This window comes from Quercus lobata, chromosome 7 (genome assembly GCF_001633185.2).
Source record: "Quercus lobata isolate SW786 chromosome 7, ValleyOak3.0 Primary Assembly, whole genome shotgun sequence".
Lineage (NCBI taxonomy): Eukaryota > Viridiplantae > Streptophyta > Magnoliopsida > Fagales > Fagaceae > Quercus > Quercus lobata.
The window spans coordinates 36,570,012-36,642,100 of NC_044910.1; the positions used below are offsets into that span (position 1 = coordinate 36,570,012).

At 34.2% G+C, this 72,089-nt stretch overlaps 3 protein-coding genes across 7 annotated transcripts; 1 reads left to right on the plus strand and 2 right to left on the minus strand.

Annotated features, from left to right (window-relative positions):
- Nucleotides 1-2,782: 2,782 nt before the first annotated feature.
- On the minus strand, nt 2,783-3,645 carry LOC115951300 (vacuolar protein sorting-associated protein 27-like). Its single transcript, XM_031068493.1, has 2 exons — nt 3,298-3,645; nt 2,783-3,169 (listed from the first exon to the last, which is right to left on the minus strand). The coding sequence occupies exons 1-2, from the start codon at nt 3,586-3,588 to the stop codon at nt 2,945-2,947; spliced, it is 516 nt and encodes a 171-aa protein (XP_030924353.1). The 5' UTR covers nt 3,589-3,645; the 3' UTR covers nt 2,783-2,944.
- Nucleotides 3,646-33,839: 30,194 nt separating this feature from the next.
- On the plus strand, nt 33,840-38,368 carry LOC115953916 (BTB/POZ domain-containing protein At3g05675). Of its 3 annotated transcripts, none has more exons than XM_031071745.1 (3): nt 33,840-33,956; nt 35,530-35,591; nt 36,705-38,368. In XM_031071745.1, the coding sequence occupies exons 2-3, from the start codon at nt 35,580-35,582 to the stop codon at nt 38,013-38,015; spliced, it is 1,323 nt and encodes a 440-aa protein (XP_030927605.1). In that variant the 5' UTR covers nt 33,840-33,956; nt 35,530-35,579; the 3' UTR covers nt 38,016-38,368. The 3 variants fall into 3 exon arrangements, with proteins under 3 accessions (XP_030927605.1, XP_030927604.1, XP_030927603.1); XM_031071744.1 differs by lacking the exon at nt 33,840-33,956 and adding an exon at nt 33,961-33,983 and having other exon boundaries at nt 35,528-35,591; XM_031071743.1 differs by lacking the exon at nt 33,840-33,956 and adding an exon at nt 34,035-34,349 and having other exon boundaries at nt 35,528-35,591.
- A 1,660-nt stretch (nt 38,369-40,028) lies between these two features.
- On the minus strand, nt 40,029-45,093 carry LOC115952703 (BEL1-like homeodomain protein 1). 3 transcript variants are annotated; one of them, XM_031069913.1, is made up of 7 exons: nt 44,841-45,093; nt 44,214-44,263; nt 43,679-43,802; nt 42,588-43,457; nt 41,850-42,223; nt 41,414-41,474; nt 40,029-41,326 (listed from the first exon to the last, which is right to left on the minus strand). In XM_031069913.1, exons 4-7 carry the CDS (start codon nt 43,419-43,421, stop codon nt 40,484-40,486), a joined length of 2,112 nt encoding a protein of 703 aa, XP_030925773.1. In that variant the 5' UTR covers nt 43,422-43,457; nt 43,679-43,802; nt 44,214-44,263; nt 44,841-45,093; the 3' UTR covers nt 40,029-40,483. The 3 variants fall into 3 exon arrangements, with proteins under 3 accessions (XP_030925773.1, XP_030925774.1, XP_030925775.1); XM_031069914.1 differs by lacking the exon at nt 44,841-45,093 and adding an exon at nt 44,485-44,622 and having other exon boundaries at nt 40,172-41,326; XM_031069915.1 differs by lacking the exon at nt 44,841-45,093 and adding an exon at nt 44,427-44,451 and having other exon boundaries at nt 40,172-41,326.
- Between the last annotated feature and the right edge of the window lie 26,996 nt (nt 45,094-72,089).

Here is a 72,089-nt window from a genome sequence, read left to right on the forward strand (position 1 = left end):
GTTCCTGCAATAATATTGTCCATGTATCAGACCGAGCAGGCTCACTGAAACTAAGTTCTTTGACCCATCCTCTACAAAGTATTTGTTGTGGGTTGCGTCTTGGGCCAAGACCTGATAAAAAGGGTTTGGGCCAGAAAAATCGTGCAACCACATATCATATCAATGAATAGCAACGGAAAATAAAAAACACAACGATATGATAACCTAGGAAAACCAAACCGGTAAAAAACCTGTGGAAAATTTAACCTAACTATTCTCAAAGTAAAAAGCAAATCCACTAGAAAGAATCGAAGTTTTACAATAGTGACTTAGACCACTAACATCCTATTACTACTTACTAGTAGAAACTTACTGACACAATCACGTGTAAGCTTCGAGACCACGGACTCCTTCTTTCTTAGATTTTGCAAAACACAAACACCCATGTTTGTGACTTTGAGATCCCACTAAAAGGTTTAACAACACAAACTCTCCTGTTTGTGACTCCAAGACCACCATTGAAGGTTTAGATCATCAGCACCTTTGATGACTAGAGAAGGCAACAACTTCTACAATACCGGATCTTGAGATTCTTCAAGTAATAACATCGGTAGAAGATATGAGAGAGCTTTTTAGGAACAAAACCCTAAATACAAAAGAGGCACACTCTTTTCTCTCTGAAAAGTCTTATAAAAACATGTTTAGGGTTTCCTTTATATACTGGGAGAAGTAGATTAGAAGCTCTAATCCTTAATGGGCTTGAACTGCTGTTTGGGTTTAATTAAAATTCTATAGATACGATTTTCGATCGATCGAGCATGTCTTTCAATCGATCGATCAAACCTATCTTTCGATCGATCGAACCAAACAGATTATGAAATCTTCTTTCTGCAACTTGTATATTCTTGAATCATGACTTGAATCACCTTGAGCATTGTCTAATAATACCTATAGACTCTAAGATCTATATCTAAACAAGTTTATGTTCACGATTTGCCAATTGTTCTAAACTTTTAGAACCTAACAATATTATACAAAGCAAAAGGATAATATATATATATATATATATTAACTTTTTCAATAGTTATTAAATTAAAGGGATAATTACACATAACCCACCTGTGGTTTGGGCGAAAATCACTTTGCCTACCCGTGGTTTGAAAAGTATCACTTAACCCACCTCAGGTGTGTTTTCGTCACTCTCTGTAACCCACCTCGGTCTCTGCCGTTACAAAAACACATTTTAACCCCGAAACAAAACATAACGCGAATCAAAACCCCCAAAACTCAAACACTTTTCGAGAGAGACACCCAAGGTGCAATCGGGCTTGTTCTTCGCGGTTTGGAGTGTGTGGAGAGGGAGAAAGCACTTGTTTTGCATCATCGAACCTGGGCAAGGTATGTGTGATATTTTTTTCATCTGCATTTGGGTCTGTTCCTGATTTAGGGTTTCAGATTTTGTTCAAGTGTGAACTTACTGTGTGAAAGTCTAAATCCAGGAATCGTGTTATGTTGAGATGTCTTCATCAAGTGGTAATTTCTCGGGTTCATGTGGACATATGTGCAATGAGCAGACTTGTGTTTTGAGAACAAGTTTGAGTTTGCACAATTTTGGGAGGAGGTTCTTGGGTTGTAGCCGTTATAAGGTTGGTCCTAAGTGTCCTTTCTTTGTTTGGATTGATAACCCAACCTGTCCTCGTGAGAATGAAGCTGCACCTTTGGCTCTAGAGAAGATGTCTAGGCTTCAGACTGCTCTCCAACTTGCAAATGAGAGGGAAATGACAGCTCTGGAAACGGCAGAAGAAGCTAGGCAAATGGCAGAAAAGGCTCTTGAAGAGGAAGCTAAAGCCAAGGAGAGGGAGAGAAAGGCTCGAGCTGTCTGTGCGAAAAAGTCATTCTTGCTGAAGAGAAGCAAAGAATGTGGAAGTCTACATGCATTTTGTCATGGATCTTTTTTGTTATTGTTATGTTGTTGTGTTTTGGCTCAATTGAGTTCTCTGGAGTGAAGAGACCTAGATTGTTGCCCCTGAAGTAGTTAATTGGTTAGTAGAGATAGTTATGGCAATGGTGTTAATGAATTTGCATTGTAATAGCACTAGCCTACTGATGTAATGTTTTGATGTGTCAATGAATGAAGAATTGGTCAATTCTTAAGTATTTTGTGCATATCATAACAACCATTCAATGGAAGAAGTAATGGTCAATTATCAATTTGGCTGTGCATACCATAACAACCATTCCACAATAAAAACTTTCATACACTGTATTAGAAAAATATACTTGGACATAATTTGTAGTAGCAATAAATAAACTTCCATATAATTTGGCTGTGCATACCATAACAACCATTCCACAATAAAAACTTCCCATACACTCTATTAGAAAAATATACTTGGACACAATTTGTAGTAGCAATAAATAAACTTTCATATAATTTGGTTGTGCATACCATTCCACAATAAAAATAATATACTTGGACACAATTTGTAGTAGTAATAAATAAACTTCCATATAATCTAGTTTGGACAAATATTGTTCCATACAAACTGTAATATCACAACTTCCATATAACAACCTGGAGTGTATTGTACCTTAATTACAAAAAAGCACATTCCAAGGCCAGCAGTGATTGTTTTTTACACTTTTTTACACTAATTATTTTTTACACTAATTGATAATTACAAAAGGCCAACAGTGGTCTTCACAAAAAAAAAAAAACCAAAAAGGCCCACATGTTCCCACTAGCTTTACTCCCAATGCTGGCATGCGTACCCACTAACTTCATTCATTTCTTGCCTTTACTCTTTCCTCTTTCCACCCACTGGATTCATTTTTGGTGGCCTTTGTGCAGCAAGCTGTCCTCTAGTCCTCACACCACCAGTGCTCCCACTTGCATGTGAAGGCTACAAAATAAAAAATAGATCCACTTGTTAAAAAATATCCCAAGCTACACAACCATCCAGGACTAAGTTACCTGTGAAGAACTTGGTAAGGTATCCCAGGTCTCCCTAGGTGTGTGAAACTCTGTTTGTGAGGAAGAGAACCATCCTGCTCTCTTGTGAGATGGCCTAGGTTGATTTCCTTGCTGTGAGGATGAAGGCTGAGTGGCAGACATCATGTTGTAGGTCTGGGTAGGCTGCTGGGATGGTGGCTGAGGTGCAGATCTAGGTGCAGGCACCCCTTCCCTTGCCTGCAACAAAACCCAGTTTCAATACAGTGTGTATTGTAAGTTTAAAAACCCAGTTTTTTTATTTTTTTGTAGGTCTGTAAGTTCAATACAGTGTCTATTCAATACAGTGTTTTTTGCCATTTACTTACAGCTTTTTCTCTTTGAAGTCTCTGTCTCCTCTGCCATGGTGTCTCCCCAGTGATGCCAGCCTTGCACCCTCTTGAGTTATGCCCTTCCTTTTTGCATTTCCCACATCTTACAGGTCTGTTCTGTCTACTTGCTTTGTAAGGGTTCCTAGGCTCATCAGAAGCCCTCTTTCTTTGCTTGGGTGGTCTGCCTGGTGGTTTGTATATGTGAGGTGCCAGGGGAGCAGGCTGTCCAGTCTCAGCCCATTCTGACTGGCCAGGCATGGGAGGAAGTACCTCCTTGTATATCTCCATGTAAGTTTCTTTGAAGTAGCATGGGTGGGTATAGTCTTCTGGTGTCTCAATGTTTGTATAAATGGCTGTTATGACATGTTTGCAGGGAATGCCATTTAAATCCCAAGACCTACAGCTACATGTCTTCTTCACCAAATCAACTACATGCCTCTCATACTGACTGCCTACCTCATAAAGGAAACTACCAGCTGGGGTAGCACTAAATGCCTTACTTTCAACCTTCAATTTCTCCAACCTATCTTGTATGCTTGGACACAACTTTCCAGCATACTTCTGTATCCCTTCCCTTTTTGTGTAAAGTCTAGTCATAAGTCTAACCCTAATCCACTCCAACATTGCCAAGATAGGCTTGTCCCTAGACTTCAATATCATTGCATTAAAAGACTCACTCAAATTATTTACCAAACAATCTGTTAAGGCCCTAGGAGTGAAGTGTGACCTTGTCCACTATGTAGGTGCAATGTTTGCAAGATACTCATATGCCTTTTCATCCAAATCCCTTATGTACTGCATGCATCTCTCAAACTCCCTTACTGTTGTGGCAGCAGCACACCTCCACAATGCATCCTTCAGCTCCAATCCCTTGTGATCAACTTTGAAATTGTTGTAGATGTGTTTCACACAGTATCTATGCTCCACGGTAGGGAATAGTGTCTCTATTGCAGGTATAAGCCCCTGTAAATAAGCAAGCAAACAAACAAACAAAACAAGTTAGTTCAGCAAACAAAGTCAACTATTCAAGTGTAACTGAACAAAACAAAACAAAACTTGCATACCTTTTGCCTATCAGAAATGAAGACCAACTGAAGCTCCTCTGGCCTCCCTATATCATCAGCAAAAATTTCCAAAAACCATATCCAAGACTCCCTGATTTCTTGTTCCACAACAGCCATGGCTACTGGAAAAATGTTGTCATTTGCATCCTTGGCAGTGGCAGATAAGATTTGCCTACCAAATCTGTGCTTTATGTGACAACCATCTAAACCTATAAATGGCCTGCATCCACCTAAAAATCCTACCTTCTGAGCTTTGAACCTAACATACATCCTCTTAAATTTTGGCTGGAAGTCTCCTCAGCCATTTCTGTCTGCAATATAACCCTACTCCCCTTGTCTACAGTGGTTATCATTTGTGCATAGTCCCTAAGGACACCATATTGCAATTGCTCATCTCCATTTATCAAATCCTTTGCCTTTCTCTTTGACCTATACACTTGGTTTACACTTAGGTTAACAGATAAATTTTGCATCACATGGTTGTGTACACCACTCACCTCCCAATTTGGATTTTTGCTAAAATCCTCAATGAACCTCTTAGCAACATAAGCTGATGTTGCTTGGCTGTTTTTGAAAGACTTGGGACAAGTACAGTCATCAGTCAAGGTCTTAATTTGAAATGTTAGCTCTCCACTTATTTGAGATGCATAACATCTCCACCCACACCCATTCTTGCAGTGAACTGATATCTTGGTCTTCTCATTAAGCTTGAATTTGATGTCAATAGGTTTTTTGATTGCATACTCCCTCAAAGCAGCTCTGAACACCTTTGCATTAGGGAACTTCATCTCCTTCTTCAGTACAACATTTCTCATGTCACTCTTAGCATTAAACTCTACTTGCTTTGGTACCTGCTCATCATCAGACCCATCCATGCTTACCAGGTCATCCTCAAGGGCTGGCTCAGCCCACTCAGGGTCTGTGTGGGGTGCATTGCTTGATTCTGGGTTTGTGTTGGGAGCAGAACCTTGTGGAGCTGAGTTTTGAGCAGCAAATACATCATCACCAAAGCCATCCCCCTCTAGGCCTTCATTTAGCCAATCATCATCATCATCATCATCATCTCCTTCAACATTCTGTTCTTCATCTCTTGCATCAATGTCAACATCCTCAACATCTTCTTCATCATCACTCTCATCATCATTCTCATCATCTTTATCATCATCACTATCCAATTCTATTTCAACCCTTGCTGCATCACCACTTACATCACCACCTGCATGACCACCTACACCATCTGCCACTCCCCCTGCATCACCACCTACACCACCTGCCACTCCCTCTGCCACTCCCCCTGCATCACCACCTACGCCACCATCTGCCACTCCCCCTGCATCAGGATACTCAACTGCCAATGGCTCCACATCTATGTCAGTATAGATTATGATTTTTTCAGCATACCATGCCTTATAAAGGTTAGTCATGTTTACGACATCTGTATCTGTTTCTATGTCTCTTAAATCATGCTGTAGATCACCATCAGGAATTAAATACTTATATCTACTGTGTTCCTTAGGAGCACCAACTAGATGGCATAAATCCCGAATTTCAAAGTAACTCAACTTGTCAGGGTCAATCTCTGTCAGTAAACGTACAGACCCACCCACATATTGTATGGTTGGCTCCTCTACAAAACATCCCCCAACATGAATTTCAAGGTCAAATGTGACATCATCCATCTGCAATTAAAATAAGTATTTTGTTTACACACACTGACATGCAGAAAGTGAGAAGAAGCCAAAAAAGACAACAAGCCAACAAATTGACAACAACACACGGACAAAGGACCACATAAAGCACATGCAAAACCAGACTCCCAACAAATTCATAGGGACCACACTACCCACACTTCACAAACAAGTGCAATCATTGATAAATAAACTTGATTCCTTCAGGTATATGCATTATAGAAACAACAATAGCAAAATGCATATCCTAAGCGATTCTACACCTAAATAGCAAAATGCTAATTTAACATACAAAAAAAAATTTTACTGTGCAGATGAACAGCAAAACCTAACTACGTGGGTGGGTCACCATAAAAAAATGACATCAAGAACCCAAATGCAGATGAAAAAACATCACACATACCTTGCCCAGGTTCGATGATGCAAAACAAGTGCTTTCTCCCTCTCCACACGCTCCAAACCGCGAAGAACAAGCCTGATTGCACCTTGGGTGTTTCTCTCGAAAAGTGTTTGAGTTTTGGGGGTTTTGATTCGCGTTATGTTCTGTTTTGGGGTTAAAAGGTGTTTTTGTAACGGCAGAGACCGAGGTGGGTTACGGAGAGTGACGGAAACACACCTCAGGTGGGTTAAGTGATACTTTTCAAACCACGGGTAGGCAAAGTGATTTTCACCCAAACCACAGGTGGGTTATGTGTAATTATCCCTAAATTAAAATTATGTTAATTGACTTTTTAAAAATATACACTATTTTCACTTGAAACAGTGTCGAGGAAAGTTTTATTTTCACCCAAAATAGTTGTTTAATTTACCATTTTAAGAAAGTTTTGACACCACTTAAATAGGAAATTAAAAAAAAAAAGTCAAAATATAAATTTCTTGTTTTTATTTTCTCATAAAAACTTTCCTAAAATGATTCACTAACAAATGCTTTTAAGATATCTGTTAACATTTCTCTACTTTTAATTATATAACCTAAGTAAAGATTCATTTGGTTGGGGTGAAATAGGGAGGATAGAAAATAGGGGAGAGAAAAATGATTTTATAGGTGTTTGGTTGGAGAGAAAGGGAGGATGGAAAATTGATAAGACTTAGGTATTTTCTCCCTTAGTCCACCATAATTTTATCTCCCTAATTTGAGGAGAAAATAGATGGGAGAAAAATACTTCCAATCAATGACTGAATTACCCCTCCTTCTCTCTCATGGACTTGCTATTGCTATTTCACTTTCTTTTTTTCTTTCCTGTGTATGGACCTGGTTGCTTTTCACTTCTTCCTCTTCCTTTTTTTTTTTTTTTGGGGGGGGGGGGGGTGGGGGGTATGATATAGGTTTTGTTCTCTTTATTTTGTTCTTTTTTATGGGTTTTAACTATACATTGAATTTTTTTTTTCCTCGGCATAATTTTTATTTTTTAATAAATTTGGGTGATTGGGTTCTTTTTTTTGGTTGTTCAATACTTTTTTTTTTTATTGGGCATCATTTTTTAACAATGGCGTATAAGTAAATTTACATAAACTCATTCTTTTTAAGTAGGTTTTGTTCTTTTATTTTGTTCTTTTTTATGGGATTTAACTATACATTGAATTTTTTTTCTGGGCATAATTTTTATTTTTTTAATAAATTTGGGTGATTGGGTTTGTAGGGGCAAAAGCCCAAGATTATACAATGGGCCTTGGGCCCCATATGAAAGTTCGACCACGTCTGAGAAGAAGGTGTGGGTGCCAAAAGGGCTCCTGGCTGAGGAGAAATGTCTCCTTGGACGTACCAAATATGGCTCAAACATGCACTCTACCTACTATAAGGATCCACTCCTACGAGTATTAGTAACAAGGATGAGTCCCACAAGCCCGTAAGAGGGAAGAAAGTGTAGGATGCCAAAGGAGAGGCTACAGTTGCCACATTAAATGCATGACAGCTACTTTTCTGGCCGCATTAATGTGAAGAGGACTTGCGAACGGTGTTGCCTTGGCTACCACAACTCACAGAAAGATGGGGGAGATGTCTGATGGGACGGGCACTCAAGTGAAGGTTTAGATGATCAATAAGTGTAAGGTCCTAATGACTTCAAGGGGGCTATATAAGAGAGGGGAGTCCCCATGAAGAAGGGGACGAAAAAACAGGAATTTAGGACAGAAGAACAGGGTGAGAATCATAGCCTTTGAGCAAGGACAAAGATACATCCTCCACGTCTCCTCGGACCGTATATCTAATGGACATGAAGGAGATTTTCTTATTTTCAATTGTTGTATGGTCCGATGTTAACTAGTATGCACTTTGTTAGGGCCTAGTTCTGTGACTCGCTCTCTATAAATTCATTGTTTCGGGCTCCTTGGGCCAGAACCCCATACCTGTTGGACTTGGACCCCGAATTACGACCCTACAGGGTTCTTTTTTTTTTGGTTGTTCAACACTTTTTTGTTTTGATTGGGTACCATTTTTTAAAAATGGCATATAAGTAAATTTATATAAACTCATAGTAAATTTATGTAAACTCATTTTTTAACAATGAGTTCTTTAATAAACTACTTAAAAGCCATCTAATATATTGGAGGAAATTCCTTCAAACCCAGTTTTGGAGAAAATTGTCACTCAAAAAAGAGAGCAACATGAAATTCATTCATTCTTCTTCTTTTTAAGTTGGTAAGATTTAAATGCCTCTTACCATATTAGTAAAAGTCAAGATGGATACATAATGTTTATGTTAATACTGAAATATATTTCAACAAACTTGACAACATCACATTCTTCAAATATATGGTTTTGAACGGTCAAAATTGCTAAGGATAATTAATTGATGCAATCGTGTGAGTAATTAAGTTCTTGAGTCTTATGTTTCTCAAAAAAGAAAAGGTTTTTAAGTCTTTTAGTCCAAAAAAAAAAAAAAGTTATTAAGTCTACACGCGTTATTACAAATTTACAATGTTACAGTCAAGAAGAATAGACTGCATGTTATTTCAATGTTGCAAACTACATCAGTTATTAACAATGTACTTAATGAAAAGTAGCTTGCTGCCACTAATTCCATAAAAATAAAGAATAAATAAGAAAATTAAATTGGAAGTATTGAATATTATTTTGTTAGCTGCAAAATAAAAATGGGAATATCGAGTTCAAAAATTATTTTGGTTGAAGAAGGATAATCATGAAACGAATTTTATAAATTTCAAATCTTTTTGTATTTAAAAAGAATTATATAATTGGTATATTATTAAGAACCAGATAAAAATCCCGAAATCTTGCTTAATTACACAAGTACAATATTTTCTTTCTAGATCCACATCATAAAATTAGGACGTAATATTAAGGTCCTTTTCGCAAATATGGGTGATGATGGCGCAACCCATGCAAAAGAAGTGAGTTTTTCCAAGAGACATGAAGTAATGGGAGATTGAAATTTGGGAGTACGTTGTCAGAGTCAAAAGAAAACAGTCGCTCAGTCAGCATATACTACCCTAAATAGTAAATATAGTACGCGCTTGCACTATTTGATTTTCCCAAATATAGAATTTCCCCAATAGATAGATTGACTTGGAAGTTGGAATCTTAGTCACACCACCACTTGCTGTACTACACCTACAGTCAACTTTATCACAAAAATTACTAGGTTTCATTTCTCCTATTCTTTTCTCAGTAACCAAACATAGCAAGATAACCATTGAGCATCTTTGACAAGATAGTCACTCTACAAATATAAATGCTTGTTGGATATGAGGGTGATGTTCAAATCTCTAATAAGGAGTTTCACACATATACACTTACATTAAATTAAAGTAGAGTTTCTATCTTGTATCAAAAAAAAAAAAAAATAGTAGGACAATGTTTGGAGAGAAACCTTTTTAAACTTTTTATATTGTTTTTATTTATTAAATGTGAATTTTGAAAATTTAATTGTTGAATTGCATATTTTTATGTTCTTAACACGCATGTCAAGTTTTATTCAAATCAGATCTTATTTATTATTCAATCAACAAACTTATTTTTTATTCAAAATTTTAAACCACAAAAACATGTAATCAACCGTTTGATTTTCAAATTTTACATCAAATAAAAAGATGTATGAAAAGTGTTTTTTTTTTTTTTTTTTTTTTGCTTAAAAAGATGTATGAAAAGTTTAAAGCGTCTTTTAAAAGAAACTTTAAAATTGCAAGATAATGCGTATTGGGTGGATACCACAACAACTCACAGTCACAGGGCATGAAGACCGAAGAGAAGAGGTGCTTGATGGGCCATGGGGCTGTGTTTGAATTTGATATTCTGTAATTGCTTCGCACCTTCTGTTTGCTTTGGTAGAAGCTTTTTGAAAAGCGTGTTTTGCATTTTATGGTGCTTAGTATGACTTAAAATTCAAATCAATGAAAATTATTTTTCAAGAAAGTAAAGCAAGATAGACAGCTATAGAGTGGAAATTAATGTTTTCTGCTTTTAAAGAGCCAAAAAAACATTTTTGAAACGTCGTAATTACCGTTAACCACAAGTAAAGTCCACATCACAACAAATTCTTCAGATTGTTAATTCTCTCTTTTTGTCAGTTTGCTGCCTCTTTCTCTATTGATTTAACTTTTTTTATAAATGACAATTTTTTAGTAAAAATAGTTTAGGAGAGGGGAATAAGGAAAATGGAAATATATATATATATATATATATATTCATTTCACTTTGTTTGCAAGTTTACATTCTTTTCTTTAATCCCACCAACACTAAAAAGAATGAGGGAATTGAATATGTTTTAATAAAAAAAATTTATTGAAATTCTCTTAATCCCCCTATCTTTTTCTTAAATATCTATACCCCTATTTTTGTTAAATAAATTATATTAAGTAATTTTTGATGAACAAGAGAATTTATAGAAACAAAAAGAGAATACAATCAAGTCCAAATACACCCCAACCTTGCAGAAATTAAAGCTGCAAACAATCCCAGTATGCAAAATGTAGGGTAACCAGAACACTTCTCAACCTAAATTCCAAGCAGGAACTAAGCCACCCAACTAATCACTCAACACCAATGACAAGATTTGCAATCATATCAAGCACATAAGCCCAAGAACCAAGTTAGTCATGAATTTATAATCAATCCCAAAGCTTCCTTGTCACTAGTAGAGAGTTGTGTTGAAGATAATCACCCACTCTCTCCATCTAATTAACATCATTCAATTTTATTTTATTTTTACCAACTACTCCTTTATCACCAACGAATCAAATTGCCTTTTGTTGTTTCTCTACCTCCACACATAATAGTAATGGTGTTTTAAAAATATTACTTTTAATTCTATGCATTTTCTTTCAACCATCCAAACAAAAAAGAGATAAATATTTATTTCATTTCTATTCTTTTCTATTATGTTTTCCAATTTGGGAGGCCCAAACTACACAAAAAATATAAAATACTTCCTATTTGGAATATGTTTCAGTGAATAGAAGTTGTTGTTTAGTTAATATATGAAATCACAAGAAATATTAATGACTTTTAATGTAAGAAAAAATAATTGAAAATTTTTTCTAATTTATTTTTAGGACAGCAACCAAACACAAAATAATTAGTTTTCAAAAATAATACTTTCCATCAAAATAAACAAAACATAAGTACACACTAATGATAACTAAAATCTGCTTGGAATAGTGAAATATGTAATGCTTATAGGTATGTTAGAGTTTTATTTTTTGAGTGATGTTAGAACTTAGAAATACTAAAAATTTTATTATATAATCTTTACAAACTAATTATCTCATCAATCACATAAAATAATTGAGATGTTTATTTATTAGATTGTTAAATCTATGAATTTGTAAACATAATATATTAACAAATTTATCCATTTATAAAGATTATGTAGTAAAATTATTAATAATATCTTTAAATTTTTTCTTATTTTTTCACTCTTAGTCAAGGTATAATTAGTTTGAGTCAGTTCATACATTACAATATATTATATTTGGTTTGCTATCTACATCACTAGCTTCAACTCCGAACTTCGAAGTCAAGTTGTTTGCATGAAAAGTCAATGTGGTCAATGCATTTACATTGCTTTTGTGCTAAGCTAGCTTGGACTAGGAGGATTGGGATCTCAATCTCATATACAGACAAAACTATGTGATTAGTAAAGTATTTGTTTATACATTGATAATTAAGGATATAAGAGATTTAAATTACGAATGTCTCTGTAAAAAAGACAAAAAGTATCAATTAATTGAGTTAGAAAACTCTTGGCGTATAGATGAAGTAATCTTTATCCAAAGTGGTCCAACCAAACTCCTGCACAAACATAGATTTGTGCTTATCTGATTAAATTTATTAAGATTTTTCATCGTTATTCTTCTACGCACCTTTTATAATACTCCAAATGCCGTGCTTCGTTGATTGGTTGATTTCTCCGGTGATTTTTCATGGCCCAAAATGTCGGCTAGTCATGGAATCCTTTACTTTGAATATCTGTTCAGTAATATTTCTAAGTCCACCTTCTTTGTTTGTTTCTGAATAGTGTCTGGTTTCTATGAATTTCGATCCCCCACTTGTATATATTTGCTGCAAATGCATTCTCCTACATAAAAATTCCATTTGATCACACTGGATCGTAAGCGATCTGTTGCATTGTAGTATATTCTATTATTCTATTGACCTTGTTTCCAGAAGCATCTAGTTAATTACTATTATATATTCTATTGACCTCGTTTCCAGAGGCATCTAGTTAATTACTTAAGCCTACTAAACAGAATTTGTTGAAGAAAAATGCTAGGATTACAACAATTTGAACAATTTTTGCCACAATTTGACACGTGGCAAGCTGTGAATGGTGAAGAAAAAATAATGAGTCCATTTGAGTTCACATCTTCACTACTCACAACTCACCATGTGACAAGTTGTGGCAAAAATCGTTTAAATTGTTTTAGTCCTAGCATTATTGTTAGAAGAAGCCATAAAAATGGAAATTTTTGCATTGAGTAAAATGCTTGTCAACCCACAAATTAATGTAGGATAACTATTCAAGAGAAATGTCTCTCATGGTGGTTTGGGAATTATTGAAAAGACTTAAGGGAATATATATATATATATGTGTGTGTGTGTGTGTGCATAACTTATGCATGCATCACCACTTGGCAAGTTGTGGCAAAAATCATTTAAATTGTTTTGGTCCTAGCATCATTGTTAGTTGAAGCCATAAAAATAAAAATTTTCGCATTGAGTAAAGCTTGTCAACCCACAAATTAATTTAGGATAACTATTCAAGAGAAATGTCTCTCATGGTGGTTGGGAATTATTGAAAAGACTTAAGGGAAAATAATTTGTTAACCAAAAAAAAAAAAGAGCAAAATTTTCAGAGTCATGCATGCTAAATACCATAATATCATTAATAATTTTTTTTACAAATCATTATTATATAACCTTTTTAGCAAATATATATGCAGATAACTTATGCATGCATCACATTTTTTAGGTTGAGTGATTAAGTAATACTAGAGACACACCAAATTTTGAATATATATACAACAAATAACGTGGAAGTTAGTACACCTTTAGATTTTTTTAAATCTAATTTAAATCTTGAAATGAATAAAATGAACTAAATTTGAACTAGAGTTGATTATTTTTCTAGTGGTATAGTCTACTCTCTTTTATTAGGAGAAAACACCATTCAGATCCACCCCTCCATTATTGTAACCAACGAATAAAAAATTTAAAAAATAAAAAAGAGAGGAAAATTTCAATTTATACCTTAGAGTTTAAGAGTAGTCCAACTCTAAAAAAAAAAAAAAAATTGTAAGGATATTATTTCGAAAAGTGTGCAAATTGTTCGTTCTTGATTTTTTTTTTAATTATAGAAAAAATTTATTTTGTTACTTCCTACTTAAAATTTGTTATTGTGACCTATGCAATAAATTTATTGATTTCATGTATTTATTTTACAAATAAGATATGAAAAATCAATATGTTTGAACATTATATATTCTATTGTCCTCATTTCCAAAAGTAGAGTCACAAGCATAGTAAACAGATTTAGTTGAAGAAAAATACTAGGACGATAACAATTTACCCAATTTTTGCCATAACTTGCCACGTAGCGAGTTGTGAATTGTGAAAAAAAAAAAAAAAAAAAAAAATTTGTGAGTTCATGTGAGTCTACATCTTCACATCTCACAACTCACCACATTGCGAGTTATGGCAAAATTGTATAAATTGTGCTAGTCATAGCATTGTTGTTAGTTGAAGCCATCAAAATGGAAACTTTCGCACTGAATAATTCTTGTCAACCCACAAATTAATGCAGGATATCTATTCAAGAGAAATGAAATTCTCATGGTGGTTGGTAATTATTGAAACTAGTATGTAACTCGTGCTTATGCACAGATATGATGAATTGTAAAGGTGCTATTGATGTTAGCTTGGGTTATAAAAACATATAGGATATTAGTTTGACCAAGACATTTAGAGGTACTAAAATAGTTTTTTCTTGCAACTTTCATGATATTGGTTTCGTCAAGTTTCTCATTACACTACTATTATGTATATAATTTTGAAAATCATTATTAGATACTACATATATAATATCAATTTACAATTACTATCCATGAAATTCTACCAAATACAACACAAAATAAAAAAAATAAATTGGTCCAATAGTATCTCCTAAATTGAATGGGGAAAAGTGCATGGGATCGTTCAGCTCAATTACAATTTGTTATGTTCAAGATCCTAACATACAAAATATCTGAATAGAAATAGTAAGGACACTACTTGAGTCCTAAGCCCAAAAAGTAAGTGGGTTTAGGCCCAATGAGCCCAATATAATAAATTTGTAGAGAGTGGATTGAAAAACTAGGTTCTAATGAGTTGGACAGCAATTACAATGGATCCAAATGACACTAAAGTAAAAGTAGACTGATTTAATATAAAGCAACTTGCCCTCAGCACAGTCCAAGGAGGTCAATTATTGTATATATTACTTGAAATTAGTTACAAATACAGTTCTAATTGCTACAGTGTTTCTTTCTCAATTTTTCCGTTCCCTCTCTCTTAGGGCCTCCCTCCTATTTTATACTATCTCCCTCCTCTCGTCTCTACTCTCCACGTGGACATTATATTACTTGTGTTGATCCTTATCCTATCAATACCCTTCTGAAGTCTTTGAGGGTAGCTATAAAATTGAAAAGCACTGTTCAGACATCACCTCCTCATTAATGCGGCCAGAGAGTTAGCTACAGAGCATTCAATATGGTGGTGACAGCTTTCCCTTAGATATTTCCCAGCTCCCATTTGTCCCGTACATTCATAATGCATATCCTTATCAATAAAACTTCCTGGAATATCACCTTAGACGATAGAACACACTTTTTGACCTCCACTTTGTTAGTTGAGGAGGTACTCCTCCTCAGCATACTTCCTCCAGCTTTCACAGTCATAGTTTGCTTATGAAGTTCAAAGTCTTACATCTTCCTTACTGTTGATCTGTCCTCAGACCACTGAGCCTCATCGGCCAAGCCCAAGGCCCAATATATATTTTTGGGCCCCTTATCCCTACAATAGCCCCTCAAAATTCCGGTTTTCTCCTCCTATCCGAGGAAAAAAATAGGGTTTTAACTTTGGAGAATTAAATCCATTTGTTTTTCTGATTTCCACACGTGAGAGTATCGCTTCGCATGTCCCGTAACTATTCCTAACGCTTCAGAGTCCGCGATGTCTCATTAAATGCTCCAAGTGACGCTTTGTTCTTTGCATCCTACGGTGAGATGTAGATCCTACAGTTGGCATTTCTCCTTAAATTTTGAGTGGGATAACTCCTACTCAATTCTGCAATCTTTATAAGGCGCCTAGGGGGAGTTATTTTTCCTTACTTCACAAATTTTCAAGCTCTCCAGAAGTTCCAAACTCTCAAACCTTCAAGGCTTCCCAAGTTTCTAAATCTTCCAAATCCCTTTCTTTCCAAAATTTGTTTTGAATCTTTAAGAAGTTTAGGAATCAACACACGTGCTTATTTTCGTAAGTTCCTTCTTTTTAGGTTCTTTTCTCCTCGGCCTTCTATTCTTTATTTCCTTTCCTTGAAAACTTCTTTCACATCATTTTAGCTTGCCTAGATGGGTAGATTTAAGCACCTTGTAGACTTTCCCGCCGGTATGAAGGGCTTTAGGGCTAAGTACCACATTCCACAAGAAGTAGCCCTGCAGTATTGTGCTCCAGATTGGGTGTTACAAATAAAAAAGAAGGGGAGGCTATTATTCCTATGATCGCTTTCATAAAAGGAGGAATGACGCTTCCCATAGGTAGGGTAACTCGAGACTACCTAATTAACCATAGGCTGTGCCCTCACCAATGCGCGCTTAACCTATTTAGAGTTTTGGGTAGCGTCAATACTCTCAACAAGCAGATGGGTTTGAGACTCACCTAGCACGATGTCGTCCTTATGTATGAGTCGTCCAACAAGAGCATGAAGGACAACTACCTAATCGCCTCTAGGGAATGGCATGATAGTCTTCACTGCCCAACTCAAGAAGAAGAGCCAAATGAGGTACCCTAAGGTTAGGTACCTTGACACGGGATTTAGTTCTTTTAACTTTGTTACTCTTCCCTTTAGTATTTCATTTCCCTTTGATGATGGGTTTTATTGGTCTAGCTGTGATTTGCTCCTCGATTGTTGTTGTAGATAAAAAGCACGTAATGCCTCGCCTCAACTTGGTCAACGTTGTAGACCTCAACAAAGTTCTATGGTCCAAAGTGTTCATGAGCGAGGACAAGCAGTTGAGAGCGGTCCACCTTATCTTGGACTTCAAGCCTCTATCAGACATTTTCTAGGAAATGGGCCACGCAATCAGGGCAGGGCAGGCGACCCTCGATTACACAGAATAGATGTCTTTGTTCTTGGGTTCCTAGCTCGAGGAGACATCGTGCTCATTGAGCTACCTTCCCAACAAGCTCTCCTTGAACCAGCAGCTCCAAGGGAAGAGAATACTTCCTCGCTCCTGTCCCTTAAGGCTGAGATAGACCAGTTTTACCTTGAAAAGGATAGAGAGGAATATGGAGAACCCGTAATCCAACTCCTAAATTCCAAGGGCGAGCTAGACAAATACTTTGCTACTCGTTCTCCCAAGCTCGTCGTTGCATGCGTAGACAACGGCTCCGAGGAAGAAGACGAGATGCAGCTGGACAATAAAAAGAAAGGGTTGCACGATCTCCTTAAGGCTAGGAGGCAAGCCCCAAGGATGCCTTAGGATCCCAACTCCCTCCCGCTTTTCCCCCTCCCCATCCTCCCTCCACAGTCGGCTTGCTCCCTGTCACGACCGAAACCTGTACTTCAGAGTTTAAAGCATGACCGGAATGTTAATATCAAGTTTATCTCAACACTAACACGAACCAACCTAAACTGAAGGTGCTTATCAAGAATATTTTCTTGTATTCTTGCTTATTTCTTGCATAAAAGTCGTAATATACAAAAATGATGAAAAACTTGAAAATTCATTTAATTTGAACTTTGCAAGATTACCACTTAGCTGAAACTTAAGGTATACGTGTAAATATTACATAGCTAAACGTTTAACAAAACTCTTATTACAAACCCAATCCCAAAGACATACAACCGGGGTTCAAAACAAACTAAGATACTGAATTACATCTGTGCTCAAGGATCAAGTACATCTTAATTCCTCCTATACAACAAAAGAGCTAAAATACTATACCCAAAAAAAAAAAAAAAAAAAAAACTTTACATTCTAACAAACAAGAATCATAAAATCCTTGCCACCTCTAATACCCTCGCTGCTTCCAAGAAGAACTTGTGCACTGAAATATAATAGGGTTAGCTGCGAAGCCCAGTAAGGTTTTAAGCTCCATAGGCCTTTAATAAGAATGCATGTAAATTAAATATTTTATGGATATGCCAGCTTTGATAAAATAGCATTCATACTGTTCATATTGTTCTTAAAATAATTTACGAACTTTTAGATGAAAATGCTTCATTTTCCTTTCATATAATAATAAAAGGACATAATAAGAAACTTAAACATAATTCAGTAATCTTATCTTTGAACAAACTATAAAATACTTTATCATAACTTCTCATCAGACTTATAACACATTCAATATACCTTTCTTATCATCATACTTTTCTTATTACTTTCAAATAGTTTAATAGCTCATTTATAATACGTAATAGTTAATCCAATTGTAAGTCTGTCACAACTTTAAAAGGCTTTCAGCACAGAGTATCAAGCATCCAACATTTCCCACAATGCTAGGTAATTCCGGAATCATATCATAATACATATTTTCAACCATAGGGATAGGTTGACATCCTCCACAAGTTGGCCGTTACCAACAAGAGCGGGTATAGTAGAGCCAGTCCCACTTTTAATGGCCAATCAGAATCTCTATAAAAATACCAGTATCATAACCCCTACTGGCTGAGTTCAAATCATAACAATGGAATAACTAAAAACTATATTTTTCTGATAATTTTGTTTTTATATAAATGTTTCACAATAGTAGCATATCCACTTCATTCTTAAATATTATGTTCGTAATATAAATAATAGCATCAATATGCTATAGTTATTATGTATATAAAATTGAACAATTCACGAACACATATTTTACTTAAATCATGCATATATATAATATCTCTAATTAAAATCTTTAATACATAATAATTTTCTAAATAATCTTTATACTTATCAAAAGCACATGTCACAAATCCCTTTACCTGAAAACAGAAGACGCGAGAGATTGTACAAGAGGAGCTCAAGTGTCCATGTTCTCGTCCTCGCCACCTAAATGAAAGACCAAAACTTATTACTGACAAACTCTTCCTAAGTATATAAACTTATACCTCAATCATAACCTAACTCTCAAACTCAAGAAAATCTTAATTTCCATCACACAAAATTTCCCAAAGCATAAGATACAATCATCAAACACATTATGTACACAAACCATAGAAAAACCAAGACATAAAATTTATGTATGATCCAAACATGCCAAAGGATATGTATATTAAATTATAGCTCAAAAAATTCAAACTAACTTAATAATTAAATCCACAAATTTAGGTGTAGCATATGTTATTCACTGCTCATTTCAACAGTGTATGCCCCATTTGTAAAATATAAATGGACTGTCCACACACATTCAAATGTCATGAAATTTACAGAACCACTCCCCTATATGTCTAGTATATACCATCAAAATTTCAAAGTCAGAATAAAACCATGATTTATTAAAAATCATACAAGGTAGCATGCTCAAATCTGTCCTGACAGAATTTCTTGCAATTTAGAAAATAAATTATTATTTCTATATTCATCCAAATGCTATGAGACCACTTCCATCATAACCATGTGTCTTAAAATTCATAAAAACTACTTCTAGAATCCTAATTCACAAAATATGATTTAATACATATTTTTCTTGTTGTAAACACCAAATCTGTTGTAGTGACAGCTTCAGCACATGTTCTTACAAAATCATCAACTAATAGCAATATGCCTTCATTTTGTTTGGGTATTTTTATACATATACTATACATATTAAAATATGTTAATAAACATCCAAATAAACATAATATCAACAATCTTTCAAATTACTAAAACAAAATCACAAGTTCAGCTTCTAAAATCATATTAGAGAACATATAACTGAAACTAAAGCAAATTTACACCATTGAAATACCCATAATAGAAAATAAGCATATATACTTACCTACAATTGAAGCTAAACTTTAATAAGAGTTTGATTCCTTCTTAGAGAGAGATATTTATGATTTTCGGTGCAAGAAAATGAGGGCTGTTGTGAGAAGTAAGAAGTTGCCTGTAACACCCCATAACTTTGATACTTATTTAATTATTATATGTAAATTGTAAAGGAGGCCTACAATTAAATTGATTTAGGCCTAAGATATTAAAAATAAGATAAATACTATGAGATATAAAGCCCAAGTGAGGTGGCATAAGTAAATATATGGGCCTTGAAAACCCTAGCCTTCTTCCTCTTTAGTCACACGTGTATTTGTTGATGGGGTTCCTTTTGCTTCAGCCGACTATTGAACGTTGATTTTCTTGACTGTGGCTGTGAGTGGAGAATACAGGTACGGTTCTTTTCTGCTCTAAACTTAGGAAAGTTGAATACTCAAGGGCAAGCTTTTGCTCCCACCCTTATAGCGTCTGTTATTGGCGTACCTAATAAAAAAAATAGGGGCTGCTGTTATGGATCTAAAGCTAGGATTATTATATTAGAACAAGAGTGCTTTGTGGGTTATATATAATTGTTTATAGTCTCACTGTATTCACCGTTAAACTAACCTGCAACCACGCCCTTTTCATTGTCTAAAAACTTGTCCTACGACATTAAAGGAACAATAGGCAACTAGATTGATAGTAAGGCTTGTACGTGGCTTCTCATGTTAGATTGTGTGTGTATATATATATATATATATATATTATTAAAATTAATAGATATCCAGCAACATCAAGTGGGAATGCTAAGCAACTAGATTGATAAATTGAGGGATATCTCGTGGCTTCCAATACTAGGTTGAATATATATAATATTAGAGTGAATGGATATATATAATATATGGCTTCTTTTGTTAGATGATCATACATCCATCATATAGCCTATATTGAGTCTTATTTTACTTGAATTTGTTCCATACATGTGACCCTGACATTAGGTTCGGCCATGTTGAAGTTTCATGAATATCTATGATTACGTTAATGGAAAAATCTGATTATGTAGCGATATTTTTTAAGTCTAAATATCTGATCAAAGCTGAAAGTGAATTGGATAGTTAAGTGAATAAATGGAGGATTTTGGATATATCAATATTGTCTAGGATAAAAACATATAAGTGTGAAAATAGATTTTTAAGTGGGAAATTGTGTATTGATGAACCTATTTTTAGTGTTGCTAGGTTCTAATTCTACTGAATTATTGTGATTCAAGGGAGGTTGATTTCTTTTATTTTTGCAATTAAAAGGTAAGTGGTGTTTACTAATTTTGGGGGTTTTCCCAAAACAGTGTTGATTATCAAACTATTTTTATATCAAGGAAATATGTTGATATTCTATATAAAAATTGATATTTTATAAATGTTTGATATGCACATTTACTATTCACCTTATACAAAACTTGTGGGACAACCTAAATTTATTTAAACTTGTATGTGTGAATATATCTTTATATTTTGAGAATTATGAATGGATTATTTTGTGAGTATATTAAATATGTTTTGAAAACCTATGGCAAGTCGTGATTAGAAGCTCAGTGCGGTATTTAGACCTTAGCAAGGGATAATCATACTGCAGCTAGTCCTTAGCAAGGGATGGTCCTAAAAAAGGGGACAATGCACATTTGATAGCTCCTTAGTAAGGGAGTATACTATTGAGGATCCAAAAAGTAAGCTCATTAGCAAGGGTGTGCACCTTTAGGTTCCAAAGGAACTATCCTTAAGAAAAGGGATGAAAATGAGGTTCTAGTCCTAAAAGGGGACAGCACAACCCTGTCAACGGAGCGTAAACGTTGACCATGAGAAAAGTCTAAGGATTTGTTTATATGACAGTATTAATATATATATATTATGATGGCTCATAATGTAAAGATTTTTTTTTATGTGAAATATTTGATGATAAAATATTGATGAGTTACAAGTTATGAATTTGTTGTAAGAATTATTTATTTGAAAGGTTTGTTCCCACACCCCAATGTTAGTTGAGTTATCTCACCCCCCTTTATTTTCCCTTATAGATACATTAGAGGAATTATTGGAGTAGAGACTCGTGGAAGACAAAAATTATAAATTATTTTGTGGAATTGAGGAGTTTATTATGATTTTTATGGCATTAAACTTTGTACTGAAGAATTATTTTAAGGATATTTTGTCTTTGGTGGATTAGAGCTCTGACATTTGTGATGAGATTTTAGATTGCTGGTTTCTTTCATTTAATTTTTTTTTTTTTTTATGGATTATTTTGATTAAATAGACTTTTATTGCTTATGATTTTGGGGCGTTACACTGCCGATCTAAGAGCAAAGAAAGAAGAAAAGAAAGTAAGGAAAGATGAACAAAGAGTGTTTCTAGTGCAACAAAGAAGATAAGGGAGGAAGACTTTATGATGGGTCACGTGTAATGCAAAGGAAATAAAATATCTTGACCCATCTTTTTAACTTTTAGTATTTACACTTTTCGCCCCCTTATAAGCTTATATTTCTAAAAAAGCCCAAACAATAATATAACTTTACATATAAGTCTTTACCTTTATAAACTTCTTTCCATAACATTAAAAGAGCATATATGTTTTATAATATCACAATATCAAAGTTTCATGTACTTAAAAGTAATTAAGATAATAACAAGTATATAAACCTATAAAATTAATTATGCAATTAAGTTGAGCTGTTGCACTCCCCATCCCAAATCTAAAGAAGAAAAGGAAAGAGAAGGAGACTATCAAGGAGGGGGAGATGGTCCCCGAGAAGGAGCCCAAACAACAAAAGATAACTAAGGACAAGGGGTGGGCCTCCTTAGTGGACAGCAGGGAGGTTGAGCACACAGTCGACGTGCGCCATCCAACTTGGAACCCCAGGTTGGAGTTGGATGGTGCAGCAATGCCCTAGAACGCCTCCATTAGGGAGTTCCAGAGAGGCTATTCCTACCATGTGGCCAAGGCTCTAGAGCATCCTTTCCTTCTCCCCAAGGACATGGACTTATTAAAGCACATGAGGCAATCAAAGCTTTTTCTGTCCCTGAAGAGGGACCTAGCCCTAGTGAGCTCCCCAGCCTACTCTACTAAGAATGGTTTTCCTTCTTCTATCCCTTCTTCAATTTTAACGTACTCCTTTGTTACCCATGTGCAGGCTATCTAGAAGGTTTCTGTAGCCGAGGAGTGAGTTAAAGATGCCCAAAATAAAGTTAAGGTTAACACCAACCTCTGTGACAAAGCCGACAGGGCCTTGGTTGCTGCCAAGCAGAAGAGCCAGGAGCTTACCACTAAGCTGGCTATCGAGAAGAGAGCGAGAAGGAGTGCTAAGGCCGGCCTACGAAATGCCCAACACCAAGTTAAGGACCAACGTAAGAAGCTCTATCACACTGAAATAGAGCTCACCACAGAGAAGCAGCAGGTCCTAGAGCTTAAGGCAAAGTTAGAGAAAGCCAAAGTTAAAGCTCAAACAATCAAAGAAGCTGCAGAGGCCTTGAAGCAAGCATCCTACCAGCTTGGGGTGCAGGAAACTGAGATCCGACTGGCGGAAGAGTTGGTCGAGGTCTATAAGGACTACTGTAAGGAAGTTTAGGTGAAAGCCTTCAACCTTGCAAGAGTCCCTGCCGACCCAGAGTGGAGGAAGCCTGGGAATTTTTACTACCCTTTGGACATTCGCAAAATCTCGACTGAGCTCCCATCTCCCACTACCTTTGCACCAATGCTTCTTGAGTTGCCCTTTATCACCCAAGCCTCTCTTTCCCCTTCCGAGGTTTCAAAAGGGCTGGGCCAAGTTGGTGACCAAGGCCAGGGGGCCGAGGTGGCCAAGGATAAGGGTAAAGGCAAGGAGGTCAAGCCCCCGTCAGAAGACAAGGTAGCTCCCAAGGCCAAAGATGCTGCTGCCACCAAGGCAAAGAAGGCAGAGGCAAAGTCTAAGGATGCTCATCTCAAGGCTAAAGATGCTTCTGTCTCTCAGTTAGGCAACCAGGAAGACCTTCCTCCTAAGGCTTAAGGCTTAGCTTTAGAACTTTAGTTCCCTTTTGTAGTTCTTCTTTTGGACTTTTTCCTTTGTAGTGGGAATTTGCCATTATTTGTAATGTACTTTTCTTTTGTTTAATGAAAAGACTTCAATTTTTATCCTACGAATCTCTCTGTTTCTTTGCAATACCCATTGTTGGTTGACTGCAATTATTACTTTGCCCTTTGTTAAAGCCTCTAGATTGATAATGTCTCCAAAGGTGAATACCCACACTCTGATGAAAAACTAGCAGTTGTAATTAGTTGGTGGCTTAAATAAATTAAACATGCACACATAATGAGAAAAATGACTAAATCCTTTAATCAGGACCCAGGGTGGACTTTCCAAGTGTTAACTTCCCCAAGGTACGTGATCCAAGGAACCTGAAACGTCTGAAGTTCTGTTCAACACTTAAATAGATAATTTAAAATACTAATATTTGCAAGGCATGTAGTCTGAAGAGCCAGACATAGCCAAGACATGTGGTCTGAAGGGCCTGACAGTGCCAAGGTTCTATTTAAAATTTAGTAAAATGAATTGAAGTATTAATTTACCCAAAGCATGTGGTCTAAGAGACTAGGCATAACTAAGGTTCTGTTTAACACTTAGTAAAATGAACTAAAGTATTAATTTACCCAAAGCATGTGGTCCGAGGAGCCAGGCATGACTAAGGTTCTCTTTAACACTTAGTAAAATGAACTGAAGTATTAATTTACTCAAAGTATGTGGTTCGAGGAGCCAGGCATGACTAAGATTCTGTTTAACACTTAGAAAAATGTCATTAAGTATTAATTTACCCAAAGCATGTGGTCCGAGGAGCTAGGCATGACTAAGGTTCTATTTAACACTTAGTAAGATAATAGATATAACACATAATGTAATAAAAACATGGCAGAAATGACTTTCATTAGTAATAATACCTTCGTAGGTTATTTACATTCTAAGGGCGTGGGACAACTTTTTCCTCTAGATCTTCAAGATAATATGCACATATTCCAACCATTGAGATGATGCGATATGGTCTTTCCCAGTTGGGCCTTAACTTTCCCCATGTTGAGTTTTTTGCAGTACCCAAAACCTTTCTTAATACCAAGTCTCTAGGCACCAATGGCTTTAGCTTTACATTGGCATCATACTTTTACTTGAGCTTGTGTTAATAATACGTCAATTGAACCATAGCATTTTCTCTTCGCTCCTCAATTAAGTCTAAACTCTTTCCCAACAGCCCATCATTGTTGTTCGAAGTGAAAAAACTCGTTCTTAGTGTTGGGAATCTAGTCTCCAGAGGAATAACAATCTCGGCTCTATAAGTCATTGAAAAGGGTGTCTCTTCTATTGACCTACGAGGTATGATCCGATATGTCCAAAGGATGTGAGACAGCTCTTCCACCCATTTTCCTTTCACATCATCCAATCTCTTCTTGAGTTCATTCACTATGACCTTATTGACAGTCTCGGCCTGTCCATTTCCTTGTAGATAAGCCGGGGTGGAATACATATTCGTAATTCCCAAATCACAACAGTACCTCTTAAAAGTTTTGCTATCAAACTAAAGACCATTGTCAGAGATGAGAGTATGGGGGATCCCAAACCAAGTGAAAATATTTTTCCAAACAAATTTTTTGGTATCTACATCCCTGATATTTGCCAATGGTTCAGTTTCGACCCATTTGATAAAGTAATCCATGCCAACTAGTAACCATCTCTTATTCCCTACTACTTTAAGGAAAGGTCCTACAATATCCAAGCCCCATCAAGCAAATGGCCAAGGGCTGGATAGAGGATTAAGGACTCCCCCAGGTTGGTGGATGTTTGGTGTGAATCTTTGGCATTGATCACACTTCTTCATATACTCTTGTGCTTCCTTCTGCATGTTCGGCCACCAATATCCCTAAGTAAGGGCTTTGTGAGACAAAGACCTGCTTCTCATGTGGCTTCCACAAATTCCCTCATGTAACTCTTCAAGAAGTAACTCTGATGCCTTAGGGTGTATGCATAGTAAGTATGGCCTAAAAAAAGAGCGCTTGTACAGCTTTTGGTCCTCAGACAACCAAAACTAAGTAGCCTTTCTTTGCACCTTGTCTGCCTCTGATTTCTCCTCGAGCAATATATCCTCCTTAAGGAATAGTACTATGGGGTCCATCCAGTTAGGTCCCACCCTAATTTGATGGATACAGACCACCTCTCTCTTCTTCTTAGTAGGCTTGCACAAGTCTTCAACAAGGATAACCTAAGGTAAGCCCTGTGCCGAGGAGGTTGCAAGGGTGGTCAAAGAGTCAGCATATGTGTTTCCACTCCTAGAGATATGCAGTAAGTTGAAAGACTCAAACCCTAATTGCAAATGTCTCACCTGATTCAAATATTCTTGCATTCTCACATCCCTGATCTCTAACTCCCCCTTCACCTGGCCTACGACCAATCTCAAATCTGAGAATATCTCCACTGTCTTTTCTCCTATTTTTTGAACCATAGTCATCCCCACCAATAAAGCCTTATACTCAGCCTTATTATTTGTGGCCGAGAAGTCTATTCTTAAGGATTTCTCAATAGTGATATTTTCAGGAGATATTAACACTAGTCCCACTCCAAATCCTTTCTGATTTGCTGCACCATCAACATACACCTTCCAGGACAAAGGTTCCTACAAGGACACCATGCCAACTAATTTTCCATCAATTCCCTACTTCTCTACCTCTTCTCTTAATAGGGATTCAGTGAACTCGGCCACTAAATCTGCGAGGACCTAACCCTTAACAAAGGTGCGAGGCATGTACTTGATGTCAAAAGCTCCTAGGATTGTACCCCACTTGGAAATTCTCCCTGTGAAAGCAACGCTCCGAAGTAGTGATCAAAGCAGAAATTGAGTTAAAATAACAACTGTGTGGGATTAGAACTAATAGGGGAGTTTACGTGTAGCATGTATTACTACCAAAATGACCTTCTCCAATAATAGATAATAAACTTCTGCTTCATGTAATAACTTGCTGACATAGTAAACTAGCCTTTGTACACCATTGTCAATTCGTATCAGCATCAAGCTTACAACAATGTAAGCAAACAAGACCTCATCCACCTCAGGCCTAGATATGATAAGTGACCGAGACAGGTATTCCTTAGGCTGTTGAAAGGCTAATACACACTCCTCAGTCCACTCAAATCTCTTCCTCTTATTTAACAACTAAAAGAAGGGTCTGCATCTGTCCGCTGACCGAGAGATAAACTAATTCAGAGCAGCAGTCATTCCTGTTAGCTTCTGGACTTCTTTGGGATTCTGAGGTGGTTGCATACTGTTAATTGCCTTAACTTGATCAAGGTTGACCTCAATTCCTCAATGAGTGACCATATAACCTAGAAACTTGCCTAATCCCACACCAAAGGAGCACTTGGAAGAATTAAGGTGCAATTTATGCCTCCTCAGTATTTTAAAAATATCCCCTAGATCCCCCACATGCTCGGATACCATCTTACTCCTTACCACCATATCATTTATATAGATTTCAGTATTCTTGCCCAATTGTGGCTCAAATATCCTAGTCATCATTCTCTGATAAGTAGACCTTAAGTTTTTCAAACCAATAGGCATAACCTTGTAGTGGTAATTTTCTATAGGAGTAACAAAAGTTGTCTTTTCTTGATCACCCAAGGCTGTTGGTATTTGGTGGTATCCCTGGAAGGCATCCACAAACTGGTCTATCCGAGGCATGGGGAAAGAGTCTTTTGGACAAGCCTTATTTAAATCTGTGAAGTCCACACACATACACCACTTCCCATTTTTCTTCTTCACCACTACAGTATTGGCCAGCCATTCAGGATAAAACAGCTCTTTAATAGCCCTAGCTTGCTTAAATTTCATCATCTCATCTTTGATAACATTAGAATGGTCCTTAGATAAGCGTCGAGGTGGTTGCTTTTTGGAGGTGATAGATGGGTTGACATTCAAATGATGACATATAAAGCTCACCCCAAGAGCTTTGTAAGCACACCATACGAACACGTTAATGTTCCTCCTAAGAAACTTTATCAGCTCTTCCTTCCCCTGAGGAGGCAGCAGAGCTCCAACCTGAAAAAACTTCTCCAGGTCATCACCTACAACAATTTTCCCTAGATCTTCACACTTCACCCCCTCAGCTGTCTCATCCACGGGTAGCACTGGAGTCCTTGAATGCTATAAACCCCTACAGTAGAGGCCAAGGAACCGGTTTCAAGCTAATGCATAATTGTGGCTACTAAGCATTGTTGAGCCACGATCTAGCTCCCAACTAGCTTCTCAATCTGATTCTCAGATGGATACTTCACTTTCAAATTAAGGGTGGAAGAAATAACCCCTAGGGCATAGAGCTAAGGTTGTGCTACAATGGTTGTGTATGGAGAATAGGCATCCACCACAATAAAATCCACTTTCACCACCTTTGAGCCAACCTGCACATGTAGTCTAATTTGACCCTTTGGAATAACAACCTTTCCATCAAAGCCCACCAAAGGTGAATCATAACTTATTAAATCTTCTGGCTTCAGGTTTAGTCCTTTATACAAATCAGGATACATAATCTCAGCCCCACTACCCTGATCCACTAACACCTTCTTCACATCATACCCCCTTATCCTGAGGGTGACTACCAGTGTATCATCATGTGGTTGTATGGTCCCAGCCTTATCATCGTCCAAGAAGCTTAACGCTGGTCGGATCTCTACCCTAGCCCTCTTCGACTCACGTCCAAAATCCTCAACAGATGGCCAAGCCACAGACATCACGCTAGATGGATGAGAACCAGTCCTCCCCAAAACAGCAAGGATGACATTGATTGTACCCAAAGAGGCTCTCGAAAAAGCATCCCTTTGAGGTTCTGATCCTGCCTGGCCCCCCTAGACTAGCAGGATGATACAAAAATTGCTTTAACTTTCCTTCTCGAACCAACTAATCTAGATGATTCCACAAAGTTCTACAATCCTCTATGGTATGCCCTCAGTCCTGGTGGTATTGACAGTGAAGGTTTTGATTGCATTTCATGAGGTTGCCTCCCATCTTATTTGGCCATTTAAAGAATGAATCATTCTTAATCTTCTCCAAAACTTAGTGTACTGGTTCTTGGAACACCGCGTTACCATTTGAGTATTGGTGGACCTCGATTGCCTAGCATAGTCTCTCTGAGACCAATTATTGTTGTATCTATCCGACCTGAAATCCTTTATCTCCTGAGGGATAACCTTAGTCTTCCCTTTCTCTTACTGTTGGTCTTCCTTGGCCCTCTTATACTTATCAATTCGGTCCATGAGCTGGCATACACTAGTAGCAGGTTTCCCACTCAAAGACTTTCTCAAACCATGCTCGGCAGGTAGGTTGATCTTAAAAGTTCTGATGGCCACATCGCCAAAATCACAATCAATCTCATTGAACATCTCCCAGTACTTGTCTGAGTATGTTTTCAAGGTCTCCCCTTCTCCCATGGTCATAGACAGCAGAGAATCTAAAGGTCGAGGTACCCTACTACATGTGATAAAGTGAGATCCGAATGCTCGGGTAAGTTCCATAAAGGAATCTATAGAACCTGCCCTAGGCCATCAAACCATCTCATCGCCATAGGCCCCAAGTTAAACGGGACACATAAAGGCCTCATTCCTAGAGTGGAAAGTTATTCTTTGGTTAAAGTGACTTACATGCTCCACAGGGTCTGTTCGACCATTATAAATGATAAACGTTGGTTAAGGAAATCGCCGAGGAAGCTTTGCCCCTTCAATTCTGTGTGTGAAAGGTGACCTGGAAATTTGGTTCAATGCCCTGCTCATAGCGCCGTTTCCTAGGCCTTGCAAGACGAGCTCTTATTCCTATGTTCATGGTGATAATCCTCATCACACGAGAAAGATTCACTGAAGGGAGTTCTTGACCTGGGTTTGTAGCTACCATCCCCCTCGTTACCAAAAGAAACATCAGAGTGGGTGGGCATTTTCCTTCGCCACTCACGGTGCAACTTCCTCTTCAAATGATCGATCTCCAATTGCATGGCTCTAGCATGTTCCTCATGAGAGACGTGACTCCCACCTCGAGAGTGGCTCTTACTAGTATGAGTAGTATGCACATAGCCTCTCAGTCCCTTTTGCACTCAAAATTGAGGAAATGATCTTAACGTTGGGACCCCATGGACTCCTTCTGGTTTGGACCTAAAGCTACCATAATTGACCATTACACTCACTATCACACAAGAAATTTCCCACAGACAATGCCAATTGCAAGGATGTTACTTGAGTCCTAAGCCCAAAAAGTAAGTGAATTTAGGCCCAATGAGCCCAATACAATAAATTTGTAGAGAGTGTGTTAGAAAACTAAGTTCTAATGAGTTGGGCAGTAATTACAATGGATCCAGATGACACTAAAGTAAAAGTAGACTGATTTTATATAAAGCAACTTGCCCTCAGCACAGTTCAAGGAGGTTAGTTATTGTATATATTACTTGAAATTGGTTGCAAATACAGTTCTAATTGTTACAGTGTTTCTTTCACAAATTTTCCGATCCCTCTTTCTTAGGGCCTCCCTCTTATTTTATACTATCTCCCTCCTTTCATCTCTACCCTCCACGTGGACATTAGATTGCTTATGTTGATCCTTGTTCCATCAACCCACTCCTGAAGTCTTTGGGGGTAGCTGTAAGGCTAAAAAGCATTGTTCAGACATCACTTTCTCATTAATGCAGCCAGAGAGTTAGCTACAAAGCATTCAATGTGATGGTGGCAGCTTTTCCTTTGATATTTCCCAGCTCCCATTTGTCCCATACATTTACAATGCATATCCTTATCAATAGAACTTTCTAGAACGTCACCTTGGACGACTAAACACACTTTTTGACCTCCACTTCGTTAGCTAAGGAGATACTCCTCCTCAGCATACTTCCTCCAGCTTTCACAGTCATAGTTTGCTCATGAAGTTCAAAGTCTTACATCTTCCTTACTGTTGATTTATTCTCGGACCAATGAGCCTCCTCGGCCAAGCCCAAGGCCCAACATATATTTTTGGGCCCCTTATCCGTACAGAAACAATATAAAAAATATGTTCATTAGTTTAGAAAAAAAATAACAGAAGAAATCTAAACAATTTAATTTGTATGGAAAGCTAACAAAAGCAAAATTCAATTTGAACTCCTCATTTTCTACATTGAATTAACCCACTTAGTCCAAAAATTAAAAAAAACTTACATTAGATGAGGCACATGGTGCAAAATTAAACTCTAATTGAATTCCAATTTTTACATTGAATTAACTAACTTAGCACAAAAATTTAGAAACTTGGATTAGATGGGACACGTGGCACAAAATTAGTCTTTAATTGAATTCCATTTTAAAATCTAATTAGATTTTCTCTCAGCGTTACTTATTAACATACATACATACATACATATATACATATATATATATATATATATATATAAGAGTTAAGGGAAAATATTTGTTAATATATTTTTTTTTTTTTTAAGTCTAAGAGTTGTGCTAAAAACCATAATATCATTATTTTTTTTTAAATCACTATTAACCTATTTAGTGCATGCGCACTTATGCATGCATCACGTTTTTAGATTAAGTGATTAAGTAATGCTAGAAATATAACAAATTTTAATATGGGCAAAAACTTAGGTACAGTACCTTAGGTTCCCTACTTAAAATTTTGACATCTGTCCAATTTAACACCCCAAGCAAACGGCGTTAAAAAAAAAATTAAAAAAAAAAAAAGAATATCTCATATCTCTCTCTCGATGTGTGTGTGTGTGTTTATGTGTATTTGTTTCCTTCTTCTTTTCTGATCTATGAGTCTTTCTTCTTCTCTTATCAATGATTCTTTTTTTCTTTTTTCTTTTCTGTTTTTTTTTTTTTTCTGATCTATGATTCTAATCTATGATTCTTTCTTCTTTTCTGATCTATGATTCTCTCTCTCTCTCTCTCTCTCTCTCTCTCTCTCTCTCTCTCTCTCTCTCTCTCTCTCTCTCTCTCTCTCTCTCTCTCTCTCTCTCTCTCTCTCTCTCTCTCTCTCTCTGGACAAAACAATGAATGAGGCTATGATGATGGCTTTGTTGATATTAAGAGTGAGGAAGTTTCAGGTATAGCTGAAAATGGTCCATTTCACATATAGAAAACTGGATTTTGTTCTAGCCATGGTGGTGTCCCTTTTAGCTTGCCTAATTAGAGACCCAATCTGAACCTCACCCATTTTCCTTACTTTCAGATCTCTCTCTCTCTCTCTCTCTCTCTCTCTCTCTCTCTCTCTCTCTCTCGTGTGTGTGTGTGTTTTTTGGTTTGAAACCCAGTATATCTGGCTTTTATTTTTTAATCTTTCCTGTTTTGTTACTGAGAAAATGAGGGAAAAGCTCCCGATGAACGTTTTTAGCTTCATCAATCAGAGGCAACTGGAGATTTTAAGCCAGTGGGTTCTCTTGCAATTGCAGTGCAGGAAAAAGAAGGAAGAAAGGAAAAAAAAAATAGTTTTATCATCGTTTGTTTGGGTTATTAAATTGGACAGATGTCAAAATTTTAAGTAGGGAACTTAAGGTACTGTACCTAAGTTTTGTCATTTAATACACACACACACACATGCACAACAAATAATATGGGAGTCAATACACTTTTAGATTTATAAAATTTAATATGAACAATGAAATGAATAAAGTGGACTAAATTTGAAATAAAGATGATCATTTTTCTAGTGCCATAGCTTACTCTCATTTATTAAGAGAAAATACTATTCAAATTCTCCATCTCTATTATTATAACTATCAAATAAAAAATATAAAAAATATAAAAGAGAGGGAAATTTCAATTTATACCTTAGATTTTAAGAGTAGTCCAACAACTCTAGGGATTAAATTGAAATTCCACCTCCCACCCCAAAAAATAAAACCTCTGTAAGGATATTATTTGGTATAGTATGCAAATTGTTCATTCTTGATTTTTTATTATAGAAAAAAATTATTTTGTTACTTCCTACTTAATATTTGTTATTGTGATCAATGCAATAAATTTATTGATATCATTTTTCATTTTTCAAATAAGATATGAAAAACCAATATGTTAGAACATAATGTACTTTTTCATTTAAATCTATATTTGAACTAATAATGAGTGTTTGTAATAAAATTTGGATTAGTTTTAACTTTTAAATAGACTTAAAATAAAGCATTTTTTCTTCCCAAAAAAATAAAAGACTTAAAATATTTTTAAATACGTTATAACTTGTATCACACTTCCAAAGTTTTACATTGGAGTATAATAAATTTTTGAACAAAACCTTTTATATTTTTAAGTTTAGAGTCAATTTATGCGTAAAGATAATTGACAATTGACACAAAATTATAAATATAATGACACTTTACATAAAATTGAAGCCTATTTAAAATCTGAATACCTTTTTTTTTTAGAAAGAAAACTTGAAATATTATTAAGAAACAAAAGCCAAATTGGCAAGATAACAGAGCAAAATTTGTGAATAGAATCTAAATTGAATTCTTAATTGAGCTTCCAATTGAATATTATATATATGTGTGTGAGAGAGAGAGAGATAATTAAAAAGTACATTAATTTATAATAGAATGACAAAAGATTAACATCGTAGCATTTTTTTTCTTTTCTTTTTTTCAAGGATCCACTTATACATTTATTCCATTGGGAACCAAAAAAAAAAAATCCAACAGTTTATTGAATGACCCAAAAATAGAGCCAAAGAACGGATAATAAATGCTGATTACCACTTGATATATCTCAATTAAATTATTGACAATGTAATAAAATCTAATATATACGGAGTATATATATATATATATATATATTAGATGTCTTTAGTATAATTGTTAACTTTTTTCTGTTTTTTTAATAAATTAATAAAATTTTGGATGGGCTTATTATGGTAGTGTTATTCTAATACTCTAAACTATCCCAATCCATTCAAGACATTCCTATAATCTAAGGAACAGAATCTTAAAAAGCCCAATGTAACAAATACTATTTATTTTTTGCCTCCTAATAGACTTTTTAGATGGGCTTATATATTGGGCTATGTAAACTCTGAATTCAACTGGTCCAGAAAGGAAAAAAAAGCTCTGTTATCACCCCAAAAAAAAAAAAAACACCCTCTGTCCTCAATCAAAGAGAGAGAGAGAGAGAGAGAGAAAGATTGCTGATTCGAAATACAAAGGAGCTTGGGCTCTTCAGGAAACAGTGAAATGAAAAGAAAAATAAGGTACGGATTCTTGCTTTTACTCCAACTGGGTATGTAAATATCTTATCTTTATTCTCTTTTTTGATTTATTCAGTTCTTGACAAAGTGGATATTCATTTTAGCTTTCTATTGGCTTTACTTTGAGCTGAGCTTCTGATTGATTTTTTTAGCTTCAAATTTAGTTTGAAAGGACTTGTTTTTCATTGTAAAATGAATGAGTTTCTGGGTTTTTTTTCTCGTTATATGCTTTTCTAGTTTTACAAAACTTACTAGGCCCAAAATGTGATTGCTTTCTATGATTAACGTCTATAAGGAGTTGCATATGAAGTATGAGAAATTTGGCCCAAAAAAAAAAGGCAAACTTGTTGAATGGCGCACTTAGAAGAAAACAGATGACTTGGGTTTTATAAATGAAGGTCAAAATCTTCACCCACTTGATTAATGCAATCAATTGTGTCATAAATTTGAAGATTTTGGTGTATCCATTTGTTTGTGTAGTTTGTGATTGATTCCCTGTACATTACATATGTTGTTTTTCTTTAGTTCCTTTTATAGATGCTGTGGCTCATAGAAATGTTCTTTTGTCAGTGAAGAGAGGATTATAGGCAATCACATGTTGAAGGAGGTGGAAATTTGTCTCAATTGTTACTCAGGAAAACAGATTATTGATTGGAGAATTAATCTAATTTTAGATTGTGAGTTTATAAGTTGAGAAGCAGATTTGAAGGCTATGGTTTCTTAATGTATATAAAGAAATAAAAATAAGCTGCTGACTGAGCATAAATTGCTTAGCCCGCCAATGGTGGATGCCCCCAGATTACCCGAAAAGTGGTTCTTGTGGGTGGGGTTAGTCGCCGTAGGTTTTACTGGCTAGAGGTGAGTTCAAAGGGCTCTTCTTTAAAAAGGTTCTATATATATATATGAGGGCAGCTGATTTCTTAGTTCGAATAGGGCATCTCATGGAAGAACTTCATAGGGATTTCTTGGAGATTATTGTTTATTATTTTATGGGTCATGACTCATGTAGTTCTAAGCTTAGGTCCTTAGTTTTAATGCCTTTCTTTCTCTTTTCATTTTCCCCCCTTCAAATGGTTATATATTATTATTGGATTTGATGGATAACTATACAGTGTACGTTAAATTTTAGCCTAATTGTCTTAATAAAGAATTTAAGAACAATAAAACTTATATGTAAAATATACCTGAGTTCTTATTTTGCTTACTTTTTGTTACGGTTAGTCCCGTGTTATAACTTTGCTATCCAATGCTATCATTTATATTTGAAATCTAGTAAAACCTCCTATAAGTATTTACCAATTGAAAACATAGATAATACAGTAAGAGTTTGACAATTGAAGAGATTTTTTAGACCATGACAGAGATTTTTATGTGACTTTCTTTTGGGTCACTAATGTGAAATGTAGTTTTGACGTATGATCCCATTTGCAATAAATAGTTTATGGTATGTATTAGTAACAATTACTATAAGATTTGATGTGTCTTGTAGTTCTGGTGCTATTTCTTTTGCCAATCATGTGTTTGTATTTATACTTCCACATTGCTTTTTTAATGTAGATTTTTCTTCATGGTACAGGTGCTATAATGTTAATTCATAAAAGATACACTCTTTGGTGCCCATTGCTTCAATGGAGTCCCCTGTAAGTTTTTCCATTTGCGTCTTAATTTTTAATTTATATTGTGTTTTAATTTTGACACTTTGTTGTTTCCATTATTCAAACATTGTACCGTGGTTTTAAAACTAGACTGGAAAAAGAACCAAAAAAGTGAGAGGTTCAAGGTTTTGAAATTGGACCATTAATTTATATGTAAACAACTCTGCCTGTTTAGCAAGGCAAACATCACCACAGTCAAATGCAAAATTTGGCAATCAAAATCTTTTAGGAAGGCCAACTGAGCAAAGACCTTCTCATCCTTGGGATAAATTTTTGTGGTTGGTTTCTTTATCCTTGTTGACTGGCTTGTGATTTGTTGATCTGATCCAATTCCTCCGGTATTAAACTTAGGAGAATGAAACAGATAGATCCTTATCTTTTCTTCTGAATCATTCATATTTACTTTCTTTTGGGTCCCCTTCTACACTCTCTTCTAGGGCGGTTTGTGTCACTTTCACTCCAAGTCAACAAGCTTGTATTTCTCCCTCTCGTTTGGTACCATGTATTCTGATCAATCTCAGGTCGGTCATGCCTTGGAATCACTGCCAGAAACATCTTGTAGACATGTCATTGAGCTCCAGGTCTTGATTGAATCTTGAAGGCGAATAATTATTCCCAGAAGGCCCACTGAACTTGTGAATGGTTTTGTGGTCAGAAGGTTCAACTGCAGTAAGCGGGTATTTTTAAGTTGTCCAGTTTTGAGATTTTATAGAATTGGTTGAGCTCCTAGTTCACAGTTAAACCACTTGGACCACCCAGTCCAATCCCTTTTTATAACAGTGCATTGTGCTGTTCTCTTTAGGTCTTGGTTGTATGTTACACAATGACACTCTCACTGTTGTTTGGCACTGTCAATTGGTTTTTTTTTTTTTTTTTTATATTCCACTGTGAAGTGGTTTTGTCCAGTACCACAATCAATCCTTATGAATGCTTCTTTGTTTTGTATATGATACTGCTATTTGGAATTAAACTTGCCAAGGTCATGTAATCTTAAGCATTCTAAAAGTTTCTTTTTGCCTCAATTGTTGCCCACTAGGTCTTTTAGACTTTTAGTTGCCCCATCTTTTTTCTGTACCTCATATCTTTCCTTGCTTTCAGTGTAACGAAACACAGGTTTCTAGCAGGATTGATGACCGATCAACCAGTGATGTGGTTGTGAGACTACGAACGCAGGATGGCCGAGATGAATGGATATACTGTCACGCCCTCATACTAACACAAAAAAGCAAGTATTTTGCTGACCGCCTCTCTGAGAATTGGCCAACATGTCAAATCCTTGACTCACGCAACTGTGTTGACGTATATTGTCTTGAATCTAACTTTGACTACCATGTCAATGTTCTACGCCTTCTCTATGATGTCATAGATGGCTCAGTGGATGACATGTGGCATGGTGTTCGAAATGCCCTTGGTATACTCCAGGTGGCTGTTGAGCTTGGTTGTCCACAAATTGTTACTGCTTGTGTGAACTATTTGGAAGCTGTCCCTTGGGAAGAGGCTGAGGAGGAGGAAATTCTAAGAATCATACCACATATGGGATCACAAGCAGAGCCCATTCTTGCCCGTCTCCAACCTGTCAATCCATCAGCTATAATGGGGATATTTCTCTCAACCATTCAATTTGCCACATCATCCCCTCCTCCATCCATGAATGATCTTAAATCTTCAGCCCAGGAGCAGCTTGAATACATGCTAACTGAAGATGATGATGCCCCTCTATTAACTGCTGATGAGGAGATAAAATTGGAGGTGAAAGAATGTGTAAAGAGACTGTTTTCCAGATTCAACCATATATTAGAAGCTTTGTTTTGTGAACATGTAGAATCAGTTTGTGAGGCAGGAGTCATGCAGTCATTTCAATCCCATCTATCTGATTTGTCATGGGCTGGTCAGATATTGAATAAGCTGGAAATTATGAAAGAATTTGTCAACAACTGGATTGATGCATCAGATAAGATAGTCAAGGTTGTTGATCAAGCAAGTCCAACAGCTGAAATTACTGAGACAAAGTCAAAGATTATTGAAGTTGCAGCAAAAGTTTTAGAGGCAATAGGGTATGGAACAGTTATATTGCCAACCACAAAACGGCTTCATGCGGTAAAAGTGTGGCTTCCATTCGTGAGAGTTACAAAACCTGTAATTGATTCTATCACAACTAATGGTGACGATGCTATGACAATCAAAATAGATGGTGAGCTGTGGCAATCCTTGGAATCCACATTTGTTTCGATAATTCTTGCATTGCCATCCAAGGACCAAGCAGAGATTTTAAATGAATGGTTAGGAAGTGAACATATTTGCTATCCCGACCTGACAGAGGCATTTGAAGTGTGGTGTTATAGATCCAAGGTTGCCAAGAGAAGACTATCATTGGTCAGTGGCAACAATGGTATAACCAAAACACTTTGACCTTTTTGCATATTTTTGTTAGGGCATTGACTTGTGCACCCTTCTAGCAATCAAAAGCATCTAGAAAGAAGAAAATCCTTACATAGATGAGAAAATGATTCAGAAGGAAACTGTTGCTAAATGGGGGGAGTTTCTAAATTAGGGGCACCTGCTTTGAATTCCTTGTTCAATGTATAATTGCACTTTTTTACTTTTAGGGTATTGTAAATCATATGTAGATCTTGTTTACAAGTAAAAATTGTAATTGTTAAGTTGTTGATTTTGTGGAGTTGCTGAAATCATAGTATGAAATTTACTTAGACTGGTTTTGATTATAAGGATGAAAATCTATCAGCATGCGATGATTGTACGCTTATTGGATATCAGCATATGCTATTATTCTATGGTGAAATGGGCATGAAGTCCTTGGCATGTTTATTTTTTAAGGATAACTAATGAAGATTGAAATACTGGGTTGGTCGAGTTAATTGACTTGCATTTTTTGCTCTTTTCAGACCACTCTTGACAGCTCTTTTACTATTGAAAGAATTTCAACAAACTTGAACCTTTCAAATAATTTCTTATGCCCTTTTCTTATATGTATATATGTGTGCCCATGCGCGCGCTCATGCTAGTTTATTTCACGCAGCCAGTGAGATTTGAACCTCTGAATTTTAATCCACCGTCCCTAAGGGGGCCAAAACAGTTATTTGGGCTAAAGCCTGTTATCTTCTTCTCTTTTCTGAACAAGTTTTTTGTCCAAATTGGCCCCATTGCGTGGTTCTGATTTCTGGTTCCCTAATAAGCGAGCAACATTGAGATATTTGTTTTGGTTTTTTCCATTTAGCTATGCAGAATGTCAGGTGTTTTCCTTCTACTATAATGATCCAAAGATCCAAATGGCAGATATTGTTTCTGAAAAAGCATAAAATTAATGGCAATGAAAATGGCATTCTGCAAGATATAGTGTTTAATTTGTTCTTTCTTTCTTTCTTTACTTTTTATTTTTTGGCTAATTGTGAACAAACCAATGCTTATAGAGACTTATCTTCTAAAAAAATTGTTTTTGGAAAAGCTTCTTTCTGCATTCTGAAATGATTATAAATTATGAGTTTCATCATCATTAGTTTATTGTGCTCAAGCCACTAAAGCTACCAAATTTAGGTCAAAATAAGTTATTAAATTTAGTAGTCCAAGGCAACGAATCACCTACTAAAAGAATATGAAAGAAGCTTAACTAGAAAATTTCTTCATATCAGTTTTATATATTAGTTAAGTGTTAAAAGTCTTACAAAGATAATCGGTATCCTTGCTGTTGAAGCAATCTTAAATATTTGCCTTTTATATATAGCATAAATTGCCTTTTGTATATTTCCTGTTTCTTTGTCTATTAAATATTAACCCCAGCATGACAAGAAGTGGATTGGCTACTCTTGTCCTTTTTTGTTTTAAATGTGTATTTTATCTTTAGATCAAAATACGATTTAGTTGATCAATTACTATAAGCAAAAGAATCCTGAATCAGGATAATAGGCAGGTTGTTAATGTATTATAAAAACAACATGTTGACAATGTTTAATTGATAGCCATCCTTGGAGACATTAACACGTTTCGACAAAATTGTTAATAGGCTTCATCCAAAACATTTTCATTATTCTAATAGATTGCTTCTTCAATATAAAATTTTATCCAATTTCTATGCCATTTAAATACTGCAATTTGAATCACAAAATTTAAATAAATAAATAAAAGAACTTTAAAAATTGGATTCTAAAATGAGAATAATGATTATTTTTAGTAGCAATATGTATGAACGTATGCATATTGCACTTTACTTGGTGGGATGCGTGTGTGTATATTTAGATTGTGTAAGTCTGCTTCTCGAAAAAAAAAAAAAAGATTGTGTAAGTCTAAGCATTTGAAATTTTGAGTACAAGTAATAGGCACTATATCACATGATGTTTTACTCGTGAAGACCTCATTAAAGTTGAAGGAAAACGAGCAATGATTGGATATAATGTCCTTATAGGAGAGGAAGAAGCCATATTTCAATTCATTTACTGTTCAAGCTTGAATACAAGAAAGGAAATTTTCAATGCATTTGCATGGATTGATTGGTAGAATAGAGTTCCCTCTACTTTTCCTTCATTTGATGGAATATACAACCATCACACCAACATATACTTAAAATCATTAAAATTATTGGTATACCCCATATTACTAATTTTTATGACAACAATCCATCTATCCCATCTTCAAAACTTACAAAAATAATATACAATCCTCAACCATATGCTCTGAAATCCTAAGCTGTCTAACAACGCAAATGGTTCTATGCAAAAGTATAAACCTATACTAAGTAAATTTTCTTCTTTCTTTACACTACCATGCAGTTTCCATGCTCCCCTATTATTATAGGGAATAGAAATGAATTATGAAACATACCCTGAACCCATAGTATCATCTATCTCATTTCTTCATGCTCCTGTTTAAGCCACAAAGTCTGGCAACAATTGTGCAGCAAACCTCTTTGGGTTCTGAATGTTGATGCTCTCATATGCAGCTGAAGAGTGAGGGGTGGAAGTGTTTATGGCACCAAACTCGTTTGGTTCACCAATGTCTACTCTTCTTCCCAATTGAATGCTTTGATTAGGGAGAAATGTGTGATGGGTTCCAGACAAGGAGAGGTTTTCACAGTGGGGGAGACCAAGAGTGAGAGAAACTCCATTGCCTGAAAACCTTGGTGCAAATTGCTCAGCATCAAACCTTCCTATTTCCCCAATTGGGTATTGCCCAAAACCTCCAATGAAGTTGGTTTGGCTGCCCATGAATGAGTAGCCATCTCTGCTCTGCCTTTCATCACCAAATTTCATAGAAACTTGCTCATTATTTGCCTCATTGGGCTTGATATCCATGTTGACATCCATGTTTATTGATGGGACACTATTTGGAGAATGCAGCATGTCATTGCTCCTTGGTTTCTTGGGACTTCCTTGTGTGATTCCTTCCAATTCTGATGCCCCAAGGAGAGTGAATCCAGAGTGGTTCCTCATACTTCCTCCGACCGGAGATGTTGAGGCTTTGGAAATTGTAATTGCAGCACCATTCTGGTTTGTAGAATTCTCTTGTTTGGAATTGAAACTTCTGGTTTGATTTTCAGTAGCAGAACTTTTCTCTTGTGGAGCACTGGACTTTGAAGCTGAATCATCATTGCTCTTGCTTGATTTGTCCTCTGATCCATTCTGCTCTTGCTCCTTGAGTTCCTCCAAATACATCTCCTCCACCATTGGCTTCCAAAGACGAACTCGAGCATTGATGAACCAATTAGACACCTGCATAATCACAAGGCTTTTCAGCATCAAAATTCCATAAACCAATGAAACCGGCTATAAAGAAATGCAAAGACTTTAATAAAGTACCTGGCTCCTAGTAAGCCCAGTCTGCTTTGCAAGCATGTGCTTATCTGAATCCTTAGGATATCTGAAAAATCCAAATTCAACATTTAAAAAAATGTCAATAAAACTCTTGAATGTTTGGAATGTGAAGAAACCAATTTAACAAAAGATTATTGTCAAAGTATTACCGACAAAAAAAAAAAAAAAAAAAAAAAAAAAAAAAAAAAAAAAAAAAAAAAAAAAAAACTAAGTCTTAGTTGTTGTTGTTTTATTAGGAAAATAGTCCAAAGAGACTAAATTTATCATGTCTTATCAATTTGAGCTTTTGAGAAAGTAGTAATTTATTAGATTATCAAAGCAGGGGACCTGAGTTTGAACCTTTAATCATCACTTCATATCAATTTTAAGCTTTTAGAACAATTAATAATTTATCAAAATATGACTGTTGTGAAATACTTACGGGTGAAGAAAGTGGTCAAAAAGCCAAGCACGAAGAACAGAAACTGATCTTTCAGGCAATCCTCTCTGGGGTCTCCAAGCATTGTGTTGGATCATTCCCAGCTGTTGGAGAGCTCGTTGTTGTCTAAGATGGTGATCAACATATTTGAGTCTTGAACCTTCAATCTTCCCTCCTAGGCAATCTTCTTCACCTAAGCTCTTATTTGCAGCTCTAATTTGACCAGTTATTGCATCTTTCAAACACCGAAACTGCTTTGAGATTGTCTGTAGAGCAAGGGCTGTGTACGTTCTTGCTGAGCCTAACCCAGCTGCTTGTTCAAATGAGGAAATCACAATCTGCATCTGGTGGTGGTACTGCCTGTACCTTTGGTCCACCTTCATATAACAAAACATGAACCAAAGTAAAAATGATTAGTGAATTATATATCGGTATCGAAATTCAATTACTTTGAAATCCTTTCAGAACTTTATACTCCAAAAAGTATAGATATCATCAATCTGACAACTAAAACATTTCTTCTTAAAATAATGAAACTACGAAATTCTCTCAATGCTGAGACTCAAAATAAAAAAACTCAAATGAAAAAACAGTGGACAAAATTTCAAACCCAATTCTCTTTGATCAAAAGCTTTTTACTTAAAAAACATATTTCATCTAAACTAATAGAAATTAGAGACACAACACACACACACATATATATAAGAGACTATTTACAAAACCATACTATTACAGCCATACCTCATCAAGCATGTTAATAAGCTTTGCCTTCTTCATCTGAATTTCCTGTCTCTCGGCCGTGGATAGCTCGGCGGCCCGCTTACCACTCCCTTCACCGCCAACTGAGCCGTCACCGCTCACCGCTACTGATGATTCTCCGATTACCTTTCCATTGACCTTCTTTGATATCTCACTCTTAATTCCATTCCCAACATTCACAACCTCATCAAGAAGGTCTTGAGCAGCCTTCAAGTACTTAGAGCTCAGCAACACACTCTGAATACCCGAGACACCATTGGTGACCCCGGAAGCCGAAGAAGGCGACCCGCCGGCCGAAACCCGCATATGCTCCTCCCCGGAAATGGCAGGCCCTTGAGCCTGCGGTGGAACGTCCCGGTCAGACCGGAAAGACCCATATCCCCCACCTGTCGGCTGCTGCGAAGAGAGACTCAGAGACAACCCTTGCTGCGCGCGTGGGGTCTCACGCGCCGCCGTGTTGGGGTCAATTGAATTCCAAAGGTTGTACTGCATACGCGGGGCGAAGCCATGCAGGGCAGAGAACTCGTGGTGTGCTGCGTGCATGGATTGGGGAGTGGGGTCCCCCGCGGAACCCGCGTTGGAAAGTGGGATGCCGACAAATTGTTGGGTGTGGGGAGGCGGCGCGTGAGGCAGATTCAAGGAATTCGCGGCAGCAGCAGCCGCAGCCGAGTTTAGAAATACAAAGTTGTTGGGTTGTGACTGCGGTGGCGGTGGTGGAGTGTCAGAGTATTGTACATAGCCTCGGTTCATGAGCACAAGGGTTTGTAACCCATCGGCTGCTTGGATTTCAGAATTGCCATGAAAGTACGTCGCCATCGTTTCTTGGAAAAGATGTGTGTTTTTGTGGGTTTACTTCAATGAAAAGAGACCACGTCAGTTAACCTTCAACATCTAGGTATATACATATGTGATATATATATCATGTAACCAACACAAAACAAAGACATAAACAAAAAAACATTCACACACACAAACATAGTCACAAAGTGACTCTTTTTTTAACCTTTTACATGCAAAAGAGAGAGAGAGAGAGTGAGTGAGTTAGTGAGTGAATGAGTTTGTTGTTGTTGTACCTTATGAGTATGGGAGGGTCAGAGAGAGAGTCTCTGTCAACCCATGAAACAAAGCTGTCTGGAATGGATGAACAGGACTACTCTGTTGGAGTCTGTGAAGGTCTTCATTTTCAAACAAACATTCCTGGTGAAATCAAGAGGCAAAAAGACCATAAATTTATTGAGTTTATGATGTTGAAACAAGTTTGTGCACAAACCCATCATTCTATAACATGTAACTATCATAATTCTGATCTATCCAGGTTGGTCTTTGAATCTAAAGCATCACTCTTCAACCAATAATTACAAGAGAATGAAGTGACAGTTGAGCTATAGCTCAAAAGAACCACTTTTTATATGATCTTCTCAAGAAGTTTAAATAGTAGGAGGAGGAGGAGAAGAAAGAAGAGGGAGTAAAATATGCAGATATCTTTGGCTTTATATATGGAAAGAAAGGGAGAGGAGAGATATAAAAGAGGTAAAGAAATTGATGGAGAGAGAGAGAGAGATAGAAAGAGAAGGAATCGATTAGAGTATTAGTTAATAATATTGGTACCTGGTGTGACGAAAATCCGAGTGTGCACGTGCTTCATGATCATCTCTGCACTGCAAAGGAAAGAAGAATTTGGCTTACAATGACTACCCACTAAGAACACATCACAATTTGAGAGAGTGAAAGAGAGAGAGAGAGAGAGAGAGAGAGAGAGCTATATAGACCAAAACAGTTATGGATATTTAGAATAGAGGGATAATAGAAGAGGATATATACATCAAAAACAATAGCACTACACCAACGTGAGTCTATATATGTATGATCTATTCGATACCTATAGGATTTTATCAGTCTCTTCACATATAAGAGGAAAGCCCTCTGTCAGACTCAAATCTCTCTGCAACTCTCTCAAAAGGGCAAAAAAAGCAGTGAAGAGAGAGATTAAGTTAAAAAGGCCGAGAAAAAGATACCCATCTTTATTCACTTCATTATCCACACATTTATGATCATTCTTATGAAAAATAAAAAAAAATTTAAAAATTAAAAAAAAAAAAAAAACAAAAATTAAAATAATTGTTTTGCAGGTTATTTGAAAAGGAAGTTAAAGTTTTTTTTTTTAATTTTTTTTTTTTTTTTGGTTTATACATGGTACTCTTCTTTCTCTCTTTTATGTGCTTTTGAGTGAAGTACCTGCGAATAGATCAAACAAGTGAGAACTTCCTCTTGATTTGACCCTTTCCCTTTTCAAATCATTTGATGCAGCCAAGCACCCTTTGATGAGCAACAAAAGAACTTTTTTTTTTTTTTAAGAGAGAGAGAGAGAGAGAGAGAGAGATGTGTCTGTGTGTTTATAATGAACAAATAAAATATGATGAAAATGCAATTTCAAAGTGTGTCAGAAAGATACAAGCAGCTGAAAAACGAGGAAACGTCTCCTTCTAGCAGAGCTTAATTTTTTTTTTTTAATAAAAAAAAAATTGAATGAAGATGATGAAGAACAAGAGAGAGGGTGAGGAGGGTCCTATTGTTGAATTAAATATTAAATATCTTCTTGTCCTTTTCATATTTTTGTTTTTTTCTTATCAACTTTTTATATATTTTTTGTGGTTGGATGCCAGAGTTTGAAGATAAAGCAATTAAATTCCTAAGGGACACAGAACCAACCACCATAACACCCACTTTAATGCCTAAAAAGTTATATTTTGCGACTGTATATATTTATCAAAAAACATTTTGTATTTTGCTAATTCATATACCTAAATATCATACGTAGTAAAATTTAAATATCTGTATTTGCTAAAAAAAACAATAATCCAATAAACAAGAAGAATTCGTGCATGTCGATCATACGCGTGTTTGCAAATAAAAATATTCTATCTCATTAATAATGTTCTGTTTTATGCTCTATCGATCTCTATATATCTTATATTTTATCTTCTTTTTTCTTAATTAACAAAGCTATTGTTATTTTAGATGGTAAAATAAATATGACAAATTACTAACTAAAGCTAAAAAAATATATAGTACACAAAAGGGGATAAAAGATTTTGTTTTGCTAAGGGGATGAAAGATTTTATATTAATTCATATTCCAGACCTACCTACATATAAAACCTACTAGCAAATAAAATAATTCTAAATAAATAAATTATATTGGATTTAGTAGTTCCACCACTTTTTTAGTTGATTTTATTTTTCCCTAGAAATCTTCTTCTTTAAATTATTTTTGTCTTTCTTTCCAATTTTCATTATGCCGCCTTTTGAGAGCTCCTAAGAGGATCCCAAAATGCACATTAGGAATCCATTCCCTAGAGAACAAGAAAGAGTGTGAACTGTTTATGAACATTAAAAAATAAATAAAATTAAAAAGTAAAATATTATTTTGATCCCTGAACTTTACTAAAAGTTTGTTTTTCGTCCCTAAACTTTAAGTTCATTTTTCATCCTTTAACTATTGAAAAGTTTATCTTACATCGTTAAACTATTGATAATATTTTATTTATGTCCTTAAACTTTACTAAAATTTTGTTTTTCATCCTTAAATTATTGAAAAAAAAAAGTTATTTTTTAATCCTTATTTTTGTCTTTAAACTTTTGAAAAAGCTTTTTACAAAGTTTAGGAAAAAAAAAACTTTTTAAAGTTTAAGGATGAAAAACAAATTTTTGTTAAAATTTAGGAACCAAAATAATATTTTACCTAAAAAAATATTTGACTAATATAACATGAGAAAAAGAAAAAATATATATATAATTCAAGAAACCCAAATGATAAATAAATCAATACTAATCTTTTTTAGAGTCTATCTGTTTGGGATTTACTTATTTTATTAAAATTAAAAAAAATTTATTAAAAGTATTATAATTAAAAATAAAAATTAACTGAAATAATACAGTAAAATTTATAAATAATTTTAAAATATACGATAAAGTTTATAAATAATAACAAAAATAAATAGGCTTCTTAATTTGAAACTAAACACTCACTTAGTTTAGTGCAGAGGCAATCCCAATGTTTGCAACAGTCTGACACCTGAAAGGACAAGAAATTGTCACTTATACACAGATTCCTATTATTTTTCTTTTCTATTTCAATTACCATAAATTTTGGGTCACCATCAGTAACAATGATCAATGATGGGCACCAGAATGAGCAGTGACAAACTTTAAAGTTCCTGATGTTAATAGGAGTGGTAGTTCAGTCAAAAAAAAAAAAAAAAAAAAGGAGTAGTAGTATCTTTTTTTTTTTTTTTCAAACTTAGAGACATTCACGTTCATCATCATCAGGGTAAACAGTGTGTGTGGTGGTGGTGGGTAGGGGCTTATTAAATTTATATATATAGCTTTCTGTGCATGGGCTTTGTAATCAAACTGTCATTCTCTTAAAAATCAATATCAGTGTTATTAATTCTCCAAATACTTCCTAGGATCTTTCATCAAAACTTATTGGCACTTTCCAAATCTATATTGATCAGTCAGACATTAATTAACTATTCTATACCTATATAGTTTCACTTGCTAGTGCTAGTTAAAAGCTCGTGTCACAAAATTTGTGTGCTTAATCATCTTATTCATCTGAAGTACATAATTGGTCAGAAACTTCTTAAATGACCATTAATATATATGTATCTCAAATAAGCTATTTATCCAAAGGTTATGAATGATTTGATCAAATTGACTCCCCTCCCTTTTTTTTTGAATATTGACTCTTCTTTTTTTGTGATGTACCAATACACATACCCCATCCCATGTACCCAAAAATAAGCTTTCTCCTTTTTTTGGTGGCTTAAATGAGTAATTATTGTCAATGCATTAATTATTTAGTTTCCCATGTTACTTTTTAGGGTTCGCCAGCGAGAATTTCAAGGACATTATTTAACGAAAATTTATTATTCATGGACCACGAGCCTTTTATATTTCAAGAATATATATAATATTATGTTAGGTGCATTACCTACTTTTAGTATGTAAGTCTTTAAAAAAATTTTGAGAAAAAAGTCTCAAAAATTTGATGATTCTTAAAATATTAAAAAAAAAAAAAAAGAGTCTTGAAAATTAATATCTCAAAGGATCAAATAGGAAACAAATTGGTTAAGAAATTTATTTAGTATGCAAAAAAATGGCTAAGAAATTTATTTATTTGATAAAGTAATGTTATAGGCATAAACTATTTTATAACATTTTTACAAAATATTGATGTAACCAATATTTTATTGGTTTTTATCTAAACTCACTATTAATAGCACTTTTTTTATTTACCAATAATCACTCACCACATTAACAGTTAGAAAAAAAAAAATTTTAAATTTGTATCTCTAACATTATTCTTATTTGATATGTTGTTAGTAATACCCTTTTTTTTTTTTTGGATAATATGTTAGTAGTACATTTATTGTTACACCAGTTTTAAATCTTTTTATAATAAAATTGATAATATACTTAGAATTTTCCATACTATGGAGTATACACTCATTTGTCTACATAAAAATTCAAGTTTCAAATCCCTCTAACCATTGGGTAACTATTAAAGTACTAAAAAAAAATCATAATAACTTTCAGGAAGGGGGCATATTTGTAAATTATAATAGTCCATCTTCATTTTAAAAAAGGGAAAATGCTAAACCATTCTCAAAATTATGGGTCAAAATCAAATTGTCCCTTAGTTCTTATAATTTGAAATTAAAACCTCTAATAGGTATTAATTAATAGGTATTTTCTATGAATGAATTTTTATATGGAACCATATATTCTACCATTTAATGGAAACATTATGTCTCAAGATTCTAATAGGAGTTTTTAAAAAAAAATATATATATATATATATAATAGAATTTAAATTCAATTAAAAATATAATTAAAATAATGATGTGTGTGTATGTCTTCTTCTTTTTTATATAACAAGGGTGTTTAGAATTCTTTGACCATTTAATTATTCTCTCGGGTGTGTAGAATTTTTTTCCCCTTAATTTCATACTCATCAAACAATATAGGGAGGGATTGCTGGCTATGATGTTTTACAACTTATAGAATATAGATGTCTACTTTAATTAGTTCTCTAACTCTTTAATCTTGGTCAAATTGACCATTCATTATGGGCGGGAGGAATAGCATCAACATGAGTATATAACTGAGAAATATTAGTTGTGGATGATTATATTCCATGTGTTTCATGAAAATTGATGCTATCATTTAATGTTTCCTAGTATTGGCAGAAATCGTCAAAGCTAGGAGGGGAAAAATGAAAAAAAGAAGTTGAATATTTAAGTGCTAATAGTACATTATAATTTATAAATCCCAATTTACTATAACGTGGGTACTCATTGGGACATAACTAGCTAGAACCATGGAAAAGTTCCATTGAGGGTTGGGACTTGTGATCCTGATATATAAGACATAGATTGCACGAGTTTAGCCACAAACTACATTATAATATTGCTAATGTCTGCGGTTATTAATTTGTCCATTTGATCAAGAATCTTTTCTCCGACGAAGTGTTTGTCATATTGGCAATTTGGCACCATATATATTAGAGTGCAGAGTTCATCATCATCTTGATTGTGACACCACACAACTTGGGGTTTATTAATTTTTTTTTTTTTTTTTTTTTGAGAATTTTAACTTATGGCGTTCGATTTTAATAATAGCTCTTTATTATTAAATCAAGACACCAATCAGTTTTTAGTGTAGGCGAAGATTGAACCTCAGATCTCTTATATAATCATCAAAGATTTTTCTAGTTGAGTTAATTGGAACCTCTGGGATTTATTAATTAAATTAATATTTATAAGTAATAAGTTTTAATAAATTTACTAATTTAAGTGTCATTAGGGTGTTATTGAAAGATTTTATAAACCCAATCTTTTAATTTATTTAACAATATACATATCAGATAGGAAGTGTAAGCCAATGTACAATGCCGTACTAATATGTCCCCCTAATGGTATTATCAGATTGGTTTTCTGAACATATATAAGCTGCACACATCACATCATAGTAACCCAAGAACCAGGATTCCCTCATTCTCTGCCACCATATTGTACCCTTTCACTCTCGCTCTCACTCTCTTTCTCTCTGATCCTCTTGATGTATATATGTGAGATTTATATATATTATAGAGGGATTTGTAAGTGGGCATGGACCCTTGTGTGTTGTGTGTGCGCTCTATATATCTATTTCAATATTGTTATTATGGAGGACTTTGCTTGTTGCTCTCTCTCTCTTTCTCTCTCTCTGTCTCTTCTTTCCCAAATTCCAGTTTCTTTTCACAAGAAAATGACTACAAAGGAAGAGAACATTTGAAAAGCTTCAGGATTACATGCTTAAAAAATTCAATGAATGTGTCAAAAAGAGGCAAGGAAAAGATTGCAAAAGATGAAAGTTTGGTACAGGGAAAATACAAGCACAATCCACGTGTATCAATCACCATAACTTGTTAAACTAATTTGCACCTTCATGATCATCAACACCCATTCTGACCCCACACCCATCCCTACTACCCTCTTCCCCTTTAATAAAATATAAAAACACCATCATTGGTTGATAAAGTAGTATATTTTGCTTCATTTTTCTCAAGATGTGGGTGTTGATGTGGGGTTGTGACTAATGACTATTACAAAAAGTTAAAATTAGGGACCTACTTATTCATCAAAAAAATTTGGGGACCTACTTCTCAATCTTGACCACTTGGTTTGTTGAACTATCTCATAGAGACGCCATATCCTTTAAGTCGACATTACAACAACAACAAAAGAAAAAAAAATGCAATTTTCTATCATGCAAAATGTATGCCAAAATGAGCATTTGTCCATCAAAACTTTCCAACAAAATGCCCATATTCTGTAACTATCTAGCAAAATGTCCTTGTTTTAAACTTGATTTTTTTTAAATCGAGTTTCAATGAAAAACTCGATTTTTAGAAAATCAAGTTATGTGAAATCAAACTTAAAAAAAAAATGGAACTTGAGTTCCATGTAAAATTTCTCGCATTACTCAATTTTCTAAAAATTGAGTTTCAAAACATGGACATTTTGCTAAATAATTTCAGAACAGAGTGCATTGTATTACATTTTTTGGGTGAAAGGGATAAATGTTCATTTTGGCCGCAAAATGTAGTAACATAACATTATAAACTTGTTTGTGCTTACTTGTATAATTTATAACCACCTTCTACTTTTTGATCCATATATACAAATATCAAAAATATTTTCAGGTTACAACTTTATGAAGGTTTTTTTTTTTTTTTTTTGGTAATTAAGCACTTCTCAAATGACATGGTTTGGCAATTTTTTAAAGATCAAACTAAGTATAATTTCTTATATATTGTACGTTAAAAATGTAATTTTTTTTAAAAGATAATTACAGTATAATGTTAATCATGCAGCTCAAACCCTTTCTCCTCTCCTATATTTCAAGCACTTTATACATGAAGAAATATAAATTCAGTTATAAGACCCTTGACTAAAAAATGTAATTAAATCCAATAACATATTTGTATTTATCAATACAAAACGACAATGTTATCTCCTTCAATGGTTATATAATACAATCACAATCACCTAATTGAATATAATCGAAAAACTTAAATACGGTATATATCTAAAATTTTGTCCATTCCTCTTTTGGTATCCAATTATACACACAACTTTAGTTGTGAATTTTCTATAAATAAATAAAAAAAATTAGCTCAAAACAATTATCCAACCTATCTAAACTTGTTGACCACGAGGAGAGGGGAGGTCGGTCTAGCTTTCAAAATGTGGTCCCAAGCTTTAATTAGCTGCAAAAAGAGCTAGGCTGCTAATATTTTGTGAATGTGAGAGAGGGTCTTTTCTTTGCTACAATACCCGCCACGAGACGCAACAATTATTGAGTTTTTTCTTTCAAGCGTAAAGAACCCAAACGTTGCACAAAGCTACTTGGGCCACCATTACCTACTATTGGCCCCACTCCTATTGCCGCCATCACGCGTCTATCTCTCCATGACTGCCTGTGTGCTACACGCACATACTAATTTTAAAACCACAAAATCTTATTGACAAAAGAGGAAAAAAAAAAAAAAACTTTAGGGTGGTTTGGTAGTGGAATTTAATAACAATTTTCTAGTTTAATATTAAAAAAACTCTGGATCAAAACATCCCCCAAGCTGTTCTCACTTCTTTATTTTATTTATGGAATGGCATTTTTGAAATAAATAAACACACCTTTTTTTAATTTAGTTTTCCCCCTTTTACTTTCCACTCAATTCAACTGAGCCTGATCCAAGTCGCTCATAACCCACAAATGTTCACAATGCAACGTGGTCCTGTGTGTGTGTGTGTGTGTGTTACCACCATGAGTTGGGATGAGTTTTATTGAAAGCATGCTAGTTTTTTTGTAATTTTTGAATTTTTGTTAGGGCAGAATGATAACTTATTTGCATTAACTTATTAGTATTATTTGTTTTTTTAGTATGCAAAGGTAACTTTTAAGCTTTCTATTTTTTATATTGTGTTTTTTTTTCTTTTAATTAATACTAAAGTCTAAAATCATGAATGATTAGTTCTGAATTGAGAAAATGTTTTATAATACACACACATACATACATACATATATATATATATTTATAAATATAAAAAATAGCGTTAAACCTGAAACGGTACATTGGTATTGACCAATATCCAAAATATATAGTACCACTGGCCAAACCGGTACAGTCTCTGATACAGTATTGACTCCCTTACTTTAAAAACCAATTTTGAGAACACAAAACAATTTTTCGTTTGCTTTGAAAACACAAAAACCAAATAGCCTTATAACTTGTGTTATAATTACTTTTTCTTTCATTTTAATCCATCCTATTTCGAACTACCTTTACTTTATTGTTATTAAGCATTACATAGTAAATCCGTAGAATCAACTATTTCAACAAAAAAAAAAGAAAAAAAAAAAAAAGAAGATTCAAATTAGATAAGCTATTTCAAATACATGAGTTCTAATTAGTTCAACTTGTGAAATTTTTTGTCATTGCATAAGAAACCTTATTCAAATCTCATCTACACTAAACCCAATTAATATCTTGACAAAAAAAAAAAAAAACACGTTGGACCTAACACCATATTGTCAAATCCTACCTATAATAATAATAATAATAATAACTATTTCAAATGCTTTGTATCCATTGTTAACCCGATCAAGTGGTTTATTTAATCATACACAAGAACCATAGATGCACTCCCTCGAATGCAAAGAGAAACGAAGAAAATCATATTCTTCACATGTTGCATATTCTTCACATATTTTATTATTGCAGACTATGCAATCAAGATTCTCAAAAAAAATAAATAAATAAAAGATTTTATTTTTACAAAGTTTTGTAAAGACACTAATATTTGTGTCTTTTAGTTTCTATGAGAGGGCCAATATGGAATTTTGTGGTGTTAAATTTGAATTCATTACTTTGTTAAAAAGGTGGTTAATATACTATTATTAATTATAATTCAATAATTGAGAAGGATGATTTGAACCCTAAATATTCCAATAAAAATTCCAAAAAGTATCAGTTGAGCATGACTCTTGGCCTCATAATTCATACTTAGTTGAACTAGCTCAGAGAGAGAGAGAGAGAGAGAGAGAGAGAGAGAGAGAGAGAGAGAGAGAGAGAGAGAGAGAGAGAGAGAGAGAGAGAGAGAGAGAGAGAGAGAGAGAGAGAGAGAGAGAGAGAGAGAGAGAGCATCATTTCATTATTTATTTTTAGGAAAAATTATATTTTTCCACCCTATTTTTACCCCATTTATAATGTTTCCCTCAAACTATCAATCTACTTGTTGACATCTCAATTTGAAATAATTGTGTCAATGTGTCTCATGCCGTTAAAATTGGTAGTTAATGAGATGAAAATTAGGTTTAATTATAAAATTATTTTCATTAGTTGCAATGAAAACCTATGTAATACTTAAAAAAGAGATATAATTGGGAATAAAATTATTAGAGTCTCCTGGAGTACCATAAATGCGTACTCCCTCCTCTTACATGAATGTTGGGTCCCACAATAAATTTAATTAGTGAGACCCACCATTAATGTCAAAGGAGAGACTACGCATTTATGGTACTCCGGAAGTACACAATAATTTTCCTAATTTGGAGCATATTAAAATGAGAGAGAGAGAGAGAGAGAGAGAGAGAGAGAATTTAAAGGATTAACATAATTTGACCATTATGATTTAGTATATAGTATTAAAGTCCTAAATGATTACATTTTTAGAATTCACCTATGTGTATGTTATTATATAAACATATAGTCCATAGTCTCTTTTATATTTCGACAGAATTCTAACAATGTCGGTGTAAGATTAAAACTGAAAAAACAAGCTTACTTGCAAATCAATCAAAAAAAAAAAAAAAAAATCAAAGTATTAGCAAATGGGCATCTCTCTGACAAAATTATGAAGGTGTAGAAATTAATTAAATTAACAAAATATTTTGTGTAGGGGGTTCCAAAGTAGCTCAATACAAGCAAGACTCAAGGATTTTACAATTTTTCAAGACTCAATTAAACTCTCTTCTCGCATGTGCTCGGTCAGAATGGGCTTGCTTTTTCTCTCTTTTCCTTAAAAATTAGATTTGTAAGTCTCAGTCAATCACTAGTTTATTTTTGGGATTTTTTTCTATACATTTTCCTTGTTTATTTATTATTATTAGGATATCAAAATAAATAAATATAATTACTATATTAAATAAAACCAATTTTGATAGCAATAAATGAAAATAAAATAATGATTACAATATCATCTAACAATATGCATATAGTTTTTTGGACTCAACAATATACATATAGTTAAAATTGTTTATTTTCTTAAGGAAACCATTTTCTACTCAAAAATCAATAATATTAAGCAATATAATATTGATCTTCTAAAAAAAGGTAATATTTAAGGAATAGTATAATTGTAATGTTGTTTTATATATATTGAATAATTGATGTTATAAATTTTTTGCTTGAGAGAGTTTCAACCGATGGCATCCGCTCTTGATGATAGTTCTTTATCATTAAATCAAGATACCAATCAGTTTTTGGTGTAGACGAATATTATCTCTTTTTGTAATACCTCCAAATAGTGTTGCTTTACTTTAAATTCATTTATTTGTAATCTAAACTAGAGGAGAGGAATTTTTTTTATTCTTTTTCATGCCCTAATCATTTTAATATTACATTCATGTCTATTCTTTTATGAACTCCTAAATGAGCTAAATGTAATGGTATAGTGGCCATGGCAGCTATCCTATTTCTTGAGGGTCCCGTACTGAAGTCACACATTATATTTTCGTTTTGGCATTACTTGCATTGAGCTATTTTAGTGTGAAACCCATGTGTGAAGAATAACTTCATGTTTGCTTAAATGTGTCAATTTTAGTAATAAAGGTTCTTTGGGAGAACGAGGAAATTACAGACTTTGAATATTCTAATAAGGTATTATAAACTCTCAAATCATATATTCACTATTTAGCACTTCCCAAATTTGTACAAATGTTATACCTAAGGATTCAATTTCATGATTCCAACTTGATGCGTAGTACCATTGTTTATGGGTATGAAACGAGAAAGGCACAATTGTTATAAGGCATGGAAAAAAAAAATTCCAAGTAATTGACTTTTGTATTCTTTGGTTCTTTAAATAACTATACAATGTGAGGTTTTAAATAACTTTTGATCCTATGCTTGACATGCGACTATGCACCAACAAAAAGAGAGGTTTTATATAGTAAGCCTAAGACCATAATTTTTTTTGCTATAACTTTGCCACAATTCTGATCCAATAGATTATAATTGATGACCTATTTTTTCTCCGTCACTCACAGTCAATCTACTACATCAAAATTTTACTAAAGTTTTTGACAACAAATTTTGTGGTCCTAAATTTTCTAGTCAACTTACACCAATAGTTATTTTAAAATAATAATAAAAAGTTATAGCCAAATTATTTTATGTTTTATATTGCAAATATGGTTAATGTAAGGAACTTACATTGATACTTGAGCTAACAAATAAAACATACTAGAGCAAATAAATCAAAATATAAATGCATCTCATTTTACTTCTTATGTGCTCTCTATTTAACTTGCACATCAATGTTGTGTATATAGATAATTTTCACTAAGCTTCTCTTAGTTAGTTAGCTAGAACTTAGAAGTCGATGTGAGTCCATTGTCTTTTAGGCGACATTTCTTTTTGTTTTAACGTAAAACATTTTTTATAGTAAAAATATTGTCAAAAAAATTCTCCAATGGGAATGGTATGCTTTTATGTTATTTGGTTTAGAAATGGAAATTAATTTTATAAAGTTTAGTTGCACTGAAAATCTAAAATTAACAAAATTCTCAAGAATTGAAAAGTAGTTGTAAATGTAAAGGCAATAGTAGTGGAAAGATAGGAAGGAGAAGGGTGGAGATAGGGCTAGTGCAAAGGAAATGGGAAAGGGGAAGGGGGTTGTAGTTGTGTGAAGGAGTTGGTGGTGAAGGAAGGTGGTGATGACAATGGTGCAATAGAGGTGAGGGAGTTTGGTGGTGTCAAGATGGAGGAATTGGAGGGAGGGGGATTGAGTTAGTGGTGATGGCACAATGGAGGACAAGTTTTGTTTGAGACATTCCACAAATACAAAGTTTTTGTTGGGTGGGGGAGGGGGGAGCAAAAGCTGGGGTTCAAGTCTTCAAAAGAGAGCTTCACACACTTAAGTTAGGTTAAAATAAAATTTCTATCTTGTATAAAAAAAAAGTAGTTGAACTATATATAAGCAATATTATACCAATTACAATTTATCACTTTAAAGAAATAATTTTTGTTGTCTTACAACAAATGGAGGGTGGAAAATTCAAACCCAAAATCAGTTTTAAGGGAGAATCGAATAATACCAATGAGTCACAATGTCTTACCTTATCATATATCAACAACCAATGACAGTTTATGACTGAATGAGTACCGCCAAAATTACACCACAAGATAATAGGATATAGATTAAAGAGATAACGACTTACCTCAACCTCTACAGCAAAAACATATAAGAAAATGCTAAAGATATTACAAGTTTGTATAAGAAAACTCAACTTTTTATAAGAAACCTCAACTTTGTATTTATGGCATGACTCATGGAGTGTTGACAACACAATGGAGGACAAGTTTTGTTTGAGACACTCCATAAATACAAAGTTCTTATTGGGTGGGGGCAAAAGCCGGGATTTAAATCTTTAGAAAGGACCTTCACAAACTTAGATTAGGTTAAAGTAAAATTTATATCTTGTATAAAAAAATTAGTAGGACTATATATAAGCGATATTATACCAATTACAATTTATCACTTTAACTAATAATTTTTGTTGTCTTGCAACAAATGGAGGGCGGAAAATTCAAACCCAAGTTCAGTTTTATGGGAGAATCGAATAAAACCAATGAGTCACAATGTCTTACCTTATCATATATCAACAACTAGTGACAGTTCATGACAGAATGAGTATCGCCAAAATTCCATCACAAGATAATAGGATACAGATTAAGGAGATAACGACTAACCTCAACCTCCACAGTAAAAACATATAAGAAAATGCTAAAGGTACTATAAGTTTGTATAGGAAACCTCAACTTTGTAAAAGAAACATATAAGAAACCTCAACTTTGTATTTTTGGCATGACTCATGGAGTGGTGATAGCACAATGGAGGACAAGTTTTGTTTGAGACACTCCACAAATACAAGGGAGAATTACATTTTACCACCCTAAACTATATCCTAGATTACACTTTACATCCTAAATTTTTTGAATGCACATTTTTCACCCTAAACTATGACCCTTGTTACAATTTGCACCCCGACATTTAAGTTTGCTGTTAACTTGGATGGAAAAGTATGACATCACATGAAAATACTCAATTACCCCTTTTCCTAATCCCTAAAAAGCAAATAAGAAATTATACTTTACAACCTTAAACTATACTCTGGATTACACTTTGTACCCTAAACTTTAGATTTCCATACAAGTTAATGACAAACTTAATGTCAAGGTGCAAAGTGTAACCAAAGTCATAGTTTAGGGTGCAAAATGTGTATTTGAAAAGTTTAGGATACAAAGTATAATATAGAGTATAGTTTAGGGAGGTAAAGTGTAATTTTCCCCAAATACAAAGTTCTTATAGGATGAGGGGCAAAAATCGAGATTCAAATTTTCAGGATGGGAGTTTCATACACTTAAATTAGGTTAGAGTAAAATTTATATCTTGTATAAAAAAAATAGTGAGACTATATATAAGCGATATTGTACCAATTACAATTTCAATTTAACGAATAATTTTTGTTGTATTACAACAAATGGAGGGCGGAAAATTCAAACCCACGTTTAGTTTTATGGGAGAATCGAATAATACCAATGGGAGAATCTAGTAATTCCAATGAATCACAAAGTCATACCTTATCATATATCAACAGCAGGTGACAGCTCATGACTGAATGAGTACTGCCAAAATTACACCATATGATAATAGGATATAGATTAAAGAGATAACGACTAACCTCAACCTCCACAACAAAAGCGTATAAGAAAATGTTAAATGTACTACAAATTTTACTACATAAAACCTATAAGATAAAGTGACAAAATGTGATTGTTGTGTTTTAAATACCTTATGAATGAAAATTTGAATTGTCACTTTGTAATTGGTGACACGCCAATTTGTAAACTCAGTCTAATAAAACTTGTTGTATATGTATCACTTCTATTTCAAATTTATCGGGTTTAATTTTTTTCATAAAATTCAAAACCACACTTAACCAGGATTTATTTAAAGTGTAGTTTATGATGTTTATCCACATTATAGGAAGAACAAACAAAACTCAAAATCAAAAGCAGTAGCACTAAAAGGCTAGTATAGAGTTAGGCAATGAAAATGGGACCCACACACACCAGTCGCGTCGACATTACATGCCTGTGCCGTGAAGCACTTTTGCCTGGGAGAGAGAGAGAGAGAGAGAAGAGTCCTTTAAAAAAAAATTTCAATCAAAGAGAGCTCCCCTTGGACTCTTGCAACACACGAGGTGGGTCCCCACTCACACAAAAAAATAAAGAAGAGAAAAAAAGTGGGTCCCACAAATAATCACTGTACACGCGTCTACCACACAGGCCCCCTACCGCTCTCTCTCTCCCCTATTAATCCTAATCTCCTTTAGCGAAGATTCGTCCCCTCCTTCTTTCTCTTCTTCACTGTGGGTCCCACAGTCCAATCAAAACACACCCCTCCTCATCTCTCTCTCTCTCTTTCTCTCTCCTTTTAATTTCAGGCGTGTAATTCCACGAATAGGGGGGACCCACGTGTTCACTAAGGTCAAGAAAGCAACCAATCACAAGGAGAGCTGGGTCACCCGGCAACCGCCTTTTCTTTAATGCGGATATATCTACGAACTTGTCGTTGTCGGTTCTATGATTGGACACGTGTCGCTCTCTCATACCACGTGACTAACTTGCCCCTCTCTCTCTCTCTCTCTTCTACCCTCGTGTGACGTTGCATTGCCACTTATTAGTCTGTCTCTTTCTGAAAATGACCCTTTAGCCCCTCTTTTTTTATTGTTAAAAAAAAAAAAAAAAAAACCTGTTTCAATTATAACTTTTTTGAAATTTTTTTTTTTTAAATTTTGACGTGTGTGACTAAGACTCTTTGATATTTAATTTAGTACTTTCGTCGTTATTCAACCAAAATAATAATAATAATAATAATAATAATTATCGTCTTCTCATTTTATACATCATAAACTAGAGAAATTTCTTAAGGTTGTGTTTGAATGCTTAAATTTAAATTTAGATATAAGATTTGATGTTATTTTAAATTCAAATCTTTGACATTTTTAAATAACCCAAACAAGGCATTTTAAATTTAATAACCTAAAATCAAATCCACATACTAAAATCCTACCATCTAAACTCATCGTAAAACTGTTCAAGATATTAATTAGCCTTATGTTTAAATTAAGAGAGACAGCAAAGAAGAGAGGGAAAGATAGTCAAAATATACTAGACTTTAACTAAGAAGATAATAACAAAAAAAGTCTAATCAAGTAAAATTTAGTTATCGATCCTTAAGTGTTATAACTTATGTTATTAAATTAAGTTATATAGTTGTATTAATCCTTAGATGTTCTCGTTGTATTCATTAATAAAATCACTCAATTATGGAATTAGAGAACTTAAGATACATTAATTAAAGAAAATATAGCTAATTTTTGCCTAATCCAAATGTAAAATAATAGGAATTAAATCCAAAATATCATGGATAATATGAGTTCGATAGTACTATAGACCAAAACTTTGGTGTTAACTTTTCGAAATTATTAAAGCTCCCATTGTGCAATGTGAAATGTGCTTCCCTTTTTTACACTGCACTTTGAATTTACACGTACGTCAGCTTTACAAAGTCACAATCAATCACCGTGTGTTCATTGTCTTGTAGTGAGCTCAAATCCCTGAAGAGAATGGACGGTAGTGATATTGGAAGGAAAATAAGAAGTGTACGGTGATGGTTAAAAGAATTGTATTCGGGATTTTCGTGTGAGAAACGGATTGGATGGTGACGTAAGGCACACGCAGTCACCGCATCTTCATAACGACAAAAATGCTGTGTTAAAATGATACTACTATATATATTAGTACTACATCACTAATATAGTCTTATTAATTTTTATAAGAAATAAAAAAGATTTTTTTGACAATTTTTTTATATAAAAGTGATGTAAAATTTTTTTTAATAATTCTTTAAAAAATATTTTAAGAGAACCAAAGTTTAATTAAATAACTTTAGGAAAAAAAAAAAAAAACCGTAATCGTTAGGAATTTTAGACCCGTGTCAATCACATTATCATTGAATAAAAGGAAGCTAGTGTTGTTAAAGGATTTCTAGATCTCTAGGGAGGTGGGGATATTTTGAAAAAGTTTTTTTTTTTTTTTTTTAAAATAAAATCATATTCCACATTTCCACCATGGAAACTAATTTTAAGAGTCTATATGTACTATAAATTTTATTACATAGCTTTTATAAACTAATGTCATTAATCACATAAATATATAATCAATTATTTTTATTTATTTGTTATTAAAGTGGCAGAATTTACATTTATTGTCAATTGGTAAGTATCTTGTAACAAAAATTGTATAATTTTAGTATTTTTTTATTATTTTTCAATAACAAGTCACCATCTTGATCCTTAGACTCATAAAAAAGTAAACTTTTATTATGAGATGAACCTTTTCCATTTCAAATCAAATATATAAGCTTTTCACCCTTTCCAATCATGCCTCATGAAGTAAATGTCACTAATTCGAATCTCTCATTCAAGTTTCACTTAAGGCTGATTTTTTTTTTTTAATTCACTATTTTGTATTTAGGATAATTAATAGTTTAGCTTAATTAGCACATTCTTATGCACAAAATATTTGAAAATTTAAGAGGAAAGAGTTTGAACTACGGAGTTAGCAGGATATTGTAACTATCTCGAAAATATGTGGCAAACCCTAAACAATTTATAATTTCATCATTCCATTCATACTACTTTTGAATTCTATTTCGACTATTTGGATTTGTCGTAATAGTCAAATTACTACCAAGCTTATACTTCTACTCAACGAGCAGCTATGCAGATAATCTTACATCATGCTTATGATTTATTTTACTGTGCTACAAAGTCTAATTTGGTAGCAAAAAGTTTGAACCCGATGTGGATGTCTTGGTCCCCTCCGCCATTAGCAAAGTTAAATAAAAACTGACGAGTGATGACATTTTCAAAAGTAATCTTGACCTCTAGTATGTTATCATAGATAGATCATCATGATAAATAGGTGATAGGTTTTGCTAGTATCTGAAAGTCATAGATTAGCTTGGTTGATGAGATTTATTGATATCATTTTTTGAATTAGATTCCCTTCTATTACTTTTAAATTTTCTGTGTCTCTTATACGTTGTTTTGGTCTTTGATTGCAGAACTTTACCGAGTAAACAATAGCAAATTTCAACACCCAAAAGCAAACTGGTTTATCGTACGTGTTGAATATTTTGGCACTCTTAATGAATCAAAATTGTATATTTTGGCAATGTCTTAGTGTCTTACTATTTCGTACCTTTATTTCTTGTCGGATGCTTATTATGCACTCCTTGTAATTTGTATGGTAGTAATCTAAAAGACAAGCTTTAATTATTCAGCCAAAAAAAAAAAAAAAAAAAGACAAAATTTAGTTCAAAATTTTTTTGGAGGTATCTCCTCTAACTCATTAATTGGAAATTTATAAAACTATTAATGTATATTATTTAAACAAGTTACATGAATCATTAACAGTGTTGTGACCAAAACGACACACAAATAGTCTTTTTAATCGCTACATAATAAGTTAAAAGAAGATGACTCTAACTTAGTTTAGAGCAAAACTTTTTCCATATTTTTATTATAAACTTTGTTTAAATATATAGATATATATAGATCGAAAAAATTCATTTCTTAAATGTTAAGAATATTAAAACTAGTATAAAAAAAAAAAAAGGCGGGGTGATGAGTTCTTAATTAGTTGGTGGCTTTATGACAATAAATTGAGAGAAATTTCGCATGTCATCAATTGGGTCATCGACTCATCGTACTCTAAGTTATCTACATATTACTGTGGCTCTACCTAATACTACCAAAAAAACAGAGGAAAAAAAAAAAAAAAAAACCTCTACCAATTACATTTTATCTATTCAAATAGTATTTATAAGATGAACCAGAACCACACTCATGAAAACCATGAAAAGAACATATCAATAAACCCCAGTCTGTTTTCGTGAGTTAAATTGCTAAAGGTAACGTGAGGGAAACTCATAAATAAGTATAAAACCCCAAAACTCATAAATAAGTATAGACCCCATTGGCCATTTACTTCCAAAAAAGACTTGCAAATACACATGCATTATTTGAAAAGCAACAACCAACAAAGGCTTCAAGGACTTCAATTTGTAGGGTTCTAAACTTGGGGAGGGCCTAAACTGGTGAGGACCCGAAGACACACCTAACCATATCTTTTCTTATTATGGCTGCAGCCTGGCACATATATAACAAGCACAGCAGTGATATAATTTTGTGGTCCATGCTCTTTATGCATGGTCTCTGTGAATGCCCAAAAGCGTGAATCATGTGGTGTTGTTGTGTGAGAACAAAAATGGTTTTGATTTGGTAGAAGATGATCACTTTGAAATTTCTGGTATATCCTATTGAAATATTTATGTTCTTGCATGAAGGGTTTGGGTTCAAAGGTTTTGACCATGTAGATTTTAACAAATAATTTTTTTTTTCTTCCCCAAATAAAAATGGTCTCACTATGAACCATAGTAGTATTGTCCTTTATCTGTTCAGAATATTCATAATCTGGCTTGCCCTCAAGTAAGCATATTCCAACCTTATTCTCAAACTAATGCAAGTATATATAGAATTTGATATTATCTGGCTAGTTGATGTCTAGAATTTAACCCAATAGGTTAATCTAGTCTAGTTGATAACTTGATATATGGAATTTAACCCATTTGGTTAACCTTGTTGTAGTGTGCAATGTGATTTTATGTATTATCATTCCCCCAATCCTATCCAACCCAAATATTATGCAAGACCAGTTTGATACAATTTTAGGCTTGAGGCAATAACTTTAAACTAGTCTCTTTTTTTTTTTTTTTTGTGAGATTTTAATATTACTAAAAATTTTAACAATAGAATCAAATAATAGCCTTATACCATAATAAGTGAAATTAGATTTACTTAAAATCAAATTAATAATAGATTTTCACACTCACATTCATCTATATATATATATATATATAGATTAATAGATAAATCTGAGAGAAAATCCAATTAGGTTTTAAATTTGATTCTAATTGTTGTTTAATTTTGTACCACGTGTCTTATTTAATTTAATTTAATTTTTTTTAATTTTTGTTCTAGGTGAGTTAATGAGGTACAAAAAATGAAGGGTCTAATATAAATAAATCATCAAAAACTCAATAAACAAAAAAAGAAAGAGTAAACTCATGTGTATATCCAAAAGAAATTAAAATAGAAATATAAGAGAGAGAGAGAGAGAGAGAGAGAGAGAGAGTATAATTTGAATCCATATATGTGTGTAATTGTAATTTTTTTTAATTGTACTGTATATAAGCATGGATTATACACTAGTATAAATAAGAGGTAATCATATTTATTTTAGAGAAAAATTGTGTTTTGATGATAAATTGTTGACAATAGATGCTTTTAGAGAATGAGTAATAATCAGTGGAGAGAGAGAGAGAGAGAGAGAGAGAGAGAGAGAGAGAGAGAGAGAGAGAGAGAGAGAGAGAGAGAGAGAGAGAGAGCATATATATATATATATATATATAAAAAATTATGCAGTCTGCTTCCATCTAGGCTTACCTAAATAACTAAGAGGAAGAGTTAGCCTTGACATTATGAACATTTATAACTTGGTTCATTTTCTAAATTAAAATGACTGCTTTATAGAATACTCCTTTAAAGAACTTCTAAAAATATCATCGCGCACCGTTGTTGCGGTGGTCATTCTACAAGTATAAATGTTTGTGGAGTGTGGGGGGTAAAGACTGAGATTCAAGTCTCCAAAATGGAGTTTCACATACATGTACACTTAAATTAAGTTAGAGTAAAAATTCTATCTTGTATAAAAAAAAAAAAAAAAAAATTATAAAAAAACTTCTAAAAATTAAACCATAACTAGTGTTATTAAAATCAAAATGAATACATAAAAAAATAAAAATAAGAACTATTAGTTTGAGTCTTATCTTTTCACTTTTGGGAAAAACTTTTGTCTAGTATTCTAGTACACTAAATTGAACACGATGCAAACACAACCAATTTTAAATACGTGTCTATATGGTGTAGCATTTAATACATTGGAGTACTAGACGCAAAGTAATACCTTGTATAAATTATTGTCAACTCTCAGAGTTTTAATGGTTTTTTTTTTTTTTTTAGTTCTAGCGTGGCTTTCAAAGAAATATGGTCCTTTGTTAAAAATTGTGGATAAGATCGTTTAGGCACTAACTTGGTAAGAATTCATTCAGGTTAGTGCCTACGCGTTTTTTTTTTTTTTTTTTTTTTTTTTTTTTTTTTTTTTTTTTTTTGGAGAGGGGAGATGTCAGGCGTTAGTTAAAGTTGGTCTCAAGTTCAAACCATAAGACCAAAGTTTCATGATTGGTTTTATTAATGTAGTAATTTCTTGCCTATTGAAATGTATTTTAATTTCAAGGTGTATTCAACCTTGTTTCATTTTTTAAGTAATTAGGATATTTTTATTTCAAATGTATTTATTTTATGATTGTGATTAAATATATTAGAAATCTAGATATGCATCTAGACCACATCGAATGATCCAATGCTAAATATCTCTTTTAATTTATAATATATCCGAGTTAATACATGTTGCCAAATACATTTGACTATACAACAAAAAAAAAAAAAAAAAAAAAAAAAAACCATATCACCATCCATGCTGAACTTCCTTGTTGAATATTTTAAATGTTAGAAAGTAAAGTGTTGAGAGAAGCTAGAGCGAGAGAGAATGAGACCATAAGGATTATGTGTTTTAGTGGTTACATCTTTAGAATGCAAATCTTCTATACCACTTTTTGTGTACCACTCTATGTTCCACCAATCACTACTTACAACGTGTATGATTGCTTTCTATTCTAAACTTCAGTTATTTTATAAGGAAAGTAAAATCAAAACTAGGGTATGACTTGTGTGTTACAATGAACCTTATTAATGTATATATAGGAACTAGGGTTAACTCCAACTGCCCTTACAAATTTACAATATATTTGGACCTTTTGAACCATTACATTAACAAATAATAACCCAATATCTTTAACATTCCTAACTTGTAAATACTTTTTGGGTAAAACTTATGAAGTACAGTCAGGTTGGCCAATTAAATGTAATTGTATGTGTTGCTTTTTCTTCAAAAACAATTAATTCATAATGTAATTTTTTGATGAAGTACCTAAGTTTTGCCCATACTTTTCTTCAAAAACAATTAATTCATAATGTGCCCATACTTTTCTTCAAAAGCAATTAATTCATAATGTAATTGATTGATGAAGTACCTAAGTTTTGCCCATACCTATTTGTTTTCTATACCAAAAAGTATATACTATCTAAAGAAGGAAATTTTCAGTAACAGGTTTAGAATTGTTCTTTAATTGTACAAGTATTGAATTAAAGGTCCAACTAGTTGTTGAAAATTCTAAAGTCTATCGACAAATGTCAAAGCATAATTGGACAATTATTTTGAGCTGGAATATATTGGTTGAAAGATTCCATTTTTTTTTCTTCTTCTTCATTGCAAACCAAGCTGTGCAATAGTTTACACAAAATTGTACTACTTCCCAAATCCCAACTACAATTGTAGATATTATTCTAATAAATTAGTGTTGAAAACCTAAAGTTTATAGTAAAACGTGGCCTTTCTATATCCACAATATCACCAACAGCTGGTTTGTTAGGCAGGCAGGCACTGCTGCTAACAAAGCGTCACTCGTAATCTCTCTTTGACCCTTCTTTTTCATTACAAGATAATGACATGTTGTAGACAAGTATTGTCCACTTAATAAAATCCCCAGCCCCATCAATTAGAGATTGGAACCCGTGAACTCAATAAATAACTAGGTCTTATTTTTAATTTAGTGACTTACCTAACTAGCTAAAGAGAGTTCTAGCTTGGTATTATCCAAACCCCACTTTTTTTATGTAATAATTTTATACTTATATAATACTTGAGAAAGAGATGCAAAATGTTAAAGATTAAAGAATAAAGATTGTGACATTAATAAAGCTTAAGATGTATTCCTATGATAAAAACTTAGGAGAAAATAATCAAATATGTTATCTATAATGAAAAGGTAGACAGCACGCACTAAAACTGGATTTTTTTTTTTTTTTTTCCATAAAGTGGGAATTATAGGAAACTATTTTTTATGGGTCTTTTTATATGCCGTTGGATTTTGATAAAGTCAATAAAGTTGGCTCCTATTACCAGCCATTATTGTGCAAGTGCTATCATAGAATAATTAGAACTTAATTTTTTTAATGTTGTGTGTTTTGTTCTTAGATTTTTTTTTCTTTTATTCTATGACGATACTTTGATTCATGGGCAGCTTCTTTCTTGAAATGGATTGCTTAGGTCTTTGGAGGCTTGGTGCCTCGGAAAGTATAGACAGTCCCAAGTCACATGAAGTATACTTCACTATCAAAATCATCCATTGTATCTTTCAGTTAGTCTTTTGTTGTGTGTGTGTCTCTTTGGAACGTTTCTCTCATTTAATATTTAAATCAAGCTACATACTTTGTCATATTTTAATGAGCTTAGAATTAAAAAAAGTCACAAAGAAAAAAAATTTGCCAAAATTTCATAGGTGCTTTTTTTGATGGTGCCACCTAGAGGGACCATTATATGTTATTGAGGGTGAAAAAAAAAGTAAAAGACAGAAAAGTTTGGCTATGAATAATGGGTTTTTGCTAAAAATAAGTGTGACACAAGGAGATTTGAACTCAGGTTCTTCTCATACCATTGAATTAAGAGTCTTTTTGAAATCAGTCACTTACATACATTTTGTGTATCAAACTAGACACTAACAAGAGCAGTAAGAGTTTGTGTATCACATTCGCATACTCAGCCAAATAATGAGTGAGTTCCCAGTATGCATGGTTGGCCCATGAGTCAACTTGTCGAGTCTTGAAACAATGATAGAGAGAGAGACATGGGGTCTGGGTTGTTCTCACAAGATTGTTTGTGGTGTTGTTCAATGATGAGATTCCCATTTTCATATTGGGGGTGTGTGTGGTATCCTACATGTCCTCTATAGACTACTTTTTCCAAGCCCATTACATCATTTGGGAAATTCCCACTGTGCTAAGGTTTTAACCCAAGTGTTTTGTGCTGCTGTGCATTGTCTTTATACCAAAACAAGTGCACAAAAATAATCATTACTCTTATACTCTTTTTCTGTAATCTCTTATTTCCATATTTTTGGTTTTTTGGTTTTTGGGATTTGGGATCTTTCTCAAACCAAGAATGAATGTACAGAGTCTTCTCCAAAAAAGAAAAAAGAAAAGAAAAGAATGAATATAAAGGGAACCCAATAGGCCCAAAAGTCAGAAAATTTAAAAAGGGAAATTCAGTTGGAGGTGTGGCACCTTAACTGGACTTTATTGGTAACCCAATAGGCCCAAAATTCACAAAAAGATTTAGTTTGGTTGGAGAGCTGAAGATCTGAAACCGTAACTGAACTCAATCAGGCAACCCGGTAGGCCCATAGGCCTAAAAAGAAAGGGCCTGTACAATTTGCTAAACTTGATGTCGTTTTGCTCTCTTAAATTTTTTTTTTTTTTTTTAACCAATAAAAAAAAAGGAAGAGAATTCAAATCTTAGTGTTCTTTGTAAAGAAGGGCAAGACTCTTCACATTGATATCTCAGTTTTAAGACCAAAGCTTACCAACCCCTTGTAATGCTTAGAGAAAAAATAAAAATAAAAACGTTGTCTCGTCAAGTTTAGTGATAAATCCTAAGTCAACGTGTGATACTAAATCAATTCAATGGCATACTAGAAGCAAATCAGATGGTGTTGCTTTGACATCTAAGTTCGCATAATATTGACCAAAAAAAAAAAAAAATTTACCTCGTATCACTTTGACTTACAAAAGGAGGACAACTAATTCTTCTAATCAAATCTATACACTTGTCATTGATTAGTACTAAGTACTAATAAAACTTTTTGATTAGGCACTCAAATTTGATTTGCTTCCAAGGATGTCAATGGAGGGGGAAAATGGGCTTTTGCCCTTATTTTTAAAAATATCTAGCATAATGTTCTTGTTTCCAAACTATTTAAGAGAATGTCCCTATTTTTGAAACTCGATTTTAACAAAATCGAGTTATATGTATATTTTTAAGTGAAACTTGATATTAGCAATATCAAGTTTCACTTAAATTTTCAAAAAAAAAATAATTGGAAAAATATGCACAGAACTTGACATTGGTAATGTCGAGTTCCACTTGTAACTCGATTTTTTTTAAAATCGAGTTTCAAAACAGGGACACGATACTTAATAGTTTCAAAACATAAACATTGTGATAGATATTTTAAAAAATAAGGGCAAAAGCCCATTTTCACCTTTTAAATTCATTTAGGTCATCAATTGATTGAAGATGTGGAAAAGTGGGAGGATAAAAAATTAGAATGAATGATGATAGAAGTAATTTAGTTTTCTCTCATATGTGTTTGGTTGGGAGGATGAAAAAGTGAAGAGATGAAAAATTCATTTGTTTGGGTGAGAAGAAAAATTAGAGAATAAAAATAAAGTTTATATAAATTTACAATTATATTCTTATTAAATAAAACAAAAAGATGAAAAGGTCAAAAAGTTGTTGGTTGGAAGGGATTACGGAAGAACAATTTGGTCCAAAACATACTTTTCCCATTTTCTTTCTAATTTTCTTCCCAATTTAGAGAGATTAAGTTTTGGTGGCCGAAAAGAAAATAGCCGAACCCCACCATTTTTCTTCCCCCCTCCCCTCGAAACAATCCTCCCACCTATTTTCTCTCTTTATTTTCCACTCCCCTTTTTTCCATCCTCTCCAAAATCATTTCAACCAAACTTTGAATTTATGTCAAAATCAGGCCCAACAGACACTGAAAACTTCAAGATCTTTAAACATAAAACTCTATTGGATCCAAGTCCTAATTCTACCTCCAAAATTTCAAATTTTAAAGAACACAAATATGAAGAAAGAATAATTACCAAACAAGCACAGAGCCTAGAAATTCTTTCACAAGTTCGTTGCCAACTTAGTTTGATTTTATAAATAAATAATATAAAAAAAAAAAAAAAAACACACACACACAATTCTTCGAGCCTTCCAGTCGAAATCACCCTTGGAGAGAAGAATTAAAGGACTAAATTCTTTTGAAAAGAATTTCATAGAGACTGCATATTATTTTCGCAATCAAAAATTAAAATTTTCACCTACGTTGCTAATTAATTCGGACTAAAAATTTATTGTGTACTCATTGATTTTAAAAACAAAAGGAAGAAGAAGACACTTTCTTTCTCTGAAGTCTAAACAAGTGCCAAGGTTTGCATTTCATTCTTTTCTGTCAATTATGTTGATACATATTGTTAGAGATATATATTAGACATATTAGCCCAATGTAATAGGCCCTAGCCCAATGTAATAGGCCCAAGCCCATTCCTGCTTGTACTAGTAGTCTAGGGTTTAGTCGCCTATATATACTCATGTTAGGGTTCATTGTAACACAGGAAATTATTGTACTACACTCTCATACAATAAAGATGTAGCCCTTAAGGGATTCCTCCGTGGATGTAGGCCGTCAAGGCTGAACCACGTAACCCTCGTGTTCTTAGTGTTCCTCTTCTATACTTCCTCTTCCGCATCCACTTTAACATACACAACATGGTATAACACATCGCATTGCTAATATTTAACATGGTATCAGAGCCAAATTTCGTTCTTGGCATCAAACAAACATCTCTACACAACAAAGAAGATTCTCACGTGCACATCACCATCAAAAGTCACATATGCTTGTCTGCTGAATCTAGACTCCACGGCATCTCGCAGCCGCCATGGCTCACTGTTGTGTCCAAGATCTACAAACTCAAGCAAAGCCGTGACTTAACTTTTCAGATCTGTGCACATCAAGCCTTCGCCTGTCGAAACCGACACCACAGACGTGCTCCTCGGCCTCCCGTGAGGAAAACCTAGAAATCCGGTCACCAGAAACCCTGCCACGCGCCTCCACGCGCCACAGTTGTCTTCGGAAAATCATCCACGCTCCGCCTCAGATTCTGACTTCCGGATCATGTTCTTGGTACACACGCCGCCATAACGGCCTCCTCGTCCACCGATCTACAGAACCTGAAATTCTGGGCCTCAACCGAGCTCACACGCGCCTTCACGCGCCTCCCTAGTTTCCGGCTTCTCCTCCACGCACCGGTGGAACACCCACGTGCCTGACACGCGCCGAAGACTTCTGCTGTTGTCATATGACGTCACCCGATGACGTCACCTATCCACGTCAGCAGACACGCAAGCATGTCCACGTCAGCCCTAGTCCACGTCAGCGACACGTCATCAGCCATGTCAGCAGTGTCGTCTCGTCAGCACCACGACCCGGACCGACCCGACCCGGACCACCCGGATCTGACCCGTGAGCACTTTGACTGTTGACTTGACTCTGGACCAGTTGACTTTGACCAGTTGACTTTGACTTTTTGCGTTGACTTTTGACCAAAAGTCAAAATTTCCAAAAGGGCCTATCTTGCTCAGTTTTTCGCGTAAATTCCGATTTTGGCCTCCATTTCTTCATTTGAAGCTCCGAAATTGGACATTTGACACATTCTTCATTGTGGTTTCTTCAAAGGCATTCTTCAAGGCATCTCCAAGTGATCTTCTCATGCTTATCCAACCTCAAGTCTTCATCGAGCTTCCGCCTTGAGTTTGAGGGAGGGTGTTAGAGATATATATTAGACATATTAGCCCAATGTAATAGGCTCAAGCCCATTCCTGCTTGTACTAGTAGTCTAGGGTTTAGTCGCCTATATATACTCATGTTAGGGTTCATTGTAACATAGGAAATTATTGTACTACACTCTCATACAATAAAGATGTAGCCCTTAAGGGATTCCTCCGTGGATGTAGGCCGTCAAGGCTGAACCACGTAACCCTCGTGTTCTCAGTATTCCTCTTCTATGCTTCCTCTTCCGCATCCACTCTAACATACACAACATGGTATAACACATCGCATTGCTAATATTTAACACATATTTAGTTAATTTTACAGTTGTTCTTATTTATAGTCCATTTTTAAAAAAGAAAAATTCTTTGAAGTCTAGAATATTAATATAGTGAAACCGTTGACAAAAACAATAAACGTTGTCACATAATGCTATTAGATACAAAAGAAGCCTTTGGTTGTGCGTCTGGTTAGCTTATTTACCTCTTTTTTTTCTTTTTAGAAACTGGTCAACTTATTTACTTAAATGTGAGATAGAAAGTGGTTTTAAGCGAAAAAAATTCTATGACTACATAAAATGGTATAATTATCCACATGGTAAATTGTGAGTAGTAGAGAAAAAGTGATGAGTTTATATGAAAGTGATATATAACCTGTTGTAAGATAATTGTAGCAAAATTGTATTAGTTTATTCGATACTAAAACTACTCTTTAAGCGTTTCTCAACAAAAAAAAAAAAAAACTACTCTTTAAGCAAATAGGCTCTTCCAAATATACACTCAATTATTTACCAGAGACACGATTTAGAATTTTAGATCGTGTTGTCCCACTTTTTCCAAAGCATTATAATATAGGCTTCGACTATTACCAAATACCAATAG

Coding starts and splice junctions, on each gene's coding strand:
- LOC115952703 (XM_031069913.1), bottom strand. CDS start 43,421: ATGGCGACGTACTTTCATGGCAATTCTGAAATCCAAGCAGCCGATGGG. Junction 42,224..42,587: donor TTATTAACATGCTTGATGAG/GTATGGCTGTAA, acceptor TGTTATATGAAG/GTGGACCAAAGGTACAGGCA. Junction 41,475..41,849: donor TTTGACCACTTTCTTCACCC/GTAAGTATTTCA, acceptor TGGATTTTTCAG/ATATCCTAAGGATTCAGATA.
- LOC115951300 (XM_031068493.1), bottom strand. CDS start 3,588: ATGGAGATATACAAGGAGGTACTTCCTCCCATGCCTGGCCAGTCAGAA. Junction 3,170..3,297: donor GACTTCAAAGAGAAAAAGCT/GTAAGTAAATGG, acceptor GTTTTGTTGCAG/GCAAGGGAAGGGGTGCCTGC.